Source organism: Pinus tabuliformis, chromosome 3_1 (genome assembly GCF_031772625.1).
Source record: "Pinus tabuliformis cultivar Carrire ecotype Pingquan chromosome 3_1, CPIR1, whole genome shotgun sequence".
In the NCBI taxonomy this organism is placed as follows: Eukaryota; Viridiplantae; Streptophyta; class Pinopsida; order Pinales; family Pinaceae; genus Pinus; species Pinus tabuliformis.
The window spans coordinates 832,693,810-832,765,898 of NC_142301.1; positions in this window are offsets into that span (position 1 = coordinate 832,693,810).

Below are 72,089 nucleotides of genomic sequence, written 5' to 3' on the forward strand. Positions count from 1 at the left end.
TGATGGATGGTGGTTTATACCCACAAAGTGCCATAAATGGGGTCATTTTTGTTGCTGTATGGAAGGAAGTGTTATACCACCAGTCAGCTAGAGGCAACCATTTGACCCATTGTGTCTGTTTATCAGATACAAAGAAACGAAGATATCCTTCCAAACATTTGTTTAATATCTCAGTTTTCCCATCAGATTGAGGATGATAAGATGAGCTATGAGCTAACTGAGTACCAAGACAAGAAAATAATTCTGTCCAAAAATTTCCAGTGAAAATGGGATCTCTGTCACTTACAATAATCTTTGGGTTTCCATGTAGCTTTTGAATTGTTTCCATAAATGCAGTAGAAACTGTACTGGCTTTAAATGGATGTGATAATGCACAAAAGTGTGCATACTTGGTAAGTCTGTCAACTACCACCATGATGACACTCTTTCCCTCAGACTTGGGTAAACCTGTGATAAAATCCATTGAAACCTCCTCCCAACGTTGGCTTGGAATGGATAAAGTTTGTAATAGACCCGGTGTCTTAATTGTTTCAACTTTATTTTGTTGGCAAACCAAACATTCTGCCACAAACTTTTGAATATCTGATTTAAGGCCATCCCAAAAAAATTCCTTCTTAACCCTGTGGTAAGTTTTTAAAAATCCTGAGTGCTTCCGGTTCCAATATAATTTTTCCTTCCTCGTCAAGTTCTGGCAATATTGTTTGAATTGGGAGCTTTTCACCTATAACCTTCTTTAAACATGAAACATGGAAAACTGGGTGCAATCGAGAAGCTGCAAGAAGCTCCAATTTGTATGCCATAGTACCAATCTTTTGCAACACCTTGTACGGACCATAATACTTTGGTGATAATTTATTATCCTTCTTAGCTTGCTTTAGGGACATTTTCTTATATGGTTGTAGCCGTAGGAATACCCAATCACCTACATCAAAACTTCTTTCACTGCGATGTTGATCTGCCTGTTGTTTCATTCTATTTTGTGCCAACACGAGGTTATCCTTTAAGAGTTGGAGGACTTGTTGTTGATGTTCGATGTGATGTTCCACTGCCTGAACCTTAGAATTTTCTCTTAAATATGATGTGATGGATGGTGGTTGATACCCATAAAGTGCCATAAATGGGGTCATTTTTGTTGCTGTATGGAAGGAAGTGTTATACCACCATTCAGCCAGAGGCAACCATTTGACCCATTGTGTCTGTTTATCAGATACAAAGCAACGAAGATATCCTTCCAAACATTTGTTTACTATCTCAGTTTGCCCATCAGATTGAGGATGATAAGATGAGCTATGAGCTAACTGAGTACCAAGACAAGAAAATAATTCTGTCCAAAAATTTCCAGTGAAAATGGGATCTCTGTCACTTACAATAATCTTTGGGTTTCCATGTAGCTTTTGAATTGTTTCCATAAATGCAGTAGAAACTGTACTGGCTTTAAATGGATGTGATAATGCACAAAAGTGTGCATACTTGGTAAGTCTGTCAACTACCACCATGATGACACTCTTTCCCTCAGACTTGGGTAAACCTGTGATAAAATCCATTGAAACCTCCTCCCAACGTTGGCTTGGAATGGATAAAGGTTGTAATAGACCCGGTGTCTTAATTGTTTCAACTTTATTTTGTTGGCAAACCAAACATTCCGCCACAAACTTTTGAATATCTGATTTAAGGCCATCCCAAAAAAATTCCTTCTTAACCCTGTGGTAAGTTTTTAAAAATCCTGAGTGCCCTCCTAAGGGAGAAGTGTGCAATTCCATAAGAATCTTTTGTTTTAGCTGGGAATTCTTACAGAGGTATAAGCGATCTTTGTACCATAATGAATCATTTTGCCAGCTAAATGTATCAGACGTACTGGAATCTTGTTGTAGCTTTCGAATAAGTGCCCACACTTCTTCATCATTCTTCCATTCCTCCCTTGCTTCGTTTATCCAATCTGGTTGGATAATAGAAATGGCACACAACAATGCTTCCACATCCTCATCCTTTCTTGAGAGTGCATCTGCCACCACATTTTGCTTCCCTTTTTTGTAGATGATTTCAAAGTCATAACCCAACATCTTTGTGACCCACTTTTGTTGCTCTTCAGAGGATAATCTTTGTTCTAAAAAGTATTTAAGGCTATCATGATCCGTTTTTACCTTGAAGTGTCTTCCCATTAGGTAGGGTCGCCATTTCTTAAGTGCATGGAGTATTGCCAACATTTCCTTCTCATAAATAGCTTTGCTTAAAAACTTTCCCTTGATTGGACGACTTTCAAAAGCAATGGGTCTTTCATCTTGCATTAGAACAGCACCAATTCCATTTCCTGAAGCATCACATTCCACAATAAAGGTTTTTGTGAAGTCCGGTGTAGCTAAGACCGGTGCTTGGCACATTGCCTCTTTAAGATGTTCAAAGGCCTTTGTTGCTTCCGAAGTCCATGAAAATGCATCTTTCTTCAATAATGTTGTTAGAGGTGCTGCTATTCTCCCATAATTCTTAACAAACTTGCGATAATACCCTGTCAACCCAAGAAATCCTCGCAGATGCTTTATGGATGTGGGGATTTTCCATTCCTTAATGGCTTTAATTTTGCTAGGGTCTACCTTAACTCCTTCATGAGATACAATATGACCCAAATATTCCACCTCCTGGACTCCAAAGAAACATTTGGATCTTTTTGCATATAATTGTTTCTCCTCCAATAGTTGTAGCACCCTGTCAACATGTTCAACATGATCCTTCCAAGACTTGTTGTAGATTAGTATATCATCAAAAAATACTAACACAAATTTTCTAAGGAATGGTTTGAAAATTGAATTCATCAAACCTTGAAATGTTGAAGGTGCATTGGTAAGGCCAAAAGGCATGACCAAAAATTCATAATGACCCTCATGAGTTCTAAATGCCGTTTTCGGAATGTCTTCAATCTTCATTCTGATTTGATGATATCCCGAACGAAGATCCAACTTGGTGAAGTAAATTGATCCATGCAATTCATGCAGTAATTCATCAATGACAGGAATGGGGAACTTATCTTTAATAGTGAGCTTGTTGAGCTCCCTATAATCCAGACACATGCGCCATGATCCATCCTTCTTGTGCACCAATACTACTGGAGCAGAGAAAGAACTTTGACTTGGTTGAATTATACCAGCCTCTAGCATTTCTGCAACCATACGTTCAATTTCACTTTTTTGGACATAGGGATATCTGTACGGCCTGATGTTTGGAGGAACACTTCCTGGAATCAGATGAATAGCATGATCATGATCACGCATAGGTGGGAGACCTTTGGGAGTCTCAAATACCTTGGAATGATTGTCCAGGACTTTTTGGAGATCTGGAGAAATAGATGATTCTGATGTGGAAACATCTAGCGAGCATAATTGTGCAATTACACCTCTTTGCTCCTTTTTTAGAAGCTTTGTCATACCATTAGAGCTGATTATCTTTCCTGGTTTTCCTGCAATACCCCTTAATTCAACTTCCTTTCCTTCCGTAGAAAATTTGATGAAAAGTTCTTGAAAATTAAAAGCTATTGTACCCAAGGATTGTAGCCATTGGACTCCTAGTACAACATCAGCACCTCCCATTGGAATGGAAAGCATTGGGCTAGTCAATACATATTCTCCCATGGATAGCTTGATATTATGGCACCTTCCAGAGCAATTTATTGTTCCTCCATTTGCAATCATCACTTGACACTCTGGTGCTGGATATAGGAAGCAATTCAATTCTTTTGCTACCCTACAATGAATAAAATTGTGGGTGCTTCCTGAATCAATCAACACTATTACCTTTTTCTTCTTGATTTGTCCTTCTATCTTGATGGTTTGAGGAGTGGTAATTCCCGCCAATGCATTACAAGATATGGTCGGATTTATTTGTTCTTCATCTAGGCTTTGTTCCTGGAGTATATCTTCTTCTTTTGACCTTTCTTGCTCCTTTTCTTCTTCCTCTTCACAATCTATGTAGAATAATTTCTTCTCAGCACACTTATGACCTTTAGTGTATTTGCTATCACAACTGTAACAAAGCCCTTTTGCTCTTTTTTCTTCCAATTGTTGTGGTGTCAACCTTATAGGTTGTGGAAGACTAGGGGCAACAACACTTCCGTCTTTATATTTGTGAGTGGTATGCTTCCTGGTTGCCATAATTTTGCTTTCCATTTTTCTTGCTAACCTGAATGCCTTCTCTAATGAATCAGGTTCCCAAAGGCGAACATCATGTTGGATATTATCCTTTAAAGACCCTATGAACACATCAATCCTATGCTCCTCTGGAATATCTTTTACCCTTATGTTCAATTTTTGGAACTCCTCAATGTGCTCCATTACTGAACCCTTTTGTTTGAGACTTATCAATTGGCTAAAAAAAGTGTTGCTTTTTGTATCTTCATAATGTGCTATAAATTCTTCCGTAAAAATTGCCCAAGTGATAAATTGTTTACGAGAGCAAAGCCATTGATACCATACAAACTAATTTGGTTCCAAATATACAGTTGCCATACGTACCTTTTGTGTGTTTTGCACATTATTGAGATCGAAGAACTGCTCCATCTGTAATATCCATGTGGCTGGATCCTTGCCATCAAACTTCCTCATATCGATTTTTGGAATATGGTGGGTCTTCGATCCAACATTAGAGTCTATGGAATCATGATTAACATTTCTTTTGTTCTCATCATGAGTTTCCTTTACTACCCTTTCACCATTAGTGACCCTTTCTTGTAGCAACTTCTTCAATTCTTCCATGTCTGTCTTCAAATCGATCTTCAAATCTGCCATGTCTCTCTTCAAATCTGTCTTTGAATCATCCATCTTAGCTTCCATGCCCTTTATCTTAGATTCCACGCCATTTATCTTAGATTCCACGCCATTTATCTTAGCTTCTGTTAGCTTTTGTGAGAGTGACATTTGTTGCACTTCTTCTTGTAATTTTGATATATCATGTAGCATTTCTTCCTCTTCTTCATGAGTCATGCTAGAGCTTTCAGGTTCCTTACTAGGTGTTTGCATTTTCTTTCCTCGGGGCATCAGTTACCGATAATAATGCTTTACTATGCCCTTTGAATTCCGTTAGACCAAGCTTACACAAAAATTTAAAAAAAAAACTACACACCTTTTTTCACTTTATAGAAGCCTAATATTGAATCTGATGTATCTCCGTAATTTCGGATCATCTAGTTCTGAAATTGCGACCTGTAGTAGCCTTCTGCGTCCTCTTTCCAATGCCACAAGTCTGACCCAAATTGGATTCTCCAAGGAAGAGTTATGTGAAATCTCCCACAGTGACTTGCTTTTAGACTAGTTCAGTAGAGCGAACTTGTACGATGTGCCACGAGTCACTATTTCAACCTTTGGATCTGAAACACACATACAAGAAACTACAGTCCGTCCTCTTTCTGTACCTTCTTACGAAATTTCAATCCAATCCCCAGAGAGAAAGTTATGACGATTTTCCCCAGGTCACCTATTTTGAATGTAATTCAGGAGTCTGCAAAAAGACCAACTTCCTCAGATCATATCTCCGCAAATATCGCGCGAAAAGCTCTGAAATTTGGACCCAAGGTTCAGTGCGATTTCTTCTCAAATCGGTTTTTTTTACGACTTCTGAAACGTCACAAAAAAAAAAGTTATAGCGAAAATGCCACAATGACCTGTTTGGAGCAGCGAAACCCTAGAATCCAAAGCTCTGATACCAAATGTTATGAAACCAGCTCAAGAAAAGATAGATCAACGCCTTAGAATTCAGCCTCTTCGAGGGGGCAACTTCCCTTACATTACATAAATGAACAATTCTTGGATGATACAAATGACAAAACCTCCTTTCTATATATAGGAGTCTAAGGAGTCACAATATAATCCAGCCGACCTAACAATAATAATATAAAGCCACAAAAATAACAATAGAGGGATTCTATGGGGCACAGAAATAACAAAATAGGGGCACAACAATATAAATAAGGGGTATAACTACAATAGTAATGGGGTAATCACTAATATTATAGGGACCCAACAGAATTCGAGTTACCTAGTTGAGATCAAGATTCAAGGAAGTGTACTATCAGTAGTAGACTATTCCAATGTGTACAGGTGGTGCATGCAGTCAGATAATGAGCCTAGAGGAATTGCGCAATCCAATTGATTTAATTTCCTAAATAATAGGGGTTGATTTCCTCAAGGAACAATGCAAGGAAATAGGAGCTTGTAGGACTCAAAAATTGGCTAAGTATTGGCCAAGGTCAGTGAGTCAGGTAGAGAGATAGACTATACACTTGCAATTTATGCTCAGGATTGAGAAAACATATGTACTCTTCTCTATTATTTGATTAATGCAATGCAGATAGGAAGGGATTTTGAGAAGTTTCTTTCCCCTAGATAAATAAATGTGCATGTGTGATGTTTCTTCTTGCATTTCTATGATTTGTGTTCTAGAATGTGAATTGAATTCTGCAGAGTAGTAGAGTAGCTTTAAGCCTTGTGATTTAGTAAATTTCATGAGTATTTTTTAATCTACATCATATTTTCTACACATATTTCACCTAAATATATTGAAAATGGTGATAAATAATGTCTTTGCAATGATTTGGCATTTCTAAATGCAAAGGAGAGTGAAAGGGAAGAAAATAATGTAAAGTTACAAAATAGGTTGTGCTTATTGTTGTAAAATATGTAATGTGCAAAAATAATCTTGACAAAGTATTAAGATCCATATTACTCCCTTAAAAGCATACATATTTCACCTAAATATATTAAAATTGCAAGAAATAATTTCTTTTAAATGATTTGACAACTTGGCCCTTCGACATTCTTTGTCATTTTCATAAGTGTTAAACATCCTTGAAATCCATTATGCCAAATAATAAACAAGAATTCAAAGAAACTTGAAGAGTGAGTTCACATTGATACTGTAGATTCATTGATTATGAAGCATCCAATCATTTGTAGGCACTAGTATAGATATATTAGCAACTTTTAAAATTTCTATTGACTAATTGTGAACGATTTGGAGTACTAGTAGACTACTTCTTCATTATCAAATTCCAAAGTAGATGCATTGAACATGAACACAGACTATTTTGAATTCCAACTATTTGGATTTATGGTAAGCCTCTCATTAGGAGATTACATAATTTTTTGATAGATAAACGTCTTCTAATTCAACATCTCTTACCAAATACTTTTTGAAGATTCAAACTCCTCACCATAGAAAGTATCACAATAAATATCAATGGTCCAACTATGGATTTATTTTCCCACTTCCTCTGATGGATGAAACTACTATACTCCATTCCTTAAAGTATAATAAACACATTAGAAACAAAGAAGAAAAAGAATTGTTTTGTATTTTGCAACGAAAAGGCTATTCCAAAAGTATGTGTTTCAGTGTTTTCTTTTTCTACTTGAAATTAACTGAAGAGGAATGCATTTTAACCGTGTGGTCTTCACATTTATAATTTTTTCCACTATTTAAGAAAAATCCATCATTTTTACTAAAAAGTTGCACAACTATGGTAGAAAAATACAAATGCATAATTCATCTTGAATGTCTACACTACAACAACATATTGTAGCTCCTACATCACAAAGATCATCTTAGATGTCTATGTTTTAATAAAATACTATAGCTCCTATATCATAAACATGGATCATATCATGACAAATGATTTCAGGAAATTCTAAGGGGATTTATTTTGTAGCAGCAATGGAAAAGTGGAAACTTTTCATAAGCTTGAAAATTTGATGCTTAAGATGCAATGAATCTCTAGTGGATAAGTTGTCCACATTATGCTTTCATTTCCTTTCAAATATAGCATATGACATACAAAATGATCTAATGAAAAAAATAAATGTAGATCGATATCAACTTGATATACCAATATAATTGAAACAATTAAACAACAATTCATTTTGAGCACAAAAGAATATAATGACATTAGAAAAAGATTGCACTGAGAAATTGTAAATAACAAAAGAATTCATAATGAGTAAAACTGAATAATTAATATAGATTTCTTTATTTTTTCCTCCATGGAGGTGTAGGTACATGAAATACATTCACAATACAATCAATATACCAAGAATTTTTGTGTTTTAACAATAACTTCCCACATAGAAGTCCTCCAAAGAAAGACGATCATAGATGTATATACTAGAAAAAGTTGCCATAATATAAATGACATCTTGACACATTTAGTTTTACATCCACCCTTAACAACAACAAATATGCTTCTGTTGAACTCAACTGTAGTATATATCTTGACTAAAGAATACTAATAGGATCATTTACTTTATATTAACAAAGTATCATTAATAGGTTCTCAGATGTTATAGCCCCAAGGATTAGTTCAAGTGGTGTTGGAAATCTGTCAACCAAGGGGTCTCCCTAATGTGAAGTCCCAATTATACCTCACACCGTTTGGAATAGGAGCCCCATCTGGGGTATCCGCCCAGTTTCCATGTATGCTTATAGATTTTCCCTGACTCTAGTTGTTAGTAAGAGAGAGGAATGCATGGTGCCTTCAAAAAGCAAGAAGGCGTGCCTAGTGAGTGTTTAGTTGTAGGTGTGTCAAATTTCTTCTAATGTGGAGGAAAATAGTAAAGTGAGCCTCTAAGGGAGAGTTAATAGTACCACCCAAGTAGATACATTGACAACAAGAAGGATCCATATGACATCGAGCGGAATAGTCCACAAAAGATGTGATGTTCATTACAACCAATCAATGAGAAAGATTTGTCATGTATCCTGTGGAATAGTCCACAAGGCTAGGACAAAAATAAAAAACCATTACATCAAATTCTCAATAATATAAGTATTAAAATAACTGAAATAGTTCAATTGCTTTAGCATAGATGAAAGCAAACATGAAATAAAAATATTTTCATAATTTCACAATAGCTCCTAATAAAATCCCGGTTGAAAATGTCATAAGCAACGTAGAAGTCACCATAAAAGATCTCAATGCAATAGAAGGAGAAGTGATTAGAAAAGACGTAGCCCAAATTCTACGAAATGGAAAACCTCCTACCTACAATATTACCAAAGAAGAAAAAAGGGCCTTAAATACTCTCAGATCTAACAAAGACATAGTCATTTTAAAAGGTAACAAGGGTAATGCAACGACAATCATGGATAGGTCAGAATATGATAAAAAAAATAGAAGAACATCTTAACCAAAGTGGATGCTACAAAATCATTGAAAAAGACCCAAGCAGCAAAATCCTTAATAAAGTCACTAAGAAAATTAAATAATCTTCACTTGACACATTCACCAAAAAGAAGATCACCCCAAACAGTTCCATCATTCCTAGAATTTATGGCGCCCCAAAAATCCATAAATATGGCATTCCCTAAGACCCATAGTAAACACCATAGGTTCTCCTACCTATCTGTTTACTAAATACCTAGCTAAACAACTCCGACCTTTATCCAAAAACACTTCCTCTTACATAAAAGATTCCACCTCATTCATAAACTGGATTAAAAACCTAGAAATAAATGATGAAGACCTCTTAGTAAGTTTTGACATTGTATCTTTGTACACAATGATCCCTGTAGATGAAGCCATCAATGTCATGAGAAAGATCACTGATGAAGAAACCATATAATTCTTAAAAATTTGCCTGAAATCTTCTTATTTCATCTTTAAAGGTAAGATTTATGAACAAACCCATGGTGTAGCTATGGGTTCTCCCTTATCTCCTATAATAGCCAACATCTATATGGAACAATTTGAGAAAATTTCCTTAAACTCGTTCCCTTACACTCCTGAAGCATGGAAAAGATATGTTGACGATATATTTGCTAAGTGGAGCCACGGGAAAGAAAGACTAGAAGATTTCCTCACTCACATTAATAGCCTCTCAGAACACATAAAATTCACCATTGAGATCGAAAAAGATAATCAACGCCCTTTCCTTGATATCCTTCTAACAAAGAAAAATGGGAAACTGGGCTTCCAAGTTTTCAAGAAGAAAACTCAGGCAGAGAGATACCTGCATGCTCCTAAACAAAAATCAAGTATCATAACAACTCTAACGACTAGAGCCTCAAGAATATCAGACTCTGAACGCCTATATCGTGAACTTCACCATGTACTCAAAGTCTTTGAAAATAATGGTTACAACAAACACACCATCAACAAAACCATCCACCTAACTCTAAAAAGAAAAGAAAATAAGAAAATATCTTTTGACACTCCAAAAATCTCCCTCCCTTACATAAAAGGCACTACTGACAAGATTGCAAAAATCTTAAAAAGAATAATATCAATGTAGCCTTCACTCCCCACAACACAATAAGGAAACTAACTGACTCTGTCAAAGACCCCATAAACCCTAACTTACAAAAAGGTGTATACATTGTCCCCTGCTCCTGCGGAAAAGAATACATAGGAGAAACTGGTAGATCCCTCAACATCAAACTCAAAGAACATGTTGTTGACATTTATAGAGATAGAGCCTCTAAATCTGCCTTAGCAAAACATGCTTGTTCTTCCTCACACCACATCTGTATAGAAGAAGCCAAACTCATAATAAAAGAAGACCATCATTTAAAAAGGAAAATTAAGGAAGCTATAGAAATTGAAAAAAGAAAAAACAACATGAATCGAGATGATGGCCTAAAAATAAGCAATACCTGGAAACCTTTATTAACAAACCATTCAAAACATAAATCCAACTAACTCCTTCTTATATTAATCACTTCCGAACTTTCATAAGTTTCATCTTTTCTATTAAAAGGTTTCCTCTCTAATTCAAATATTCATAGGTTACATTATTTATTAATAACAATTAATAATAATAAACATTTTCTATGTTTTCTAATTATTTACACTAATAAACTTTTCATCATATGATCACCTCCCATTACACCTTATAAACATCAATATGCCACATAAATAATTCATTAGATTATATACTAAATATTTAAATATATAAAGTAATGATTCCTTACTAAACACATAATCTAATAAATAATAAACATATATTATACCCACAACATTTAAATTAAATCACAATTTAAATATTATCACACCTTATAAACATTAAATATACAATGAACTAACAATAACACAATTTAAAATTTACTCCCATTACACCTTATAAATACTAAATATACAATGAACTTACAACATCATTCTTTATACCATCTCTCAATAAAACTACACAAGCTAACTTAAATCATTAGATTAAAATGAAATAATTAATATTTACAATAATGATTACATGAAATATATATATATATATATATATATATATATATATATATATATATATATATATATATATATGTATTCCTATTCTTAATCTTTTCAAAGCATAGTCTAATCATAAATTCCTAAATTGTAAATTAATCCATATTACATTTACAATTATCATTAATTATTTAAAACATACTTATCATGATAATTAAAATTAAGTAATAATTTTTTCATTGCCTTTAACTAAATAAAATTCCTACATAGACTATACACGTTTTACAGATTAAATTAATTAATAAAATTGTCATATTAATATTTAGCTGACTAAGTTTTACAAAAAGATTATTCACTTAAACACATAAATCATTAGCTCTTTTACATGATATCTTCTCTAGATACGAAACATTCCCTGATGATGGACTCACTTTGTAGTCCGAAACATTGGGTTATTAAAACTCTTTCCACACTCTTTCAATTTTCATAATAGTCTTACAAATATTCATAATCCATGCATGAAGAACATGCTGGGCATGAAGGCTTCTTTTATTAAGTAAAATTCCCAAGAAACATGTATATAATGAACATCACTAGCTCCAATAGTGGAGCATTGGAGCCACTCCTTGCTCCTCAAAAGAACTAGTTTGTTTCCCTAATGCCTTGCGGGAGGAGTCAAGGTGAAAAGTCCCTTGCTCATACAATGAGGGTGTATATATAACCAAGAGATGATGCTTCACCTTCCTTGTGACTCTTTGACTACCCTATGACTGTTTGACTTTCTATGAATTTTTTACTTTACATGACTCTTCGTATTTTGAATGTGTCCTTTGGACTTCAACTTACAATACATTTTGAATACGTAATTACATAATCCACAATAATGATGTGGCATATGATGACTTGTGATAGGACATCACATGACACTGATGACATAGATTGCATGATGATGTGACAGTGTCAAGTTGTCATTTTTGCTGCTTCTTTCTTTGTGTCTTCTTGAAAACATGGTACATGTTCTTCTACTTCCTCCTCCTTATGACTTGAAGATGAGGATTCTTCCATGTGATCTTGATCTTCATCTTCAGTTATAGTCTAATGTTCCTTCGCCTTCTCACCTAATGATCATATTTTCTCTTCATCTCCATATGTGTCTTCTAGCATGTCCTCCTTCTCCATCTCCCTCTTCATCATATTTACATAGAAATATAGAGTACCTGCATCTACAATCCACTCATGACAATATGATATCATTATGATAAACCCCTAGTCTAAGATGGTGCATATTGATCCATTGAATGAACTGGAATCAGGTGACAAGCTGGGAAAGAGGCCTAGTAACTGCGTAATTGCACAACACAGGCAATCAAGGGTGAATCTTGAGCCTTAAGACTACACAATGTGTAGTTTAGGATAGACTGAGGAAGAAGATTTCATAGTTTGGGAGCTCAGTGAGCTAGGTTGAGGGGTTGGGCACTGTTTCAACCAACTGCACAGTTCTTGGAGGAAAAGAAGATTTGGTGATTGCGCAGTTGTGTGGCTCAAGAACTCAAGGATTGGGCTTAAGGTTTGAGACTGCGTAATGCACAATTCAGGCCTGGCTAAAGGGCATGATTGTGTAGTTTTGGAGGCCAAGGCCTGGGCTTGAGCACTGAAAATGATAAATGCATAGTACTGGAAGGACAAAAGGTCAGATGATTGCATAGTTCAAGAGAGCAAGACTAAGGATTGAAGACTAATACTGCACAATGTGCAGTGTTGGCTTGGTTAGAGAGAAAGATTGTTCAGTTATGGGACTCAGGCGTTGGGCTTGAGCATTGAGGTTGCAAAATGTGCAGTTCTAGGAGGTAGAGACTACGCATTGCACAATTCCATGAGACAAGGTCATTGCTTGAGAGCTGAGACTGTGCAATGTGTAGTTCAGGAGGGTTGGATGAGGCTAGGTTACTGGGAATTTTCTGAAATTTGGCTAAGTGTGGGACCGAAGAGACTGTTGTGAACAGTGATATGACTTGACTGTGATCACACACTTGAAACACTTTGACGACACAACAACATAAATCATTCAGAACACATTAACAACATATTTCCCTCAATGCGATGACTTTATGACAAGTGCGACACTAAAGGTACACTTTGTGATGAACATCACAACACTTGTGCGATAGTAATTAAAATTTTGAAAATGAGTGAAATTTATGTTTACATGGTTAGACCAACTCATTCAAACAAATATAACCCTTTGAAACCACTAGAAAAATCATACTTACATTGTGCGACAACTAACATGCAAAAAGACGACAATTGCTAAAGTTATTGATTTGAGGCTTCTGCAATCTGTGTTATGTGTAGTGTTATTTTCCGAAGTCGTCGCATACAAATTATTGGAATCGACATTTCAAACCATCCTCCGTGGTTCATCATCAAGATAGATCCATGAGTGAAGAAGTCAGGACTCAATAGTGTAAATAAATAAAGGTGAGGGTTCAGATGGAAATGAATGGTAGTCGACCAATTTTGAAGGAGAATGAATTGACACGTGGTGATTAATTCAGGTTTAGTTTTAATTTTAATTTTTAATGATTATAGTCCTTGTTTTTAATTTTTAATGATTATAGTCCTTGTTTTTAATCTGTGTCTAGTGTTTTCTTTTTAGGATTGTTAATAATTAAAAATTATTGATATTAATTCATAAATTAATCGTTACTATATTTTTATTTAATGTAACTTATGTTTAGTAGGATGATGCCTAATATAAAATTGAACTAATCTATTTTTAATTAAATAATTTAATTTTTGGGATGGAAATTAAAACTAAATTTAATGTTTGTTTTTATCTCTTTCTCAAATTATTAATGTTATATAGCCTTTATTTAATTCATTATTAAATATTATTATTTAGATATTAATTATTTTGAGATTAAATAGAATTACAGTTTTTGGCTCCAATTTAAATTTTTTTAATAAACTGATTTTAATTTTGAAATTGTTTTAAAGTTTATAAAGTATTTATGTTTATAAATATTAATTTTTTTATTAATTATTAAATATTATTAATCAATTATTAATTTTAAATTGATATTTATATTGAATTAAAGTTTTGGCTTCAATTAAATAATTTATTTTATTTTATTTTTATCGTTTAACATATTGTAGTAATATTAGAGTATTTTAATAAATTTTAGTAATATTAACAATATGTTTATTAAAAGTATTTTAATAAATTTTAGGGATGGTGAATTATGGGGAAAGCCTAGAAAGGTCAAATTCATTGATAAGAGGGCAGGTAGCAACTAGGAGTAGGTAGAATCATGGGTTAGAGCAGGAATCCAATTATCATTGATTTTCCAACCTTCATCGTGGTTAAGGTTGTTAGGGTGTTTTCCTATTTCGATGGCTTCTCTAAATTTTCTATGGTGATAATGATCAATCTTGGCCACCACACAGGAGTTCTCAATAAAAATATGATGATTGGTTTTGCTGGAGTGTTCAACCAATGCTGAGGTCTTGGACCGGTTGTGTTTAATGTCAGCGACATGCTCTTGAATCCTAGTTAAGATAGATCGACCTGTTTCATCGATGTATGTTTTGCCACAAGAGCAAGGAACTAAATAAACCCCTTTATGGCATTTAGGATCAATAGGATCTTTCACAGATTTGAGGCAGTGACTAATGGTGTTCATATGCTTGAAAGTGGTTTTTATATTGTTTTTATTTAGAATGTTTGCAATTTTATCAGTGGTACCTAATATGTAGGGGAGGTGGACCTTACCCGCATAATTATCCCTTGGTTGTTTGTTTTTAGGATTCTTCACCTTTTTGAATGCTTTGATCCCTTGGTGTCATCTATATCCATTCTTCTTGAAAATGTTCATGAGATGTTCCTTCTCTTGTTCAAAAAGATCATCCTCTGAAATGTGAATAGCCCTAGTTGCTAGCGTGTTGAGAACCCCAAGTTTTTGTACAGGATGATGGTGAGAGCTAGCATGAAGGTAATGTTCCGTGTGGGTCTTCTTACAATATACCTAGTGAGATAGGGTGCCATCTTGGTTTCTCTTGATATGGATGTCAAGAAAAGGCAGGTTTCCATTTTCTTCCACTTCCATTGTAAACTTAATAGAATGTGATTGGCTGTCAAGGTGCTTCAGGAACATATCTAAGTTTTCATTTCCATGAGGCCAAATAATGTAAGTGTCATCGACAAATCTTTTCCAAAGTTTATGTTTTAATGGGGATGATTCAATGGCTTTCGCTTCAAAGTCTTCCATGAATAGATTGGCAATGATGGGAGATAGAGGTGATCCCATAGCTACACCACAAGTCTATTCATATATGTCATCTTTAAAACTGAAAAAGGTAGATTTCAGACAGATTTCTACCAATTTAGTTGTGTCAGGGTCAGTGATTTTATGGATGACTTCCATGGCTTCATCTATGGAAATGTTAGTATAGAGAGATTTTACATCAAAGCTAACTAAGATGTCATGCTGGTCTAGTTTTATTTGCTTGATCTCATTGATGAAGTGATTGGAATCTTTGACAAAGGAACTGGTGTTCCCTACCATGGGTTTGAGCTTTTTAGCCAGATATTTCGCGAGATGGTAAGTAGGACCCCCAATGGTGTTGACAATGGGTCTTACAGGGATGCCTTCTTTGTGAATTTTGGGGGCTCCATAAATCCTCGGTGTGTAGGGATTGGTTTCAATGAGGTTTTTAATGTTGTGATCTTTGCTAGATTTTATTAAGTTATTTACAATCCTAGAGATCTTTCTTATGGGGTTATTTTTTAATTTAATGTAATAACCACTATTGGTCAAGTGATCCAACATTTTCTCATTATAATCATTAGTGTTCATTATGACAATGGCTCCACCTTTGTCAGATTTCAAAACCACAATGTTAGGGTTTTGGTTTAGGGCCTTGAGAGCCATATATTCTTGTTTGGAGATGTTGCTTCTGGGTGGTTGGGATTTTCTAAGGGTTATAGAGCAATTCTGTTTAACAATTTCTTTAAAATTATAAGGTAAATCCTTAATCCCATATTCAATGCTACATAAAATGTCCTCTCTAGGTATATTGTGAGGGGAAATAGCAAAATTCAAGCCTATTTCAAGGAGTCCTAGAGTGACATTGTCAATGTGTGTGTTGGAGAGGTTCACTATATGTTTGTTTATACTTGACGTCGTTATCATAATTTCGTTGGATTGGTGTGAAGCCCTACCATCTAACCTACTCTCGTTCTTGAAACCGTGTTCACCCGGAAGAATAACGTTGTTGCTACTGTTCAAATGTTTGCTTGTATTTGAAGTCGTCGTCATTATTTTGTTGGATTGGTGTGAAGCCCATCATCTAACCTTATCTCATTTTTGAAACCAAGCTCACTTGGAATAATATTGCAGTTGTTGTTATTCGACTTTGCCATCGACTTCTTGGTAATATGTTCCCTCATCTCCACGGAATCAACTGTAATTGGAGGATAATAGGTTAAAGCAGATGAAGAAGTGGTTACTCCTCGTGGATCAATTCCGGTGGTTGCATCCTCATCTTTGTTTTTGGAAACGTAGTCCCCAAAAGCTTTATCGCAATTGCTGTTGTTCAGTGACTTCAACAATACGTTGTCTTCTGCCGATTGTTTAATCGAATCAACCGTAATTGAGGGATCACAGGTTATCGCAGATGCAGCAATGGTTATTGCTCCTGGATCGATTCTGGTGGATGCATCCTCAACCATCCTACGCTCCTTTTTGAAAATGCAGTCCCCATAAGCCTTATCATAATTGTTGTTGTTCAATGATGTTATTCCCTTCAACGATCTATCTTTTGTGCATTGTTTTATCGAATCAACTGCATCATACCTGTGATTGGCATCGTATTTGTTATTCTCTTTTAGGTTTTCGGATTCTATAGCAAGTACAGCGGTGGTTATAGCTCTAGGATCAGTTTGTTTTATCAATATATCAACCACATCATACCTGTGTTTGGCATCGTTTTTGTTGTTTTAGCTTAGGTTTTCTTCTTCTGGCGCAGGTATGGTGGTGTTTACAGCCCCAGGAGTAGTTATATTCTTTTCGATGTTGGAAACATGAGGGATGGCCTGTTTTATCATTAAGTTGTGAGGGGTGTTTCGCGGTGGACAGGGTTGATAGAGAATGAGCAAATTAAGAAATGAGATTTGAGTTGGATCTATTTTAGAGTGAGACCAAGGTTCATCAAAGGATGATTTAGATTCTAATAATTTGTATGCGATGACTCTGGAAAACAACACTACACAATTGCTAAAGTGCGAACGACTTCTCCGATACGTGAACAACAGTGAAAGTAACACATGTCAGAGCAAAGATAACATGAAAATGAAATTAATTAAAGTGAAAGAAATCAAAATTGAAAACTGAAAAGATGAAAACGACACTTGCTAGAACAAAGGTGAGCAGAAACGACAATTTGCAAATCTCACTGAAATGGAAGTACAAATGCCACTAGAATGTGAGAAATTGTCATTGTCAGTGCGCACTGACTTTCGACATGGATTGAAAATCTCACAGGTATAGTCTTGGTGGAATGTGCTATGTCTGTCCAAGCTTGTGTAAAAGAATGCGCTCACTTGTTACACACTGAGCATATGTGAGCAAGAGACTTCGACACTTCTAATCCAAGAAGTGAGCTTAGAAAAAATCAGCTGACCAAGAAGTGACTATGGAATGACTAATCACAAGATCCATAGTAGGCTCCAAAATTCAAGTGTATGCAAAAATTTGGAGGGTGTTTGTCACAGTGAAAACACTTGGTGACACACTTGTAAAACTCTAGCTTCTCTTCCTTGGTCAATTCTTTCGTGTAGGGTCTAGTTTTTCAGGAAGTATTGATTCATTGTTCAATTACCATGACTTTCCCACTTAATCCATGCATAAACATAGTCCCCTTCATTCCGTTACTCAATTAAACACAATGATCAAGGTGGCTCCAGGGACACCCACAGGACAAAGAGGACTTATGGAAGCTCAAAAATCAAAGTAATCAGAATTATTTCAAACTAGGACCAAAGCGTAGATCTTGTCGTCCTGATCGCAACTGTGCAAATGGTTCGTCAATCCGAGCTCATATGAGGGAGAATGAGCCAGTGAAAGTTTTGGTCAAAGTTGGACTGTGGGTCAGGTTTAAGTGTCTTCAATTTGACTGACCCCGGGGCATGAAACCTAGTTCCCGAAAGCGGGTAAATTTGTTGGATCGTTAATTTTCCTAATATCCCTATATTAGACAAATTCGAAAAAAATGTAGTTATGGTTTTAAAAATCATAAAAAATTATATTTTTGGGGTGGCAGGCCACCAACGCTGCCACCCCCACCCCCCAACCAACCGCAACCATATAGTAAAAATTATATTAAAAAAAGGACCGACGGGCCATGGCCCCCGTTGGTCCAACCGAACCCTCCAAACCACATTAAAACTATATTAAGTGTTGTGGGTGGGCCACCTCTGGTGGACCCCGCCCACACCCAACCTCCATATGACATTTATTGAACCAAGGGTGGCAAGGCTTGAACCCTCCCGACCAGTGTGGCCGGTCCGCCTCCTGGGCACCCTCACACGCCACCATGTGTCACTCAAACAACGCCCCCTCATATCATATATGATGGCTCCCACATAATCGACCTGTGGAGGTTAAGGGGTTGGCCGCCCAAGGCGGACTTGACCCCATCAACAATTAAATGCGACCCTCCAATATGTTAAATCTGGGTGTATTAAACCATTTCGTGTTAAAAAAGGGGACGGGTTGGGGTTTTACCACCCGATCTCCTCTACCCAATTCGAGATTTCAAACCAATCCGCCTACAACCGTCGCCTTGTAATATTGCCCATGAACCTTAGTATAAAACCATCATTTCGTCAGTGCAGCCAGGCAGAAGATGGAGCACGGAAATCAAGACATAATTTTTTAATTAATTTATTACAGGCAGAGCCATGATTGGGCAAAATTCTCAGGAGGGTAAAAATTTTGGAGTGTCCAAATTGGACAAATTTTATGTCTATCTTACACCTTCCAGCAACACGAACCTAATGGCACAGTCAGAATTTTGATATAAGCTGCAGTTCTTCAAGAGATCCAGAGGAGGGAATCTTTGAGGAATCTAGGGGGAATCTAAAAGATTCCTTAAGCCCCAAATTTTCACTTTTTCAGAATTTAGAAATTTGACAGTCAATTTTGCACTATTCGACACCAAAAATCTGATGGTGCATTCAAATTTTCCATTTGAGCATTTCATTTTTCAACCACTTTTCAAAGTGGAGTGCAGGTGTCATCATTCAACGTGCAAGCAGTCATTCCATGAGATTCGACGCCGCAAGATTGATGGTACGGCCAGCTTCAACAATTTGACATCCTTTTGTTCAGATGACCCCAGGATGTGAGGTATATGCAGTGTGTTCATGTACTTCATTTTGCCATGAGATGCATTGTGATTTACAGATCCCTATTTGATTTTTGATGTGGGATCTTGTTTTCTTACTTGTTTCATGATTCCTGCTTGATGTGATGTGGAATCATTTGTGGAATGTACTTGTTGTCATGATTCGTCATGTTTTTTTTGAGATCCCTTTGTCGTTATGTTGATGAATACTCATGTGTCGCCATGTATGTTTGCATTGAGATCCTTTTATGCCATGTTGGTGGGATGCTCATTATCATCATGCATGAGTTTATGTCATACTGATAAGAGTCTTTTTTGAGTGAGAGTTCCCGCAGCGAAACATCTCTTGGAGCCACTCCTACATGAACGCATTTTCCTTGTATGATAGCGACACCACCTCTTATGTACATCATCACTATTGACAACACTTAATGCAGCGGCCTACACCATCTTGACACCAAGGCCCGGAGACGTAATCCCTCCTAGACGAACTTTGTTATCAATGTCTTGTTATTTTATGTTGCTGATGATTTTCATGTCCCTTCTTTACAACATGCATCTATGTTCAATTATGCTATTTTAAATGCAATTCTAATCACATCACGAAATTAAAAGATCTTGGTTAAATCCGGGAGTTGAGTCAACTCGGATTCGTCTACAAGATAACGTTGAATTGAAGATTCGTCTACAAGAAGAGAAAGAGGAGAAACATAGTTTTCTACAACAACTACAAGCTAAGGATGAGGCCTTGGAAAAGCTGCAGCGTGACCCATGTGAGGTAAAAACTAGTTCTCCATCTTCATGTATGTTTCTTGATGATGATTTCGTTGTTTTTGAAAATCATACCACAGGAATTGGCTCCAAACTGTTGAAGAGAATGGGTATGAAGGAAAAGGCTTGGGCATTAATGGTCAAGGCATTGTCAACCCCATCAAAGTAGAAGAATTACCCCGTCAAGTAGGACTTGGGTATGTCAAAAAGGAAGTTGGGGAATACGCCGAGACAGCTAGAAACCACCAACAAAAGATGATGAGAAGCCCTCATTAGTTCTTTCCAAATCAATAGAGGAGGTAAAAGATGTTGATTTCCTTTTAATTTCGTCTTCACATAGTATGATTTCTATTGGAGATGTGGAGATACCAATTACAGGGAAAAACATGAGGCTCCTTACCAAGATGAGGTGCAAGGAGGAAAAATAACTTGGTGTTAATAACCAAGGCATAACTCAACCATTGGAGGTTGTGCAGAGACCTCATTTTGGAGGCTTAGGATACACCAAAGGAGAATGATCGAAGGTGTCAGATTCTTCCGAGACATCGTCGACATCATCGAGGAAAGAGAATGATGGGAACACATCACCATCATCTCATGGCAGTGCCCATTGCAGCAAAAGAGCTGAGGCAAGCTCTCATCACCATAATGACACCAGAGGCAGCAAGGAAAGGTATAACCAGTCTCAATATTCAAATCTTCATTTCGATTATAATCATGTTGTTAATGATGAATGTAAAATATGGCATCGAAAAGCATGTACCTTTTGTGGATTACATAACCATACATTTTCTAAGTGTTGGAAAAAAATAGCAGCACCCAAAAGGAAGAGGCATGAAAGACCCTCTCAATAGCAGGTGAAGAAACATGTTAAGCAGATCTGGAGGAAGAAGATGTATTTCAGTCATTGCAACAAAGGTGGCCATCAAAGAGCCACTTGTTGGAGGCTCCATCCAGAGTAGCGCCTTAGAGACAAAGCAACATTGCATGAACCAGTCAAAACAATTATTCAACAAATGAAACCACCATAGGGGGATGACTCATTCACAGCGATAAGTGAAAAATGGTTTCTAGATATGTTAGCTTGTCATGGTCGTGCTTTTGTAAATAATTTGTTGCATTTTAAAATGTAAAAGTGATGATGTGTTTTCCATCACTTGTTAAGCAACAATGATGTCTGGTATTATTTTGTGTTGCATGATAAACTGTGAAAGTGATGTCGTGTTTCCATCACTTGTCAAAGCAAAAATAGTGTTTGGCCTTATCTTTGTAAATCATGTGTTGCAGTGATGATGTGTTTTCCATCACTTGTTGAAGCAAGAATGATATGTTGGCCTTGTTTTCATAACAGGGGTATTGTGTCCATCTTGATGTAAACTTGACCACCGAGTATGTGTTATAAACTTGTGGCAAGTATGGGATGCTTGGGTCATTAGTTGGTCATGTAAGTCAAGCATGTAATTTCAAAAACAATGTACTACAGGTTGTAGAGGTTGCAGGTGTCGGCGCATCGCTTAAGGCTCTGAAGAAAAAAGGTGAAGGAGATGGAAGCGAGACCTTTTCAGGATGCTTGTGATGTAAACAAGGTACAGAGAAGTTGCAAATTATTTTTCATGCTTTTGGAGGACCAAAAGCTCCTCAGTGGGGAGGATTGATTCAGGTGGCTCCAGGGACACCCACAGGACAAAGAGGACTTATGGAAGCTCAAAAATCAAAGTGATCAGAATGCTTTCGAACTAGGACTAGAGCATAGATCTTGTTGTCCTGATCGGAATGGTGTGAATGGTTCATCAATCCGAGCTCGTATGAGGGAGAACAAGCCAATGAAAGTTTTGGTTAAAGTTGGACTATGGGCCAGGGTTAAGTGTCCTATAATTTGACTGACCCCGGGGCATGAAACCTAACTCCTGAAATCGGGCGAATTTGTTGGATTTTTAATTTGCCTAATATCCCCTATATTAGACAAATTCGAAAATGTAGTTATGCTTTTAAAAATCATAGAAATTATATTTTTTGGGTGGCAAGCCACCAACCTCACCACCCCCCCAAAAATATAAAATTTTAATTAAAATTGGCCGACGGGCCATGACCCCAGTCATCCCCCAACCAACCGTAACCATATAATAAAAATTATATTAAAAAAAGGACCGACGGGCCATGACCCCTGCTAGTCCAATCGAACCCTCCAAACCACATTAAAACTATATTAAGGGTTGTGGGCGGGCCACCTCCGGTGGACCTGGCCCAAACCCAACCTCCATATGAAATTTATTGAATCGAGGGTGGCGGGGCTCGAACCCGCCCGGTCCATGTGGCCGGCCATCATCCCAGGCACCCTCAAATGCCACCATGTGTCACTCAAACAATGCCCCCTCGTACCATATATGATGGCTCCCACATAATCGACCGGCGGAGGTTAAGGGGCGAGCCACCCAAGCCAAACCCGATCCCATCAAAAATTAAATGCTGCCCTCCAATATGTTAAATCTGGGTGTATTAAACCATTTCGTGTTAAAAAAAGGGGAGGTGTTGGGGTTTGATCACCCGACCTCTTCCATCCAATTCGGGATTTCAAACCAATCCGCCTACAACCGTCACCTTGTAATATTCACCCACGAACCTTTGTATAAAACCTGCATTTCGTCAATGCGCACAGGAAGAAGATGGAGCATGGAAATCAAGACATAATTTTTAATTAATTTATTGCAGGGGGAACCATGATTGGGTGAAATTCTCAGGAGGGTAAAATTTTTACAGCGTCCGAATTGGACAAATTTTATGTCGATCTTACACCTCTCAGCGACATGAACCTGATGGCGCAATGTGAATTTTGATCTAATTAGCAGAGCTTTAGATGAACTAGAGGAGGGAATCTTTGAGGAATCTAGGGGGAATCTAAAAGATTCCTTAAGCCCCAGATTTTCACTTTCTCAAAATTCAGAAATTTGACAATCGATTTTGCATTATTCGACGCCACAAATCTAATTGTGCATTCATATTTTCCATTTGAGCATTTCATTTTTCGGCCACCTTTCAAAGTGGAGTGCAGGTGTCAGCATTCAACGTGCGAGAAAGGATTCCATGAGATTCAACGCCATGAGATTGATGGTATGGCCAGCTTCAGTAGTTTGACATCCTTTTCTTCAGATGGCCCCAGGATGTGAGGTATATGATGTGTGTTCATGTACTTCTTTTTTCCATGAGATATATTGCGTTTTACAAATCCTTGTTTGATGTTTGATGTGGGACGATCCAAAAATGGATCCTGGATAAACATCTAAGTCTAAAAGACTTCATGCAAGAGGTGAAAGGTGCCAAATAGCACAAATCCTTTGTAAATTAGAGGAAAATGAAAATCGCAGGCTGCCCTCAAAAATAATATCATTGAAGAGATCTCCTCATTTTGAATCCAACGCAACTTGAATGGGTGAAAACGGATTTCAGATGAATAAGTTATCATGAAAAGAAGCTCCCTTGTTCCTTTGAAAATGAGGCAAATTCTTTGAATAATGGGTCTAAAAACCCTCTAAGTCCTCCAAATCTCCCTAAAGAGCAAAACCACCAAAACAAGAGAAGTTATGGAGAAGGTGGATACACTATGGGCCTTAAAACCCTAAAGAAAACCTTAAAAACAAGGCAATCGGAGGCTTTAACAATGGTTGCACAGGGGCCGTCGGATTTGGCCGATCAACGGTCCAGATCTGATCATCAATCGAAATTGGTGGTGGTAGTCAGGGACAGTCGGAGGCATATAGTACGATGGGCTGATGCGACTTGCGACTGCGATCGTCGATATCGGCGGATCGCTATCAGTGATCCCAAAAGGAAAGGACCCGGGCAGTGCGACTTCTGACTGCGATCGCTGATATCGACGGATCGTTGTCGACGATCCCAAAAGGGAAGGAACCCATGCCTAGTGACATGCGAAATGTGATGGCTGGACCCGATGGGGGCGATAAGCCAAATTTGATATAATTTCAAATCCGAGAAGCGGGATTTTGCCATGTTTTTAATGTATTTTTAATACAAAGGGGAAAACCTTGGAACCAGGCCATTTGCGATATGCGATGTGACTTGCAAGTGGACCCGATAGGAGAATAAGGTGGATTTCAGGACTTTTGAAGTCCGATATATTGTGTTTTATGCAGATTTCCCATGTTTTCACAGCGTTCTCTGTGTAAACAGAGAACGACTGTTACTAAGGACTCAAGCACCGATTGCCCTCATCCATTGCAGAAACAGGTGGTCGCTTCCCCTGAGTGCATTATACAATGATTATTGAATGCCAAAGAAGGGATTCGAGTAGACATGGCCGGAAGTTGCAGAGCCCGAAAGGGAAAACCAACAGGTAGCGTGATTTGGCTTTTAAGCCATGAATGTCAAAGACACAGGGCTGTTGAGTTATTGTTGGTGGCCAATTTTTTTTTGTTGCTAAATGCTAAAATTAATAGTAGCAGAGAAGCGAAAAGTGGCTGAGGGAGCCGTTGGGGTCACTTGAAGTTCAAGCGAAAAGCCAGAGAGCGTGAAGGTTGCAGAAGGCAGAAAAAAGCAAGAGTAGGGGAGCCAAAGAGCCAATAGCTCGAGCCAAAGAGCCAAGAGTCAGAGCCAAGAGCCAGAACCCGAGCCAAAGAGCTGGAGTCAGAGCCAAGAGCTAGAACCAAGAGCCAAAGAGCCATAGCCAAAAGCCAGAGCTTCAAGAGCCAGAAGGGATAAAATGGTATCTGAACCCACCGTTTTTGTATAGAACAGTAGGAGTTGAGTTAAAGACTTGTAAAATACTTACACCATAATCCCAAAGAGCCTAGTTGAATTAACTAGAGCTCACGGAGATGTAGCCCAAGAGTTGTGGGTGAACTCCAAATTAATTTGCTGTCTTATGTGTCTATTGTTACTGCTGCTTTATTTACTGTTATATGCATTTATATATCAGTTTAAGCACATTCACATATCAGTACAAACATCAGATTTTAAAGAAAATAATTAGCTAAAAACAAATACAAGCATACACCTATATTTTCAAGCATTTCTTATTTCCGCATTGGTTAATGATAAAATACTTGGGAAAATTAAAGCTTTGGAAGTGGGAGAGGTTCTTGTAAGCTAGACAAGAAGCCTACGAGCCCCATTTTCAGATCAGGTGGTATCAGAGCCAGGTTTGGTTAACCACACCTTTAAGAAGGATTATATCAGAATGCTTGATTGACAGAGCAAAGACTGCTTCTCTGAAAGGTGTTTGAATAGAAAGAGGCTAATTGTATGCTTGTTTTGCAGACTGACTATTTTCTGAGTTTGCAGAGCTGAAGGGAAAGCTATTGGTAGCTCAGTCCAGGAAGGACAAGAAGGAGAAGGGCTGAAGGCATTCTTCTATCCAAAAGGACCTCAAGGAAATCCAAAGCATAAGAGGTTTGTTGCAAGAGGTTGCTTAAATAAGCTCTTTATTTATCTTCTTGAAGTTTTTTTGTTCATTAGCATAATGACAACTTCTACAAGTGGGGCCTCAAATTCTGCTATCTTCACAAGATTCCGTGATGAAGACATGAAGCAAGAATTGTCTACCATGATGGATATGGTGAGAGAAATGTATGAGGATGGAAGGAAGAGCAGCATGCTTAGAAAGCAGCTAAATTCCATGAAGGAAGAGAAGCAGTTGCTTGCTAACAAATTGCAAGAAATGGAGAGGCAACTTCATATTGTAAATATGAACCTGAAGAGGATGCATGAGTTGGAAACACAGCTCTTTGTTGCCCAAGAAGCCTTAGTCAAGTACCAGCTTGAAGAAGAGGCAAGCCATTCCAGTTTGTCTTCAAATTCTTCTGAGAATGCTTGTATTGGTTCTTTTAAGAAACATACTAAAGGCATAGGTTCCAAGCTAATGTCCAATATGGGCTATGAAGGAAAGGGCTTGGGAAAGCATGCACAAGGTAGTGTTGAAACAATAATGGTTGAGGAAATGCCTAAGTATTTGGGTCTTGGCTATGGACATTCTTATGGATAGAGTTCCAAAGCTGCCATGAAGGCCATTGAAACAATGCCAAGAAGGAGTTTCATTTCATGTCCTCTACCTCAGAAGTGTGAAGGTTGTATTCAAGAGGAATGAAATAGTTTGAAACATCAATTGCAGAATGTGGGTGTTTAGAAGCACACACTTGAACCAGAGAGTTGGGGAGACTCTAATAGCCTTGAAGAGTTTGATGGTGTTCCAAAGGGAGACACTTCTTCATTTTCTTCACCTCCTCATGAAGGCAATAAAGGTGAAAGAGGAAGGTGTAACTCTAGTTCTAATTATGTTCCTTTTGATTTTTCAAAGCATGATAAATTTCCACATAAGTATGGGTAAATAGTTGCATGTTCCTTTTGTGGTTTGGATAACCATGATGTTTCTAGATGTTGGAAGAGAATGGCCACATATAGGAAGCAGAAGAAGGAAAAGAAGCAAGCAGCCAAAGGTCCATTGGACAAGGCAAATCATGCTATCAAGAGGATGCACATGCAGTGCACTTACTGCCATAAGCAAGGACATCTTGCTGCAAAGTGTTGGACACTGAATCCAACAATGCTTCCACCAAAGCTGAAGAAAGTGGAAAGAGAAGATGGCAGAAATGGAAGTGAATATTCCATGAATGATGTGTCTCAAAATGATTCACATGATGATGTTGATGCACAGGTAAAGGTAGTACCTTTGAAAGGGATTGGTAAGGAACAGTTAGAGTTCTTATCCAATTAAGATTGCATGTCTATTGATGCATCTACATTATATTTCATTTCATCTTTGAAAGTACAGTGTGCTTAAGTGAAAGTTGAGGGATGAAATGCATGCATTGCATGTGATGCCACGTTGACTTGAAAGAAGTTAACTTGGTCTCCAAATAGAGATAATGATGAAAGTTTCATCTTTTGGAAAAAGAGTCCTAATGGTCTTTTTCTACATGCTTGAATTGAAGAGTCATTTGCTTTAAAGGCATGTTTTGTGGGCTTGTCGTCCAGTCCATCATTTGTATGCAGATGTAAGACATAGAGGTGTTCACAAGATGTGAAAATCTATTTCTTTTGTTGAAGCAGGAGTTTAGTCCATCCAGTTGTTGTCTGTATGCTTGTTGTTGTTAACAATTTTGGTTGGCAGCTTGTCAATCAGGTACAAATGAAAGTTTTGTGGAGCAGATGTACTTCACATTTATTGAGCCACCTTGGATCAATGATCAAGGCAAAGAAGTTCAAACTACCTTCTATGACCATTTCAGTAGAAGTTCTGCAGAAAGGCAAGGGGGAAGACAGTTCTTCTTAGGAAGACCAGCCCATCCAGAGAAGCGAAGTGGTTAGGAACTTTGGTTCAAAGGCACTAAGCAAAGGCAAGTGTAGGGAGGCTAAAAGAAGAGGGTGAGTCACTCTCATTTATTGTTCAGATCAGTATATCAGTATTTTGGAGACCAAAAATTCTTTTAGTGGGAAGGCGTGATCCAAAAATGGATCTTGGATAAACCTCTAAGTCTAAAAGACTTCATGCAAGAGGTGAAAGCTGCCAAATGGTACAAATACTTTGTAAATCAAAGGAAAATGAAAATCGCAGGCTGCCCTTAGAAATAAACTCATTGCAAAGATCTCCTGATTCTGAATCCAACGCAACTTGAATGGGCGAAAACAGATTTCAGATGAAGAAGTTATCATGAAAAGAAGCTCCCCTTGTTCCTTTGAAAATGAGGCAAATTCTTTGAATAATGGGTCTAAAAACCCTCTAAGTCTTCCAAATCTCCCTAAAGGGCAAGACCACTGAAAAAGGAGAAGTTATGGAGAAGGCGGATACACTATCGGGCCTTAAAAACCTGAAGAAAACCTTAAAAACAAGGCAATTGGAGGCTTTAACAATGGTTGCACAGGGGCCATCGGATCTGGCCGATCAACGGTCCAGATCTAATCAACAATCGCAATCGGCGGCGGTAGTCGGGGATAGTCAAAGGCATATAGTGCGATGGGCCGATGCGACTTGCGACTACGATCGCCGATATCAATGGATCGTTGTCGATGATCCCAAAAGGAAAGGCCCTGGGGCGGTGCGACTTGTGACTGCGATCACCGATATCGACGGATCGCTGTCGGCGATCCCAAAAGGGAAGGACCCCAGGCCTAGCGACATGCGATATGCGATGGCCGGACCTGATGGGGGAAATAAGCCAGATTTGATATAATTTCAAATCTGAGAAGCGGGATTTTGCCATGTTTTTAATGTATTTTTAATACAAAGGGGAAAACCTTGGAACTAAGCCATTTGTGATATGCGATGTGACTTGCAAGCGGACCCGATAGGAGAATAAGGTGGATTTCAGGACTTTTGAAGTCCAATATATTGTGTTTTATGTGGATTTCCCATGTTTTCACAGCGTTCTCTGTGTAAACAGAGAACGACTGTTACTAAGGACTCAATTGCCGATTGCCCTCATCTATTGTAGAAACAGGTGGTCGCTTCCCCTGAGTGTGTTATGCAATGATTATTTAAGGCCAAATAAGGGATTCGAGCAGACATGGCTAGAAGTTGCAGAGCCTGAAAGGGAAAACCAACAGGCAGTGCGATTTGGATTTTAAGCTGTGAATGTCAAAGACGTAGGGCTGCTGAGTTATTGTTAGTGGCTAAGTTGTTGTTGCTGCTGAATGCTAAAAGTAATAGCAGCAGAGAAGTGAAAAGCAGCTAAGGGAGCCTTTGGGGTCACTTGAAGTTCAAGTGAAAAGCCAGAGAGCATGAAGGTTGCAGAAGGCAGAAATAAGCCAGAGCAGGAGAGCCAAAGAGCCAAGAGCCCGAGCCAAAGAGCCAATAGTCAAATCCAAGAGCTAGAACCAGAGCCAAAGAGCCAGAGTCAGACCCAAGAGCTAGAACCAAAAGCCAAAGAGCCAGAGCCAAGAGCCAAAAGCCAAAGCTTCAAGAGCCAGAAGGGATAAAATGGTATCTGAACCCACTATTTTTGTATAGAACAGTAGGAGTTGAGTCAAAGACTTGTAAAAGACTTACACCATAATCCCAGAGAGCCTAGTTGAATTAACTAGAGCTCATGGAGATGTAGCCCAAGAGTTGTGGGTGAACTCCAAATTAATTTGTTGTCTTATGTGTTTGTTGTTACTGCTGCTTTATTTACTGTTATATGCATTTATATATCAGTTTAATCACATTCACATATCAGTACAAACAATAGATTTTAAAGCAAATAATCAGCTAAAAACAAGTACAAGCATACACCTATATTTTCAAGCATTTCTTAATTCCGCATTGGTTAATCATAAAAGACTTGGGAAAATTCAAGCTTTGGAAGTGGGAGAGGTTCTTGTAAGCTAGACAAGAAGCCTAAGAGCCCCATTTTCAGATCAGGTGATCTTGTTTTCTTACTTGTTTCATGATTCCTACTTGATGTGACGCGGAATCATTTGTGGGATGTACTTGTTTTCATGATTCGTCATGGTTCTTTTGAGATCCCTTTGTCGTTATGTTGATGGATACTCATGTGTCGCCATGTATTTTTGCATTGAGATCCCTTTTATGCCATGCTGGTACAATTCTCATTATCATCATGCATGAGTTTATGTCATACTGATAGGAGTCCTTTTGAATGAGAGTTCCCTCAGTAGAACATCTCTTGGAGCCACTCCTATGTGAAGGAATTTTCCTTGTATGATACTAACGTCACCTTTTATGTACATCATCACTATTGACATCACTTAATGCAGCGTCCAACACCATCTTAACCCCGGGGCCCGGAGATGTAGTCCTTCCTGGACTAACTCCGTTATCAACATCTTGTTATTTTATGTTGTTGATGATTGTCATGTTTCTTCTTCTTTACAACATGCATATATGTTCAATTATGCTATTTTAAATGCAATTCTAATCACACCACAAAAGTAAAAGCTCTTGGTTAAATCTGGGAGTTGAGTCAACTCGGATCACACAAACATAAGACCAACGATCATACAATGCTTTGAATTGAGATAAGGTAATGAAGTTTATGAGATTTAGATTTTCAGAGTATATTTTTTCATATCTTGTGTTGCTTCATTTCTAGCAGACCTAAAAATTACCCCAACGGAGTCACTTCAGGAACACAAACATTGCTCTACTACCAACAAGCCTAGACAGTACCCCAACGGAGTTTCTTGCTTCACCTATCTATGCAATAAGCCTTTCTCTTCTTTTGCCTTTATTTATTTATAGAGGACCATGCATCGACACTTATTTATTTCGTGGGCAGAAGAGGGATCCTAAATTATTGAGAGCAAGCAAGGTTGTCCCTTCACAAAAGCATATATAAGATCTCTAATATTGGGTTTCTCATTTAGATTTTCCCCTTGTCCTTCTCTACTTGATTGGATATGCCTGAAAACACTGAAACATAAACACTCGAGTGTAGGCTTGAGGTTTCTAGAATAGACATGGAGATCATGGTTCGACATAAGGCTTTCTTAACGCAAGGATCATATTTTCCATCGGAACATCATCGACCAAAAGACGTAACCAAGACAAGGAAGAAGGACAGAGAGTTAGCCAAATGTTCCAGTGTTACAAATTCCTTTTCTATTTTTCCAGATTCCCTTTGAGCCAATAGAGAATCTCCATGTACGGTCTCACAAAACAAAAGGAAAAATAACACACAAGAAGGAAACAAAACTAGAAGATAAGACATAAAATGGCTAAAGCAAAACATGATGTGAAACCAAAACCAGAAAACACAAGACAAACTACAGGAAACGAATGCAGGATGGACATGTAGGTAAACTAAAATGCAACTAGACCTACTCCTAACCTAACCAACTAGAAGGTTGGGGTCACGTATAATGGAATTTCCAATGTAGCCACCATAATTTCTCCCAACCTAGAATCACAAAGGTGTGATTGATTAAAACGAATATAAAACAATGTGCACTAGAAAAGATAAGAACTTGAATAGCTTGCACAAAAATTTGAAGGTGTTGCCTATGAGCAGAAAGATAGGCCATAGCCACTACATCTAATAGGTTTATATTCTTACCTTTCGATCAAAACCATCATTAAAAAAAATCTATGAATCTTGTCATGAGTGTGTCTCCATCTAATCCAAACTCCTTAGCAAGCATGAGGAAGGATCACAAATAGTTATTTTGACGGCGCTTTCCAGGTAAGATTGTTCCAACCATTCAGCGATTGGATCGTAAAATTCATGATAATCCTCTTGAAAACTCTGAAATCTTTGAAAAGATGAATATTCAATTAGAGTAATGGGATTATAATGGGACTCTTGTGAGGGAAAATAGATCTGATCATATTCAACAATCATGTCAAGACAGTGAGGACTTCACATAACCATCAGCGAAGGCAGAAGTGCCTCAACATCTTGACAACTATCTGAATAGTGAAATGTTGAACCATATTGATCAAATGATGTAAAGCAACTGTCATTGGATGTGTTGGTGGAAAAATGATAAGGTGAATGACAATCATCAAAGACTGGATAATGATCATATGGGATGATTAAAGCATCAGATTCCAATTTTGTAATTAACAAAGATAAATCAACTTGAACAATTTTGCAAATTATCTTAATAATAGAATCATATTCCTTGTGTGATGAATCTAACAATATATTTATTTGTAACAGATAACACGCTACACAAGCATCGTAATCATCGAAATAAGTGGAAAGGAAGTCCAATACAATGAACACATGAAACCAGTTAAGATGCACTGAAAGAAAAATAATTTGATTTGAACAATAAATCATGCATTCATTCGCACTCAAGATGATTTTAGGTGTGATGAAGAACAAGATTTGTGATATGATATTCACAAGGAAATTCAAGAGCTGCTCATCATGAAATAAATTTGATAGATCTAACATTACAACCCTACACGAAAGGGAAATGGATGATAAAGCTAAGATAGATCTAATATCTAACAGATATGATTCCTTTAGCCAAATATGGTCTTTGGAATGATCAACTTCGCAATTACATGACTTTATGAGAGATACACATTCCAAACCCAAGTTTGATGCAAGATATTTGCATGAAGATGAATGAACTGAAAAAGATTCTTGAATCTGGTCAAAAGTAAAATCTTGGAAATTTGAAAGCTTACATCCGAAATACCAAACATCTTTTAGAAATAGATTTACATCAAGTGAAACCATGCAAAGAGAAGGATTGTGCGAGAGAAACCAAATCTGACTTAGTTCGGGGGGCTTACCAGAGTCACGAGATCCTGACATAACCATCAATGGAATTTGAAGTGCCTTGACTCCCTGGTAGGTCCCAAAACTTTCAAAGATTGTAAAATTGCATTTCGAAGATTGAACAAGATCATGCATGGTTTTAGGATAGCTGCTACCACTAATTTCAATAAGGCCACTACTCACTGAATGGAAGCCATCTTTGTCACTGATTTTACTGGATTTTTCAACTTCAACAACCAGATTACTTAAGTCGAAAGATTCTTCTTATCGCAAATTTGAAGATGAATGAATCGGGGAAATTTGGTGAGCGAGCTTATTTGAAGAGTTGTCTTCATGCAAGAGAAGATATGATGAAGGATGGGAAGAGTACTCAATGGTTTGATTTTTTTCATTAACATCATGGATAATATCACTACCTTGTGCCAATTGAGATGTTTACTCATCGGATGAAGGACTTGAAGAGCATGGAGTATCTTCGTCGTGAGTAGATTCATCAGCAATAGTCAAGCACAAGGGATAGTGAGATAAAGAAGAAGTTTCGATAAGCAAATATTCTTTGGCCGAATCAACTTTTGGATGTAAAGTAACGTCTTCAAGAGAAACCAAAAGATCAGATGATGCACCTGGACATTCATGATCACATACATCAACAAATTCATCATCATCGCAATGATTATTCCCCAAGGCTACGGATTGATTGAAAGAATTGATAGCATTTGATTCCCTACCGATATTAGCATATTCAAAATCACCAAGAATGGAAGTGCATCATCTTCACATGGAGTATTTTGGAAAAGCTAAGAAATATAGAAAGCATCACCTTCCTGTTCCCCTACGTGTGTAATGTCACTGCCTTGTATCTGATCACAATTTGAACCAACAACTAGAAAATTGAGAGTGTGAAAAACTAGCTGGTGGAGTGGGTTGATCAGGAGTATCATGGTACAAAGAGTCATGTCATGTATATGACAGAGGGTAAAAGAAATATAGATCATATTCGAGACTACAAGTTTGGAATAGTAACATCATATTGTAGAATGGAGTTAGTGTTCACCATGGGCTTCATGAGACATTCTGGGATTTCCTCCACTGGATCTGAGTCATGACATTTGAAAGAAGAATGAGAAGATGTATTAGGAATTTGATTTGTAGATTTCCCAACTTTATTATCATCACATGGATACACCCTTATTGGAACTAGAAAAGGAGGAGGACAAAGAACAAAAGGAGAAATATGTTCCTCGTATGAAATTAGAGGTGTCTCATGATTCGAAAGAGTTGGGAAAGTAGAAACATTAGAGGGTTCAAGTTCACAGTGCAAAGAGACATGAACAAAACACTCAAACTTTTGTTTAAAGAAACCCCAATCCGCATCTTCTTCAGGAAATTCATGACAAAGGTGAAAGAATCGATTAGAGAAATCCTCAACTGATTAATCAAGCTTCATGCTTAACTGATTGACTCTTTTATAAACATATCGATAATCATACCTATCAAAATCTTGATAAATCTCCTAGAGGAAATGATGGAAAGAATGTATGGACGTGGGTGGTAAGGTATGGCACCATTTATTAACATGACCTTCAAGGCCGAGGAAGAAAATCACACAAGCAAACTCTTCATCATCGATTTCCTAAGATTCACAAAACTTAAGAAAATCATAAATGTGCACGGTTATGGATATTCCTTCCTCACCATCAAACTTTAACTAAGACAATTGATAGAGAGGCTCATCGGGGATTGAAAATTCATAAATGAATAAACTAGAGAAACACATTGGGAGTAAGTTTTGATGATGAACCATTTGAGATAGGAGGTTCAAAATAGACTTAACAGGCACAACTTGTCATCTAGCCCTCCTTCTAGCACCATTATTAATGGTGCTAGAAATTTGTCAACCAAGGGGTCTCCTTGATGTGAAGTCCCAATTAGACCTCACACCATTTGGAATAGGAGCCCCATCCAGAGTATCGGCCTGGTTTCCATGTATTCTTATAGATTTTCCTTGGCTCTAACTGTCGGTAAGAGAGAGGAATGCATGATGCTTTCGAACAGAAGGAAGGTGTGCCATGTGAGTGTATAGTTGTAGGTGTGTCAAAGTTCTTCAAATTCAAAGGAAAAGATTAAAGTGAGCCTCTAAGACAAAGGTAATAGTACCACCCAAGTAGAGACACATGCAAACAAGAAGGATCCATCTAACATCCAAGGGAATAAGCCACAAAATATGTGACAATCATTACAACCAATGAATGAGAAATATTTTTCTAGTATCCTGTGGGATAGTTCACAAGGATGGGACAAAAATAACAACCACTACAACATATTCTCAATAAGATAAGTACAAAAATAGCCAAAATAGTTCAACTACTTTAGCACAGATGAAAGCAAACATGAAATACAAAAATCCGTTGAATAGTCTTACAAATATTCATAATCCATGCATGAAGAACATGTCGGCCATGAAGGCTTCTGTTATTAAGTAAAATTTACAAGAAACATGTATGCACTGAACATCACTAGCTCTAATAGTGGAGTGTTGGAGCCACTCCTTGCTCCTCAAACAAACTAGTTTGTCTCTCTAATGCCTTGCGAGAGGAGCCAAGGTGAAAAGTCCCTTGCTCATACAACGAGGGTGTATATATAACCAAGAGAGGATGATTCACCTTCCTTGTGACTCTTTGACTACCCTCATGATTGTTTGACTTCCTATGAATCTTCGACTTTACATGACTCTTCATATTCTAAATGTGTCCTTTAGACTTCCACTTTACAATACATTTTTAATAGGTAACTACATAATCCATAATAATGATGTGGCATATGATGACTCATGATATGACATTACATGACACTGATGACATGGACTGCATGATGATGTGATAGTGCCAAGTTGTCCTTCTTGTTGCTTCTTTATTTGTGTCTTCTTGAAAATATGGTGCATGTTCTTCTTCTTCCTCCTCCTTATGACTTGAAGATGAGGAGTCTTCCATGTGATATTGATCTTGATCTTTTGTTATAGTTTGGTGTTCCTTCGTCTTCTCACCTGATGATTATCTTATCTCTTCAGCTCCATATGTGTCTTCTAGCATGTCCTCCTTCTCCATCTCCCTCTTGATCATAATCTTGCTATAACATGATAGAATACCTACATTTGCAATCCACTCATGACAAGATGACATCAGTCTGATAAACCCCTAGTTGAAGATGGTGGATATTGATCCATTGACTGAGCCGGGACCAGGCAACATGCTGGGAAAGAGGCTCAGTAACTGCGCAATTACTATTGGGTTGTGTTATATTCTTTCCACGTAGTTAACAAGGGGTTTTAAGGGTACCTGTAAGCCCACAAGTTGGGCAAACCCACCTATGGTTTTGTGCATGATTTTTGCACATGTTTTTTGGACGCGATGGTTTTTCGGTCCATGGTATTGGACACGATGGTTTTCGGTCCATGGTATTGGATGTGATGGTTTTCAGTCCATGTTATTAGATGCTTCAGCATGTATAAATATGTATTGTAACATTGAAAGGAACATAATGAAAAATCAAGCTGGTAGTCTCGGTTTTGGGATCCAATGGGAAAATCTCTGTGTATATGTGTTTTATGTGTTATGCTCTTGCATTGTTTATTTTTTGATGTTTTAGAATTCATATGCAGGTAATTTATGTACAGGGTTAAAACATACATTTGGTATCAGAGTTGTTTTTGGCTTCAAGGGGATGCCTTTGTTGTTGAGGGGTTTCGCTCGGGCCTATGGTAGACCCTGTTCAGTGGGAGATTTGCGAGATCAATTCTAGTGGTGAAAGAAGATGGTGAGTGGTGGAAAGATAGAGAAATTTAATGGTCAGAGTTTTGAGTTGTGGAAACTCAAGATGGAGGATCTATTGGTGGATAAAGATCAGTGGATCGCAGTAGATCCAGGTACTAAACCAACAGGACTGACCGATGAAGAATGGTAGAAGTTGGATCAGAAGGCAAAGAGCACAATACGATTGTGTATCTCAGATTCAGTATTGCTGAATGTATCAGGGGAAGCTACGGCAAAGGCTTTGTGGGACAAGTTAGGGACTTTGTACCAATCTAAGTCTCTGGTAAATAAACTATTCTTGCGGAAAAATCTGTATAACCTGAGGATGAAAGATGGAGACTCGGTGACAGAGAATCTAAATGCATTTAATACTGTGGTAAGTCAGTTAGAATCTGTTGATATTAAAATTTCATATGAAGATAAGTGCATTAGTTTGTTGTGTTCTCTACCAAATTCGTGGGATAGTCTGGTTATTGCAATAGGTAGCAATGCAACTGCCTTGCATTTTGATGAAATAGTCTCATCCTTGCTGACGGAGGAGATGAGACGGAAAAATATGGAGAGCCAGAATGGTGATGCCTTATCTATACGAGGACGGTCCCAGAACATAAACAAAAATAATTCATCGAGTGGGAGATCTAAATCTAGAGGGAGATCTAAATCTCTAGGAAAACTTGAAAAGGTGGTGTGCGGGAAATGTGGAAAGGAAGGGCACTTCAAAAGGGACTATAAATCTAAAGCTCCTGATAAAGGAAATGGATCTGATGATTCTCCTTCTACAAAGGCAAAAACCACCTTAGATGAAGGTGTGGATGTGTACTTGGCTTCATCAAGTACACATGTAGATCATGAGGCATGGTTGATTGACTCAGGTGCATCCTTTCACTTCACTCCCCATAGACAGTGGTTCTGCGAGTATGAGAAATATGATGGTGGTGATGTCTTCTTGGGGGATGACAGGAAGGCTAGAATTATTGGTCGTTGGGGATGTGTACTTGGTTTCTTCAAGTACACATGTAGATCATGAGGCATGGTTGATTGACTCAGGTGCATCCTTTCACTTCACTCCCCATAGAGAGTGGTTATGTGAGTATGAGAAATATGATGGTGGTGATGTCTTCTTGGGGGATGACAAGAAGGCTAGAATCATTGGTCATGGAAAAGTAAAGTTGAAGTTGCAAGGTGGAAGGGGTAGAACACTTCCGTGTGTTCTACATATTCTTGCATTGGCTAGAAATCTGATTTCTGTAAGCAAGTTGGATGATGCAGGTGTAAAAACAGTGTTCGAGAAGGATACCTGCAAGATGGTTCAGGGAGCACTGGTATTGATGTGGGGAGTTCGGAATGGAACTCTGTACAAGCTGCAAGGTAGCACTGTTGTTTATGGGTGCAATAGTTCTATGGTTCCTGAAAGTGGAGCAGAAAATCTAGTCGTCTCTGGAGAGAGGACCATGCTATGGCATCAAAGGCTTGGACATATTGGAGAGAAGGGCCTTCGAATACTTCATGGTAAAGGTATGGTAGAAGGTATGAGTAATAGCTCTCTGGATTTTGATTTCTGTGAAAATTGTGTATATGGGAAGCAGAATCGGGTGAGTTTCCCCTCTGGAAGTAAGAGCGTGAAACAGATATTAGAGCTTGTGCACAATGATGTGTTTGGACCTGTGAAGGTTCCATCATTGGGTAAGTCTGTGTACTATGTATCATTTATAGATGACTTCTCAAGGAATACATGGATATATTTCCTTAGGAAGAAATTTGAAGTCTTTGACAGGTTTAAAGAATTCAAGGCTTTAGTGGAAAACTAGACAGAGAAGAAGATAAAGGTGCTGAGGACAGATAATGGTGGAGAGTTTTGCAGTAAGGAATTTGAAGAATTTTGTAAGTGTGGTATAGCATGGCAGAGGACTACTCCATATACACCTCAGAAAAATGGAGTTGCAGAAAGAATGAATAAGACGTTGATGGAAAGGGCAAGAAGCATGCTCAGTGGTGTCGGGTTAGAACAGGAATTTTGGGCAGAGGCAGTGGATACTGCATGTTACCTGGTCAACAGATCACCTTCATCAGCATTGGAGGATAAGACTCCACAATAGGTATGGACTAGTAAGAAACCCTCTCTTTCACATTTGAGGGTATTTGGATGTGATGCATATGTACATGTTCCAAAGGAGAAACAAACCAAGTTGGATAGTAAATTTGAAAAGCGCATCTTTATTGGGTATAAGGATGGTTTGAAGGGTTATAAGCTTTGGAACCTAGTAACAAGGAAGGTTGTGTATAGCCGAGATGTGGTGTTTAGAGAGGTGAAAGATGTTATTAAACATGAAGTCCAACCAAAGGAACCTGAGAAGATAGGGTTTGAGCTAAAGGAGGAAGAATCAAACTCTACAACAGAGGAGGAATCAGAGGTTGAAGAGCCACAAACTCCGGGTGTAAGAAGATCAGTTCAAGAAAGAAGGCAGCCAGAAAGGTATATTCCATTTGCTTTTTACTCAATTTTTTATTTATCTATTACTGATGATGATCCCAGAACTATGAAGGAAGCAGTGGATTCAGAGGATGGAAAAATCTGGAAAGAGGCCATGGTTGATGAAATGGCATCTTTGCACAAAAATGAGGCTTGGGATCTGGTGGAGTTGCCCGCTGGAAGGAAACCAATTGGAAGAAAATGGGTGTTCAAAAAGAAGACAAATGCAGAAGAAAAAGTGGAGAAATACAAAGCTCGGTTGGTAGCAAAAGGTTATTCCCAGGTGCCGGGAATTGATTTTGGTGATATTTTTTCTCCTATTACCAAGGTAACTTCTATTAGATTACTTCTATATGTTGCTGCTGCTTTTGATTTTGAGGTAGAACAAATGGATGTGAAGACAACATTTCTTCACAGGGATTTGGAAGAGGAGATCTACATGAAACAACCTGAAGGCTTTGCGGTGAAGAGTAAGAAAGAACTGGTATGCAAGTTAAAGAAGTCTCTGTATGGGTTAAAACAGTCACCAAGGATGTGGTATCAGAAATTTGATACATTTATATGGGGACTTGGCTTCACTAGAAGAAAAGCAAATCATTGTGTTTATTTTAAATTAATTGGTGACTGTGCTATTTATCTGGTCTTGTATGTGGATGATATGTTGCTGGTTGGAAATGACAAAGAAATTATCCAGAATTTGAAGACCCAATTGTCCTCCAAATTTGACATGAAAGATCTTGGTGCTGGAAACTATATTTTGGGCATGGAAATTAAAAGAGATGGGGAAAATAGGAAGCTCTGGTTAAGCCAGAGGAAGTATGGCAAGACAATATTGCAAAGGTTTAATATGCAGGATAGTAAACCGGTGAAGGTTCCTATTCCTGTAGGTGTAAAGTTATCTACTGAACAGTGTCCCAAGAAACAAGAAGAGGAAGAGGATATGTCCCATGTTCCATATGCAAGTGCAGTCGGTAGCCTGATATATGCAATGGTCTGTACTAGACCAGACATTGCACATGCAGTGGGAGTATTGAGAAGGTTTATGTCAAAACTAGGAAATGAGCATTGGACAACAGTGAAGCGAGTTTTCAGGTATTTGCGTGGCACTAGTGATTATGGTTTGTGCTACCAAGGAAGACCAGGATTGGAAAGAGTGTTGGATATTCCTGTCTTTGTTGATGCAGAATGGGCTGGAGATTTGGATCAGAGAAGATCTACAAGTGGGTATGTGTTTAACCTATTCGGAAGTGCAGTTAGTTGGATGAGTAAGAAACAATCTGTAGTAGCACTATCAACTACAGAGGCAGAATACATGGCAGCCACTCATGCAAGCAAGGAAGCAGTTTGGTTGCAAAGATTGTGTTCAAGTATGGGGTTAGAACAGGAAGCTATAAGGACAGACTATGACAACAAAAGTGCAATTTTCTTGGCAAAGAACCCTACATATCATTCAAAGACAAAGCAAATTGATGTTCAGTATCACTTTGTGAGCGATATGATAGAAGAGAAAAAGGTGTTGCTGGTAAAGGTGGACACTTTGAAGAATACTACAGATGCATTGACAAAATCTGTGAGCTCTGAGAAGTTCTCCTGGTGTAGAGAAACAATGGGCATTTCAGGGATGGAAAAATGACTAAGCTCTCCTGTGGCACCCTGTGGAAAGAAAATAACAAGTGGGAGAATGTTGGGTTGTGTTATATTCTTTCCACATAGTTAACAGGGGGTTTGAGGGGTACCCGTAACCCCACTTTATGGGGTCCGGGGCAGCGCCCTAGAAAATTTTGATTTTGGACCCTATGTTAGGTTGGGCGGACCCACCTATGGTTTTGTGCATGATTTTTGCACATGTTTTTTGGACGCGATGGTTTTTTGGTCCATGGTATTGGACGCGATGGTTTTCGGTCCATGGTATTGGATGCGACGGTTTTCGGTCCATGGTATTGGATGCTTCAGAATGTATAAATATGTATTGTAACATTGAAAGGAACATAATGAAAAATCAAGCTGGTAGTCCCGGCTTTGGGATCCAGTGGGAAAATCTCTGTGTATATGTGTTTTATGTGTTATGCTCTCGCATTGTTTATTTTTCTCTGTTTTAGAATTCGTATGCAGGTAATTTCTATACGGGGTTAAAACATACAATTACATAACTCAGGTAGTAAGAGGTGAAGCTTGAGCCTTGATACTACACAAAGTGCAGTTCAAGCTGGACTGAGGAAGAATATTGTGTAGTTTGGGAGCTTAGTGAGCCAGGTTAAGGGGTTGGGCACTGTTTCAGTCAAGTGCGTAGTTCTGGGAGGAAAAGCAGATTTGGTGATCGTGAAATTGCACAGATCAAGAGCTCAATGATTGGGCTTGAGGTCTGATACTAGACAATGCATAGTTTAGGCTTGACTAGAGGGCATGATTGCGCAGTTTCTAAGGCCAAGGTCTGGGCCTTATCATTGAAAATGTGAAATGCATAGTATTGGAAGGACAGGAGGCCAAATGATTGTGCACTTACGTAGTTCGGGAGCTCAAGACTATGGCTTGAGGACTTATACTGCACAATGCACAGTGCTGGCTTGGCTGGAGAGAAATATTGTGAAGTGTTAGGAGTCAGGGTATGGGCTTGGGCACTTAGTTTGCGAAATGCGTAGTTCTGGGAGGAAGAGACTGTGCATTGTGCAGTTTCAAGAGACAAGGTCACTGCTTGAGGGCTAAGACTATGCAATGTGTAGTTCAGGAGGGCTGGATGAGGCTAGGTTGTTAGGAATTTTCTGAAATTTGGCTGTGTGGGACTGAAGAGACTGTTGTGAATAGTGAAATGACTTGATTGTGATCACACACTTGAAACAATTTGATGACACAACAATATATTTCCCTCAATGTGATAACTTTACAGTGACTTTACGACATGTGCGACACTAAAGGTACACTTTGCAATGACTGTGACGACAATTGTGAGAAAGTGCTTAAAACTTTGGGAATGAGTGTGATTGATGTTTACATGGTTATACCAACACATTCACGCAAATATAGCCCCTTGAAACCATCAGAACAAGTAGACATACATTGTGTGATGGCTAACATGCGAAAAGAGGACAATTGCTAAAGTGCAAATGACTCTTGTGATATGTTATTAATCCAATTGAGACATTTCTAGGTGGAATTTCCTTAAACGATTTATGGGTTATGGAGATCTCATGTGTTTTAGCCTCTCCACAAAGTTTCGAGACTAGAACACTTCTGATGCTACAAAAAACTGTCATTTTTTGTTGCAATGGGGCTTCTTCCAGCTTTGGCACTCTAGCTTCTTCCTTATAGTTGCTTTCATTTTTGCCTACTAGTACTTGTTCCATTGTTTTGAATTTCTCCTTCTTCCAGCATTCTCTAATGTCATGATTTTATTTTTGCCACGAATATATTCATCACCATTCTATGGGTTAGCATTTTTCCTTCCATTCCATCTTCCTGTGGACGCCTAAGTATACCTTTGAGAGAGTCCATGATTCTTTTTCCCTGCTTGCTGATTTGGCCCTCTCCTTTTCTTATGGGTTTTCCGTTACCCCCAATCTCCATACTCTTTTTGGGTTTCCTCTTTCATGGGGAAGTTTCTAGTAAAATACCCATACTCATGGCACTACTTACTTTTGAAGAGGATCTAGTTGTAGTCCATCAATTGAATAACAAACCAATTATCCAAGGAAAGTTGAATGTCTTTTGGTAAAACTCTTTCTAGGTCTACTTCCACACATATCCTTGCACATGTGTACATTGAATCACACAATTATGCTATGTCTATATATTTCCTCAAAGTATTGCCAATGTTTCTCATCATGTCTTCATCCCAACAGTACAGAGGGAGATGATGCAGTTTAACCGGTACTGACACAACTATAGGCACATCATTTTATGGCTTGAAGGCTAGTGTCCATCAATCTAAAGAGAAACCCTAGGATCCCATGAAATGGGGTCCATTTCGAATATAATATCTTGGTCTTCCTTCTTTTCAAATAAAAAAGTGAAGAATTCCTTACCATAGAAAGCGCAATCAATATGGCCATAAATAGAGGGGCCCAATTCCTTTCCAACCATGCCCTTAAAGACCTTGGAGATGGCCAAATCCCCATAAATGGAACCACCAATCCTCTTTCAATTAAATTGATATCCATAGCTCTGGATTTTCCCTAATTAACATGAAATTTTGGAAGACTATCCATTTTTTTAACAAACTTCTCATTTATGGGCTTCACCACTTTCAACCCTTATCACACAAGAGAATTAAAGGCTTTCGCCTCAGGGGATAGTGGAGGGTGAGGAGATGATGGGGGGGGGGGGGGGAAGATCCCTCCGCAACTGTAACCATCACATGGCGCGACGATTTAGAGAGCGGAGGAGAGTGACAATGAGAATATGACTTCCTATGGTTCTTTGAGTTAGTCTATTTTAGTTGAATTTCATTCTCTCATATTTCTTGTCTTGTAATTGCTAGTGTTTATTTTCACACAACTAGATCGTGTGCATGTGCATAAAATCCAACAGAAAGTACTTTTTGGGTTGTCCATGGTTGGAGGTTTTGTTACCTGTGCGGTCTTTAATTCAATTCCAAACTCGAATTTACAAGTTGGTTTCCCATTACCATATTATTGTCCTATGTGAGTAGTCTATAATGATGTATTCTTGGGTTGGAATCACATTTTGGCTTGTTGCATTTGTCTTTAAGGACAATTTGGGTTGGTTCTTTGGAATTGCTCCTTTGGGTACCTTTGAATTATCTTTTGACTAAGAAATAGGGAAATTTTATGAATATATGGATTATGGGAAAGTCTTAAAGTTACATAGGGTTCTTTTAAACATGGAGATTCATAAACAATAACATAACATCAATTTTCTCAGTGACAACCAAGGTTCATGAGAACAAACATTAATTCATATCTTAGAATCAAATGGTTATGGACACTCTTGTTTAACATCAGGGGCAAATTCAAGTTTTGGAAGGTGAAAGTTCCATGCTAAATAACCTAGTTTGGAATCTTAATAAAACCTCATATTCAATTGCCTACAATTTTAAAATAATATTAGTTATTCAACCTTGAAAAAGATAAATTAACATACTAAATAATAAGAAAACATAAATTTGAATATCCACGAACTCATCCCAACAACATTAAACAAAATAAAACTCTTAATAAACATAATTTTCATACTAATCCACAAACTCTTCCCAACAATAAGATAAAACTCTTAGTAAACATACTTTTCATACTCATCTTTTTAAAATAGCATACTAACACTAACACAACAAAGTATAGGAATTTTCTATTTTCAACTTTATAACATCTCCTTAAAAAACAACCATCAAATTATTTTTAAATATTTTAATTTTTTAATTTTTACATAACTATAAAATAATTTTAATTTTTTAATAACTATTTTACTAAAATAATAATACTTCACTTTTAGATAAAAGTTTCATTTCTTAATTTATACTTGAATGAAAAGTTGATAACATGTTTTACTTTGCATATTGTTTGAGTGGCCAAAAAGTTAGATACGGTAGTGAATATCATTGATAAGTGCCACTCACGTGATGTTATTTTCTTTACATCCCAGAGCCAAGGCTTACAATTTCATATATTAATTATATGGTACGCCTTCCTTCAATTGTCTATATAAAATAGATGGTGGTGTATTAACGAATGTTTAATTTCTTTAAATAATAACTAAATATTTTATAATAAAATAAATTATGAATATTGTTTTTTAAGCCGATAGGTTTTTTATTATGAGGTTTTTCCTCACGATATTGTCGCAGATTCACCAGTCTAGAAATAATATATTTTGAAAATGGTTATTGACTCACATTTTATCGACGCTGGTTATTGACTCACAATTTATCAACAATAGTTATTGGCTCACAGTTTAAACAAAGACCCAAATGCACATGCTCTTAGCCTCAAGGTGCCAGGGCATTTAGACAGCGCCCAATGCACATGCTCTTAGCCTTAAGGTGCCAGGGCGTTTAGACAACCCAGGGATGAAGTCGATATTTCTTCCCATTAACCGCTTGACTTTCCCACTTTCTACAGTGGGGAGCGATCAATTGTGGTGGCCTTAGTGGTGTTCCAAAATTATAATTGTCGACTCATCCATCTCTTAACTCTTTTTCTTTACACTATCAGAGCCCAATATGTCTTGTAACATTACCATAGTGCTATATCAAAACTTTAACTCATCGGAACTTCATTTTCAAATACATTATGAAAACACTGAGTTCTGATGTCCTTGGCCCTTCTGTACTTAGCTCCTCCCCAAATTTTTCATCATAGGACCACTGCTTGTGACCTACCACATAGCCTTAAGGTGCCAGGGAGTTTTTTCCTGTCGGGGGATATTTCTCCTTTGTTAAGTGCTTTACACCCTGGGTCCTTTAAACACTTCTCGACCATGTGCCAGCCCAATATCGGAGCCCCCTTATTGAAAGTTTCCAATCACCAACTGTTATAAAGTGCTGACATCTTCAACCTCCGATAGTCGACCTCCGATATGATGTCATCATATTCCACGTGGCACCTCATGAGTGGTGTTGCATGTCACCCATATTTGACCCCATAGGCCCCTCAAAATGTCAAAATGTCCTACCACATGTCCTGTCGTACTGCCACGTAATGTTGATGTTAGATACCATTATAGATTTATCAGAACCAATCATATGCTGCCATGTGTCTTTATCGAAGCCAATCATATGCTGCCATTTGTAGCTTATCAAAACCAATCATATGTTGCCACGTGTCCTGCTAGAGGAGAGAGAAAAGAGTTCGTCAACCTTTCATTTTGTGATGAAATTCTTTGTTAATCTTTATCGGCGCTCCCCGTTTTAACGCTATCGACATTTTATGCATATAAAAAAATTTTAAACGTTGTCACCTTAAGAAGTTCTTATTCGCGAACCTTTCGATTTATTGATGCCCTAATATTGTGATGTCTCAATGTACCTAATGCTCTGATGTTGCGATAGTCGATATGTTGGACCTCCACTATGCGATGCATCGATATGAAGGACCTCTGACATCCTAGCCTCTAATATGTCGATATTCTGCGTGGCACCTTGTGAGTGGTGCCATGTGTCACCCAGATTTATCCCCTTAGGCCCCTCAAAACACTAAAACTTCCTGCCACGTGTCCTGCCATATCGCCGCGTCATGTTGACATCAGATACCACTATAGCTTTATTGGAACCAATCATATGATACCATGTGTCTTTATCAAAGCGATTCATCTGTTGCCATGTGTAGCCTATCGAAACCAATCATATGCTACCATGTGTCCCGCTAGAGGAGAGAGAAAAGCGCCTGTCCACGTGGAACCTCGTGAGTGGTGCCACGTGTCACCAATATTTGATCCCATAGGCCCATCAAATCGTCAAAACTGCTTGCCACATGTCCTGTCGTACCGGAACGTAATGCTGACGTCAGATACCATTGTAGCTTTATCAGAACCAATCATATGTCGCCATGTGTCTTTATCGGAGCCAATCATATGCTACAGTTTGTAGCTTATCGGAACCAATCATATGTTGCCACGTGTCCCACTAGAGGAGAGAGAAAAGGGTCTGTCAACCTTTGGTTTTGCGATGAAATCCTTTGTTAATCTTTATCAGTGCTCCCCAACGGTGTTTAATGCTATTGACACTTTACACATATCACAACCTTTTAAAGGTTGTCACCTTAGGAAGTTCTGATTCGTCGACCTTCTGATGTGTTGATGATCTAATATTGTGATGCACTGATGTACCTGATGCGTCGATGTTTCGATCATCGATATGCTATATCTCTAATATACAATGCGCTGGTATGCAGGACCTCTGACATCCTCATTGTTCCGGTTTAGTCATTGTTTAATTGATTGAACCGTGTTGAAATGTGGCAACAAGAATATTCCAATTTTAATTTGTCCTTGAATTAAAATTCAAATTTAGTCTGAGGAGTTGCTTGAAAATAATTAATTAATTCATTATGGATTAATTAGTTGGAGAAATTCAAGTTAGAAGTCTTTCTGAAGTCATGCAATAGTTATCCCTTAAATTAAGGAGATTATCCCTTAATTAAGGAGATAAGATTGAGTTATATTTGAGTTGTAATTAGTTAGCTTAGTTTACTGAGTTAAGTCCAGTTAAATTAGTTCCAAACTATTTGAGGAACTAATTGTGAGTTATCAGTCAGTTGATGCATGCATACACTCAACCAGTGTGCTCTAGATAACTGAAGATTCCCTCATTAGTAACTCATGCATGTCTATTTTGAGAAAGACTGGTTGAACTAAATGTCAAGGACAGTGTACTATCAATTGCATGTGTTTTCCTATAAAGAAAACTCATGCATGCAGAAGGAATAATTCCTTGAGCATTGCGCAATTCTGATAGTGTGTTAGAGCAGTGTGTGAGATCAGTGTTCCACTTGGTAACAGGAGGATCACCCAGGAGAAACTGCGCAAGGAAATAGGAGCTTGGAGGGCAGAGGAGAAGGTTTTGTGAGAAACCAAGTTTTCCTGTGAGCATCTGTGAGGATTGTACTGAGATTCGGATAGCTGTGAGAGCTAAGGCTTTGTATAATTCTGATATATTTCCACTTTGTATGATAATACAAATAGTGAGGTTTTTAGCTGAGGCTTTCCCCAAAGTATTCTTTTGTGTATTGTGCATTGATTCTTCTTCTTCTGGTTATATTGTTCAACTCGATCTTTAAGCTTCCGCAAATTGAAAGTAGAAGTAGACTATAGTATTTTGCTTTGGTTATATTGCATTATCAGGTTAATCTACAGTCAAAATTTCTACAAACCGCAACCATTTAATTTTCAACTAGGGTAGGTTTGTTTATCTCAAAGGTGTTTGCACTGTCTATGCCGATACATAACAACCAAGATAGAAATAAAGAATGGAAAAAAATGTCGTTGAACCAATTTCAGAAATTAAACACTCATGTAGAGATCAAAAAGCATTCTACAAGAATGAAATCAAACTTTGTGTTTTACCAAGAAATGGGGGCACCACACACAATATCAATGACTGAACCAACTAATCAAATATCACAACTTAAATTAATCCTGTGTAATAACATATTATAAATTTGAAAAATAGAAGTAAATATGTTTTGTGAATTATATAGCAACAACAATAACTTCACACTTATGAAAATAAATAATTAATCTACTGCTACAACTACTACTGCAATCCCTGCTAAAGAGGATGGCCCTTCCTCCCTAGCAAGGTGTAGGATGAATTAAGAACTAGTTAGGAATTCAACACAGAATTTGTAAAAGCATCACCAACAATGTTCTTGTATTAAAATAGTTGTGAATTACAGAATCAAAATGACAGTACTATCTCGTGTTGTGTGTTCCCTTCCATGGAACTAAATCCTTTTATAAAGTTTACATGCCCAAAATAGGGAACAGATCAGTCATGAGAATATTACAATTCTCATGTTGATCGATACTAAAAGAAAATAGGAATTGTTACAACTGATTTCTAAATACAATGTCTATTCAAGTTACATCATTTTCTAAAATTATAACTTCCTAGATTCTTTGACCATCCACAGGTAATTCATGCTTCTCGACAGCTATCTCGTGGAATAGTACCCATAGTCTTTGACAGTTGCAGTGTAACAACATCTCGCTGTGTGACAATAACTTGAGGTGTAACAACAACTTGAGGTGTAACAACAATGGTCTGTAAAAAAAAGTCCTCAAAACATATTTGTGAATTAACAGCACAGTTGTCTATCCTTTGGCCTTGAATTCATGGGCAACACTTGAAAGAAAAAGAGCCCAAGAACTTCTTCCAAACTTACCTTGGTTAGCCATCAAAAAGATATCTCTTCATTCATATTTAACAAAAATGGAAAAATAATATGTCGCAACAAGAGTTGCTTCTTATAACCAGGAAAAGCGATAATGAGGACATAAAGCTCGTGGGTTCAAAGGTAAAATGGTCAAAAATGGGGGAAATAGGTATCTAAAGTATGCCAAAAAGTTGCACCCAACATCTCCCCCCAGCTGAAGCAATTGCATGTCCTCATGCAAAATTCTTAGGTATTATTGTTGTACCTCTGATGTAGATCTATCAAGTTGTAAGCGTTGGGAGTATCCTCATCAACAGACATGTAGCCCTAAGTGGCCATCAACTTATGTGACCATGATTCCTCCTCATAGTCACAGAGCTGATAAAGGGGCTGACACTCCTTCACTAGCAGCAAAATCAAAGGATATTTAAACTTGAGCCCTATCCAAAAGGCTCCCAATGATCTCACAATCTAGGAGTACTCTGGGACCCATGTAACAACAACCACGAAGTTTGGAAACCCAAAAGTATCACCCTCTTATAGACCTGTACTACCGGCCTTAATGCGTTTAAGGCACCTATTAGTGCTTGGCTCTTCAGTTGTACAAAGAGGTTGGGGCAGAATCCCACAATTCTCCCTTTGTAGATAGTTGATTGCTCTCTAATGTCCAGAGTACTCAGAAATTTCCTAAAATCGCGCCTCAACTTTGTAGCCATTCCTGGTTCCGTCATTATCCATAATGTTGCCTTTTCTTCGTTGGTGTCCATTGACTTCATGGCCAGGTGTCATTCTATATGATTTCTCATGAAAGAAATAAAATCACGCAATTGTAGGTCCCCCATGTAGGAGAAAATGCGAGCAACCATGTGCAAACTAGCGTGCTCACAGATTATATTATGAATAAAAAGCTCGCATAGTAAGCTTTGGTCATTAAAATTACAATCACAAAAAAGTTCCAAAAAAGTTCACGTAGAATTACCCAAATACGGTCTATTTTCATAGACAACCTTCAACTGAAACAAATAAAATCTTTCCCACAGAAAGACTGGGTAGGATGGAGAGGGCCTTCTACACCCTAACAGATTTAGGGTGAGTTTGTACAACTTTTGTTTATCATTTGTTAAATCTTGAACTTGTTGTTGTAGCAGCTACATTTGCTTCTCCTTCTCCTTCCTGGCTTCCTTCTTTTCCCAACTTTCCCATTCTTCTGCCAATTTCTTCTCAACCCACTGTTCCTTGATCAAATCTACAACTTTCCAATGTTCTTCCAGCGAGATCACTCCCTTTTGTAAGGAGATTTCTTGTTGTTTCCATTTCTACAATTCTAATATCAATAATTTTTTCTCTGAACATCATCCTCCTTCAGGACCTTGTGTTCCTTCACATGCAATATCACTTGGGGATGTAACAACATCTCGAATATTGAGTTGACCTTCTTCGGCTGTCGGTTTTTGTGTACCAACGGCTTCGTCAGCAGGTTCTTGTGGTTAATCTCTTTCTTTTTCTTCCTGAGTAGCCTATGCCTCTGCTATTGATTCTTGTGTAACAACAATGTTGTTGGCAGGTTCTTATGTATCATCTTCCAGGTCGACTACTGTGGGATGATTCGTTTAGGTTGCTGGTTCTTGTGTAATGATCCAGGATGTTGTCGCTTATAGATGTATAGAAAATAATTGCATATAAAATTGCAGCTTAACACATAAATGTGCACATATGAAAAGAAGAAGAAAACACATAAAAGGCACAAAAGAGAACACCAAGGCTTGATAATGGAGTTCGTCCAATTTGGACTACGTCTCTGGGCCCAGCTCAACAATGGGGAGGCATTTCTTATTAAATGGCATGAATAAATAGAATTACATTTATCAATCTATCCATAAAGAGGCTTATACCTCCAATCCGCCTGATGGCTATGAAATGAATGCCTGAGATGAAGTGGTGTACAACAACAAAGCTTCCTGCAACAATAGAAGGGGTTGGAATTGTGTAAATTGTTCAAAATAGCTCAGTAGATGCTCCCAGCCTTTGCGAAACAATGTGCTGCAACCATCAAGATTGCCTCCTCTGTGCTCTTCCCTTGATCCCTTTTATAATGGATTTTCGGACAAGATCCCCTTTAAATCGGGGCTTGCCTGGTTAATAAGAGAGGTTGGTAGAGTGGAAGTATCGGTGAGCGCAATCGTCCCCTGAAAATGGCCTCTTATCATTTAAAATGATAAAACTTCCATAATCCCGAAAACACTAAGAAATCCGCCAAAAACTGTTCATCCAGATTTCAAATATTATTAAATTGGGAATATAGTCTGTATCGAGTCTGCACTAGGGTCACGGATCGGCCTATCGCTATGTCACCGTCCTAGTCCTCGAGAAAGACAGACAACCAATCACTGATAGCAGCATCATCCGATCATGTCGGCATCCTACACATATATGACCCCGGGTGTCTGTTGGAGGTTCCGTCGATCCGATTAATCGCAGATACCACTGTACATTCGCCGATATCCACACACACACACACATATATATATATGATCGCCGATTGCGATGGCCTCCAATCTTCCAATCCGATTTGATCGGAGATCAACGATCAAGGGTTCCAGGGACTAAACCTTAAGTCCACCCTCATGCGACCTCCAATTGCGATTTGGCCTTAAGGCTTAAGACTCCTTTTTCAAAGGAAATTCCACATTTTCTTAAGGATTGAAGAACCCTTCTTTTTGCAATAACTTCATCATCCGGACTCAGATTGAAGGATCGTTTGCGCCGTTGGAATTAGAAAGATGAGATCTACATTTTGGTATTGATTTGACTTCATTCTGCCCACTTGGATTTTTGAGTTTTTCCATGCCATTGTATCTGAAGATCCACCTGGATCAATCCTCCCCATTGAGGAGCTTTTGGGCCACAAAAAGCTTTTCATTAGTCAATTGGAAAGTAAGGGTACACTTTATCTTTCTCCAGCCACCTGGCCTTGCTGGGATGCATTCCCTTGAATCCAACTTGAAGGTATTCTACATCTCCTCGCCATGAAGTCTTGGTTCTTTTGTCGAGGATGATGTCTTCGAGCAATTCATCGAGATATTCAGGTGCAAAATCATTGATGTTAGGAACTGTGCCCACCTCATCAGTGTCCATGATCAAAGGTGGTTCATACAGCTTTAGGTTCTCCACATTCACTACTGAGTACATCTGCATATATACTGGCAAGTCAAGACGAAAGGCATTATTCCCAATCTTCTCCAATATGGTGAATGGTCCAAACCGGATTGGCCGCAACTTCTTTCCTTCTCCCTTCATCTTGTCTTTGATGATGTGGAACCACATCTTGTTGCCCACTTGGAATTGATGGTCAACTCAGTGTTTATGATGTCGGGGCTTGTAACAGGCTTGACTCTTTTCCAACTGTTCTTGCACTACTTGGTGAATTATTTGGATTCGTTGAATGAACTGCTAAGCTTTGTGTTTATCATTACGTCCACTGGAGCCATCCTCCCTTCCAAAGACCATGTCTAAAGGGTCCTTTGGCAGGTAACCAAAGCATGTCTTGAATGGTGAACGTTGTGTCGATGAATGCACTACTCGATTATAGGAATGTTGTATATAGGGGAGATTTTCATCACACAACTTGGGATGTTTCCCACAATAGCCTCGTAATGGGTGTACCATGGTACGGTTAACAACCTTTGTCTGCCCATCGGTTTGCAAGTGAAATGTCATCTTCTTTTTAGTTTGGTGTCCATCATCCTCCACATACAAATAGTCGTGACCCTTCCTAGACAAAATTAGACCTCCTACAAAGTCCATTGACACACTTTCCCATGGACGACTTGGAATAGGGAGTGGTGTGTAGAGCCCAAGCTTTCTATTAGAGGGCTTTGAAACATAACACATCACACAACCCTTTACATAGCGAGTCACAATGTTTTTCATATGAGGCCAAAATCAAAATTTGCGTACATGACATAAAGTCTTTTCGACACCAAAGTGTCCAGACACAAGAGAGGTGTGGGCCTCTCGAATTACATGCACTTTTTCTCCTACGGGAATACACAATTTACCAAGGTGATACAACAATTTCCCCTGCAAGTGATAGTTGTCCACCTGTGAACCATGGGTTAGTTTTGCATAAACCTCCTTAAATTCATCATCATTAGCATATTGTTCAGCATAACTTTCAAAAGACAACGAAGCATTATGCAAAATAATAGAAGCAGAAATAGGAGCGTGAGATAGCATATCGGCCACTTTATTATTAGTGCCCTTCTTATACTTTATTACCAGATGAAACTGTTGAAGAAAGCCCATCCACTTGAAATGACAAGTTTGCTGCAACTTGGTTTGTGACTGAAGGTATTGCAAGGGCTGATGATCTGTATGGATGATGGTCTCCTTGCCGATCAAGTAGTGTTTCCACTTTTTCACACTCTGCACCAAGGCATAAAGCTCCTTGTCATAGGTGGGATAGTTTATCACAGCTTGAGAAAACTTCTCAGAATGGTAACAAATTGGCTTCTTTTTCTGCATCAGTACAGCTCCCATGGAAAAACTGTTGGCATCGGTTTCGATCTCAAATGGCTGTTGGAGATCAGGTAAGGCTAAGACTGGCGCGATGCTAATATTTTCCTTCAATGTTTCGAAGGACTTCTGCTGTCTTCCTCCCCATTGGAAGACCTGTTTCACACTTGTCAATGTGTGCAAAGGTGCTGCAATAACAGAGAAATTAGCAATAAATCTCCTCCAATACTGAACTACACCTAGAAAGCTATGGACCTCAGTTACACTAGTAGGCTTAGGTCAATTTACAATTGCTTCAACTTTAGCGGGATCAATTTTTAACTGACCATGACCAACAATATGACCTAGGTAACCCAAAGAGGTTTTCCCAAACTCACACTTTGACAATTTTACAAAGAGTTTTTCTTTCTTCAGCACATCAAGCACTTTCTTTACATGACTCATATGTTCAAACCAACTCTTGCTAAAAACTAGTATATCATCTAAATATACAAGAACAAACTCATCAATGAAAGGCTGAAATATATGATTCATAACCCGCATAAAGGTGGTTGGATCGTTGCAAAGCTTGAATGGCATTACCATCCATTCAAACAACCCCTGCTTAGTTTTGATAGCAGTTTTCCACACGTCCTGCTCCATAATTCGAACCTGGTGATAGCCACTGCACAGATCCAATTTTGTCAAATATACAACACTTTTTAATTGATCCAATAAATCATCTATGCGTGGGATGGGATAGCAATTTTTTATTGATATTTTGTTGAGTGCACGGTAGTCCACGCACATCCTCCAGTTGCCATCCTTCTTGGACACTAGAACAATCGGTGATTCGCATGGGGAGGAGCTCAGCCTGATCACGCCTTGGTCCAGCAATTCTTGCACTTGACACTTGATCTCCTCCATTTCGACTGCTGACATTCTATACATGCTGATATTTGGCAGAGGGGCGTCATGCAACAGGTGGATCTCGTGTTGGATCTCCCTCTGTGGAGGTAGTCCCTGCTGCTCCTGAAACAATCCATTATAATCAGTAGTTAAATCCATCAATTCTTGTTTATTCTTCCCATCACAGCCTTGGAACGCCTCTGTGAATTCGGCCTCCTTTTCCCTGACGACCATAAGCATGCATGTCTTACTGGAGTTCACCAGCCACTTCATCTGCCTAGTGCTTACGAGGCTGGCGTTAATTTTGTTTTGATGAGCCCGCACTATGTACTCTATCCCATCCTTAGTGATGTGGTATTTATTCTCATGGCGGAAAAAGACAGCTTTTCTGTCATACAGGTAGGGGCTCCCCAATACCATGCCATAGATGTCCAGCGGTATAACATCCATCTCTACTTCATATACCAGCTTAGAAGCAACCATAAATTTTACCTTGCACTGCTGGGTTACATTCAACTTAGCTTTATCATGTATCCATCCCAGCGGGTAAGGCTTTGGGTGAGATATTTTTACTAAGCCAAGCTTCTTTACCAGGGATTCTGCAATTAAATTTGCTTGGGACCCCATATCAAACAGAGTTTCTACTTTGGTATGATTTACTACAACTCTGATATGAAATAATTCAATTCTTTTTCTATCATTTGAAAGGGACTCATCTACAGAACTGGTGCTTCCATGTGATTTAGAATCAACAAGAGGTGTAAAGGAACCTTTTGTTCCCGTTGCTGTGACCAGTGCTTCATCTCCTAAATCTGATCCAAGGTCTTGCTGTGCTGCTACCACTGTTTTCTGCTTCCCTTTTCCTCCATACTTCTTTGGGCGTTTTTCTGGGTGTTGCTTCCAACAGTGATCATCATTGTGGCCTTATTTATTGTAATGATTGCAATAAGGTCGCTCTCCCTCTTTGGTTGTTGTTGTTTTCTTCTCCTTCCCTTTCCATTTCGCTTTGGATTTGCCATTGGGAGGTTTGAACGGTGGCTTTCTGGACTAGTCCTCTCTTTCATTCTTGGCCCTGTTCTCAATATGAATTTCTTTCACACTATTGCGTCAATAGTGGTTGGTTCAAACAACGATAATGAATGCCAAATATAACTATGCAGTGAGCCAATATACTTAGTTACAACTTCAGGTGTATCCAGTGCAATACCCAAATTCAGTTCTTGCTTCCTAAATTCTTCTGTAAAACTCCGAACATCCTGCCCTTTGCCTTGCCTTAAATATTGCCAATTCATCAAAGCTTTATGTTTGTATCCTAAGGGATAAAATTGTTCCTTTAACCCAGAAGTAAAAGCAAACCATGAGGAAAAGATCTTACCCATATTTTTACCGCTCTACAATTTACTCTCCCACCAAACGAGAGCTGTGCTACCCAGTCGTAGAGAGGCCAGCTGGATTTTCGCCTCATCCTCTATCATTTTCTGAACCCTGCAATAAACATCAATCTGCCTGATCCAATTGTTAAGCTTTTCTGCGTTACTTTCACCATTAAACACAGGAAGATCAAATTTAACATCTAATTTAAAAAAGGTTTCTCAAATGCATCCTTTGGATTTCTTTGATTATGGTGGTGTGGGGAAGAAGAACCTTCACCACCAGAAGGAGAAGGAGGGGGTTCTTCTCCATCATTCCCATGTGTTGAACCTTGTCCTTCTAGATTCCTCTCTTCAGCTTTTTCCAGTCTTATAACTAGTTGACTGATATTCTCTGCCATTGAATAGAAAGTCTTTCTGAAATTGCGCTCCTCTTCAATACGAGCTTCCTCTTCAGCCATGTTTCTTCTTCGAGGTGCATGCCCTGCCTCTGGATTGAAAGGTTTTAGATTCCCTTCGCCTCTTTGAAGCCTGCTTCTTGTTAGCATACAAACATGCAATTCACATATAAAAAGCCCTGCTCTGATACCACTTGATCCAGGATGTTTTCGCTTATAGATGTATAGAAAAGAATTGCATATGAAATTGCAGCTTAACACATATGAAAAGAAGAAGAATACACATAAAAGGCATAAAAGAGAACACCAAGGCTTGATAACGAAGTTCGTCCAATTTGGACTACGTCTCTTGGCCCAGCTCAACAATGGGGAGGCCTTTCTTATTAAATGGCATGAATAAACAGAATTACATTTATCAGTCTATCCATAAAGAGGCTTATACCTCCAATCTTCCTGATGGCTATGAAATGAACGCCTGAGATGGAGTGGTGTGTAGCACCAAAGCTTCCCGCAGCAATAGAAGGGGCTGGAATCATGTAAACTATTCAAAACAGCTGAATAGATGCTCTCGGCCTCTGCGAAACAACGTGACGCAACCATCAAGATTGCCTCCTCCGTGATCTTCCATTGATCCCTTTTATAATGGATTTTCGGACAAGATCCCCTTTAAATCGGGGTTTGCCTAGTTAATAAGAGAGGTTGGTAGAGTGGAAGTATCGACGGGCGCAACCGTCCCCCGAAAATGGCATCTTATTGTTTAAAACGATAAAACTTCCAAAATCCTGAAAACACTAAGAAATCTGCCAAAAACCGTTCACCCGAATTTAAAATATTATTAAATTGGGCATATAGTCTGTATCGGGTCCACGCTAAGGTCGTGTATCGGCATATCGTTGTGTCCCCATCCTGGTCCTCGGGAAAGACCGACTGTCGATCGCCGATTAATCGCCAACCGCACATATATTGCCCTGGGTATATATATATATATATATATATATATATATATATATATATATATATATGACCGCCGATTGCGATGGCCTCCGATCCGCCGATCTGATCTGATCAGAGATCGACGATCGGGGGTTCCACGGCCCAAACCTTAAGTCCGCCCTCATGCGACCTCTGATTGTGATTTGGCCTTAAGGCTTAAGACTCCTTTTTCAAAGGAAATTCCTCATTTTCTTAAGGATTGAAGAACCCTTCTTTTTGCAATAACTTCATCATCCGGACTTGGATTGAAGTACCATTTGCACCGTTGGAATCAGAAAGACGACATCGACATTCTGGTCTTGAGTTGACTTCATTCTACCCACTTGGATTTATGAGTTTTTCCATGCCATTGTATCTCAAAATCTACCTAGATCATGTAATAGTAGTGTCATTAATAGGTTTTTGTGTAAGAATTTCCCTAGCTTTGGTTTGAGTTTCTGTTGAAATTGTGTTTGCAGCACAAACTTTGTATCCGACTGTTGCTAGTTCCTAGCACATGCTACACATACAGAACCCGGTGTGGTTTCTTCCCTCATTTTGTCTACAGCCTCTGCCAAGGTGTCCAGGCCCGAGACCTGTGCTTCTACTTTACTCTCCTCTAATTGTTGCCTTAATCTTTCATTTTATTTTTCTAAATTTTCAATTTTATGCAGAAAAAGTTGGGTCTCATCCTTACCTAATAGAGGGACCTCTTCTGGATGGGCATGTTCCCCTTCTTTCTGTTTCCTTGTGTCCTTGTGTTTGCTCAGCTCCTTTCTGCATGGAAGTGAAGGTTCTGGCTGTGAGCTAAATTTTACCCTCTTCTTCAGTGTCCTGCCGCATATTAGCTTCTCTAATGATATTTTCTTAATCATACCTTCTGAGGATTTCCCTTGTTCTTCAGTCTCCCTAGCTTTCCTTGGAGCGTCATCGGGGATTTTAGCTTGCCTTCGGTGGGAAGTCCTCGCCTTTCTACTCATAAACCTCTCCCAACTCCTTCTTTGTCGTTCCAATGCATCCAGTACAATTAACTTGATGAGGTCATGGTTGGTAACGCAACTCTCTAGGTGTGTAGAAATCTTCACGGAAACAGACATGTGCCTTATATTTTCTAGCAGGAAATATGGGAGATTGACCAGTTGCCTGTGTCGAAGGTGGTTTAACAGCGGAAAATGGTTATTGAACATGATCGTTTCCCTTCCTTCACAAGTAATTTACTTGATGATGTACAGGGAGATGTCTCCCCATGGTTAAGGGAGTGATAACCTGTCAATTCCCCTGCCTTTTTCTCCAATTGCTCTTCTCCTTGTAGTAATTCTACCTTAAGGGAGGGGTCATTAATCTTTCGGTTAAACCACCTTTTCCCCTCGACCCAAAATGTTGTTACTTGTGTAATTACTTCTTCCGTAACTTATATATTTAGCCCCCTAACCTCTGTCTGATTTTTGTCGAAGTTTTTGGTGAATTCCACAGTAATGGACTCTTATGATCCCTTAAGTTGCTTAAAGAACTCAAACCATCCTGCTTCCTTAAAAATCCAGCATGCATCAGGAAAATTTTCCAATGCTTCAGTTGAATTGGGCTCATGTCGGACGTCTGCTCTTCCCATTTCTGTTTCAGTTACTGCACTATGTGTTTTCTTTGTTCTTTCTCTGAGAATTTTGAAGAGAGGGTGCAATGCTTCGTTGAGCTTAATATCAAGGCAGTGAGGTAGGCAATAAAAGTAGGAATGTCGGATCGTGGAAGTCTAGCACAACTGTGATTTAATCCTTGGCATGATTGGCATAAAGAAAACAATAATTGTAGGGTTTAATAACGATTACAGGGTTGTCGCTTTTAATTTTAGTTTTAAATTGCAGATTGTGAAATGTTTCGCCCTCCCCCCAAGTTTAATGCAATGGATGTCAAAGAAAGTGCCATATTAATTGCCATTGATGTTAAACAGGGGAAAAAGCGATAAACCTTTTATGTGATGTACCTAAGGTGATGTGGCAAAAAGGTACCAACGATATAATTAATTCTGGCGATGACGTGTTGGTTGTGTCATTTTCTCCTATAGCAAGACGCTGATGAATGCTATTTATTGTAGCAAACGATTTCGCCTGGGTCACTACTGCAAGTTGTAAGTGGTTACAAATGTAACAAAAAATACAATTGCTAACACTATTTCTACAACAGATTCTTATTTACACTACTCTTACAAATACTTACAAAATTTTGAAAAGAACAAGAAAAGACTAAAACTTGTAACAACATATTGTAATATGTGACATAAAGAAAATAACATGTAACAGACACCACATGGTGGTTTTCAACTGTCACAATGTGTCTTCCTACGCCCCTATAAGAGGTTTTCACAATCAGATTCTTATTTACATTTTTTTATTACAATTTTTTTTACTAGGTGTAACAGTTGCCAACAAAAGTTGGTTTTCAGCTATTACACTTATTGAAAAATTAAAAATTTGGCAGCGAAGGAGAATTTTTCCCAGCCCCTATAATCTGAAGGTTAGAATCCATGACAATGTTGACAAATGAATGCTTTGAATCGGGTTTGTGATATAGCCGAAGAAGGTGCCCATTAGCGAGTAATGGTGTCCTAGCACTATCAATGGTAACTAAATTCACACTCCCATTATCAAAAACTGCATCAACTTCATAAGGACCTAGCCATCTGGTGTAGATCTTCCCCTTGAAATCCTTAAATCTCGAATCATATAATAGAGCCCAATCTCCTTTTTTTAAATTCTTCCTTTTAATGAATCTATCATGCCACTTAGCCCTTTATTATTAAATGATGTATGTTTGTTGAATAGCATCTAGGCTTTTCTCATCTAGCTCATTGAGCTAATTCAACCATTGCTTTTGTGTTGTTTCCAGATCCAAGTTCACCTGTAGTGTTGTTCTTAATGTCTTGATTTCGAACTCTATGGGAAATAAAGGATTTTTACCATACACTAATTCATATGGTGAGAATCTTGTAGTATTCCTCTATGTAGTCATGTATTCCCACTATACCTCTAGAATTTTATCAACCCAATTCCTCCTATGGTTGGCCACAATCTTGGTAAGAATTCCCTTAATAACCTTGTTGGTACTCTCCACTTGTCCATTCGCTTGTGGATGATAAGGTGAAGTAATCCTATGACAGATTTTGTATTTTTCAACTAGATTTTGAATCAAATGAGATGTGAATTGGGGTCCTCCATCTATCACTATTTCTCTGGGTATCCCAAAGCGAACAAAAATGTCTTCAAACAAAAAGTTTGAAACAACTTGCTTTGTGGCTCTAGTCAATGCCTTCGCCTCGACCCATTTTGTGACATAGTATGTGTAGACCAGGATGTAGGACTTTTGTTGGGATGAAGGGTTAATTGGTCCTACAAAATCCAGGGCCCATTTCTCAAATGGCTCTAAAACTATTTGAGGTCGTAATGGCATCTCATATTACTGGAGCAGTTGACCCATTCTCTGGCAGCTGTCACATCCCTTCACAAATTTCTTAGCATCCTGAAATATTGTGGGCCAATAGTATCCTGTTGAGAGCACCTTGTATCATGTCCTCTTATCTGCAAAGTTTCCTCCACAAGGTTCCTCATGAAAAGCTCTAAGGATATCAAAGATTTCATCCTCCCTCACACAGTGCTTGATCTGATGATCTAGCCCAGTGTGATAGAGATTTCCCTCAATCCAAGAATATCTAGCACTTTGTTGGACAATTATTTTCTTTTCTCTGGAGGATAGGTATTGTGGAAATCTTCCTGCAGCAAGATAATTAGCTATGTCTGCATACCATGGTGAGTGAGTTGAAATAGAAAAAAGGTATTCATCAGGAAAAGAATCTTCAATAGGCATGCATTCATCACCAATAGTTAGCCTAGAAAGAAAATCAACCACTACATTATCTTTCCCAGGTTTATCTAGGATTGTTATATCAAATTCCTGTAACAACAATAACCACCATGTAATCCTACCATTAGTGACTGGTTTATTCATTAAAAAGTGAATGGCAGAGTGGTCAGTGTGTACAAACACTTGATATCTTGTGATGTAGTGTCGAAATTTGTTGATGGCATGCACTACCGCAAGGAACTCTTTTTCTGTCACCATGTAATTGAGTTCAGTTGGAGTCAAGTTCTTGCTTATGTAATAGATAGCATACGAATTTATGTCCTCCAGCTAGCCCAATACAACTCCCACAGCAATATCAAATGCATCTGTAGCTATGTGAAACAACAAACTCCAGTTTGGTCCTCGCAAAATAGGAGTTGCTGATACACAATTCTTTAATTCCATAAAGGCCTGCTCACACTTCCCTGTCCATACAAATTCCACATCTTTCATAAGTAAGGAGAATAAAGGAGATGCAATCTTTGAATTTTTTTCTATAAACCTCCTATATTACCCTACATGACCCAAAAAACTACATACCTCTTTCTATGTCTTGGGAATTGGGATTTTCAAGATTACCTCTATCTTAGCAGGGTTTACTTTAATCTTGTCAGCAAAAATAAGATGTCTCAGTACAATCCCTTCATTCATCATCATGTGACACTTTACAGTACTCAAAGCAACCTTAGTCTACACACATCGTTCTAATACTTTTTATAAATTAGCTAATGTTGTTTCAAAGGCATCACCGTAAGGTGTAAAGTCATCCATGAAGATTTATAGACAGTCATTTAACAGATCTGAGAAAATTCCCAATATTTCCCTTTGGAAAGTTGATGGCACATTACAGAGTCCAAAAGTAGGAACTTTATATGCAAAGGTTCCCCAAGGGAAGGTAAAGGTCATTTTATCTTGATCTTCCGAGGCAATCTGTATCTGGTTGTAACCACTAAACCCGTCCAAAAATGAAAAAAATTGCTTCCCAGACAGGGTATCAAGGACTTGATCTATGAATGGAAGAGGGAAATGGTCCTTTTGGGTGGCTTTGTTGAGTTCTATATGATCTTCACAAACTCTCCACTTGCCATTCTTTTTAGGGACAATGACAAGTGGGGATACCCATTAACTATCAGAAATTGGATAAATGAAGTTGACATTCAAGAGTTTTTGCAGTTCTTCTTTCACTACCTCCTTTAGTGTACGGTTCATACATTGTTGCGGTTGTCTAACTAGATTGTGTCCATCCTTTAAATAGATGTGGTGAGTGCACATGCTGGGATGGATCCCTTTCATGTCTGTATAATCCCATGCAAACACCTTTTTGTACTTCTATAACAGTTGTAACAACAATTTGTTTTGTTCAGAAGTCAGGTTTGGATTAACATTTAGATATTTACTTGGTTCTATTTCAATTGGATTGTTGTTGATGTTTGGAGTGGTCTTCATCTGTTCAAAGCTCAGGTCTTCTACAACATCTTCCTCCCCCGAGTCCTCAATAGAAGTAACAGAAAGTGAATTACTAATAAAAATATTTATGATATCATCTTTTGTCTCATCCTTGAAGTACTGAGATTTCCCAAGGGTGAGAAGTGGCTGGGAGTAATCTGATTTGGGTTCGAATTCATCCCACAAGGGGTTTCCTGAATCCATACTTGGTTTTGTTGGGGGGTAGAGACTAAGGTTCTTTGTGGCCTGGCCATCTGAAATTATCATAGACCCAGACCTGCATCCTATGAATGCATCTGCAGTGGCTAGCCAAGGCCTCCCTAGAATCAAAGGATGCCCCCCCAAGTTTGATTTAGTTTGTAAAATAAGGAAGTCAATTGGATATCTCCAAGAATCCACTGTGATCACTATGTCTTCTAACACTCCCTCAAGTTTGACACAGGACCTGTCTGCTAATTCCAACACCATAGGTGTGTGTCTTAGTTCGTTTAACCCCCAAGGTGGTGAATACCTCTGTAGTCATTACATTAATGGCTAACCCTAAATCAATCAATGTATTGGTAATGGGATTTTCATCGATGTAAACAGTGACCGTCAGATTTCTTGGATCGTTATATTTGGTTAAGAAAGGTTGATCAGTCATCAATTCAGACAACTTTCCCATCACATGAATAGTAGTGGGGTCCTTAGGCTTCCTCCCGGGATTTTTAACACACATATCTCTTACTATTTTTGCATAAATAGGTGGTTTTGAAGTCGTCCCAGCTTCAGCTAATCTTTGGTGACACATAGGATCCTTAGTTATCATAGTCGATTCATCTGTTACATGTGTATCAACTTTACTCGAATTGGTTATTATAGGCACAATAGTCCTTTTCGAGTTAGCTATTACAGGTGTGACAACATCTTCAAGATCTGTGGTATCTTCTCTGGGTGACTCACACTCTTCTTTAGTGATAATAGGAGAGTGTTTTGGGTTAATCACTTTCCCTAACTGAAGATGAATTTCATTACATCCGAGAGGAGTGATGTAATAATTCTGGGAGGTAGTCGGGACCTCAATGTTCTGGGATGCCTTTTTATTTGGGTTAGGGTTAGGTTGCATAGGTAATTGGGGTCATATAGGAGGTGTAGCAGCAGGTGTTTGAAGAGGTGGCAGCTATAATTGTTGTTGCATTGGCATTGCAGGAGGGGTTGAACCTAGGGAATTTCCTCTCCAATTCTGTATCCAAGCATATGGCTGAGATGGAGGGTATTTGAAAGGTGGAGAGGGAGACCACTAGTTCCAAGGTGAAAGAAATTATGCTGGAGAAGGAGTAGAATACTACCAACAGAATTTTTGAGCATTATATATATATATATATATATATATAGATATATATATTATTCCATGGATTAAAAGAAGAGAAGTCTTGAGACATACCCGGGGGTCATGGTTTCCATGGTTTCCTGGATCCAATGAAATAGGAAGACTGAACTTCCTCGCTTGATTCTTTGAGCATCGCTTTCAGTCTGGGAAGCTTCAGGCAATAGCCCGTAGAATGATATAGATCACAAATGTCGCACGAGTTGATGTTCTTTACTCGACATTCCTTCAGGGAAAGCTTCTCCCTTTCAGGTAGATCACAACTAAAGTTGTATCAGCTTCATCATGTGTTTTATTTAAGCAGATAAGGTACTGAGGAGATCAATTTTAATATTTTCGAACAAATTTTCGATCTCAGTTCTGGTCACACCTCCATTTGCATATTTCTAAATTTTGACAGAGGCATCCCATACCATGCTTCTTCCTCTCGATGACCCTCTCAATCATCTTAGGTAGAGCTTTATTATATCATCAAATGATTCCTAAGATATGTCTCCCTTTCCTAGTAGATTCAAGGTATCAAGGCAATCATCTCTCATTCCCCTTATGAATATGGTTTTCAAGATTTCTGGATCTAAATCACTATGTTTAGATCTCTGCAAGTTATAATGGAATCATTCCACATAATCCTCCAAGCTTTCTTCCTCCTTCTATGTCATCCTAAATATTTCTTCCCTCAAGTCCTTGGTCTGACAATAGTCCTGATACTTGGATAGGAATGTAGCTTTCATGTCGCCCCATGTCCAAATAGTAGCAGAGCCTAGTCCCATAAACCATCTCAGTGTTGCTCCTTTTAGAGTAGTAGGGAACAATTTTAGCTTTTCAGCATCCGAATTATAATCATATCTCCTTCACAAGGAATCAAATTCAAACAAGAAGGTGCCAGGGTCTTCTACAATCATTCGTTGAAAAGATGGAAGAGCTGACAAAGGAATGTTTTTCGTGCGAGCTTCAACCCTTATATCATATATTGGGAACTCAAAGGTGGTAATGGTGGCATCTATTTTTTTTGTTATTGTTATTGTTGTCCCCCATTGTTGATCCTCCTGACTCTTTCTGTGATGAGTCTCCTTCTTCAGACTGTCTAGGTGACTGTCTTGTGGGTGAATATTTGTGAGATGATAACTCAGGCTACTCTGGGGCTAGATGTTTCACCACATTGCCTGAATCTAGATATTGATAAGTAAATGAATGCTCTTCTGATTCAGGCCCTTGGTGTTCCCCACTGGTTTCCCCTTGGCCCTCAAACCTAAGGTCCTAACCACTAGTTTCCCCCTGTTTTTCTTGAATTGAGTCTACGGTTTTGGGAGTGGGTACACTAGTTTGAGGATGATGAGGTCCGAAGACAGAGGAACTAGATAATTTTGGCCTTAATATGGGGGTAACAACTTTTTGTGGCCCTGTTTTTCTTGTATCCCTCTGTGAGTTTGACTGTTCTTTCTCTGCTTTTGAGATTAGCTCCTGAATAAATGTTTTTCTCCCCAAATTTGTGCTCTTCTTGTTCCTTTTATGACCCGTTTTTCTTGTGATTTATTAGAGTGGTTGTGTTTTGGTATCTCTACTACTCCTACACCTTACACATGGACCCTATGTGTGTTTATTTCACACCATAAGTGTCTCAACTTCTACAATGGTGAGCCCGCTCAGATATATTAGAGCGATGCGCAGGTTCTTACCTCTCATCTTACCGCCCAATACCTATAAAGATGAAAACACATCTAAAGAAAATCCAAAAATTTTACACACCCTAAGTGTCCTAATGATCACAGTGGTGAGCCCACCCAGGTATGTTAGAGTGATGCGCAGGTTCTTACCTCTCGTCTTACCCCCAGCACTTGTGCACTAGAAACACTATATTAATGAGACACACTTGGATGACTGTACCATCAGCTTCCTTCCTCGGCAACGGCAGAAAAATGTTGTGCCGGTTTAATCACTATCTAATTGACTAAACCACAACCATTTAATTGTCAACTAGGGCAGGTCTGTTTATTTCAAAGGTGTCTGCACTATCCATGCTGATACATAACAGCCAAGGATAGAAATAAAGAACGAAAAGAAATGTCGCTAAACCAATTGCAGAAATTAAACACTCATGCAGAAATAAAAAAACATGCTACAGGAATTAAATCACACTTCATTTTTTACCAAGAAACAGGCGCGCCACACAATATCAATGACTGAACCAGTTGTACCAGCTGATCAAATATTATAGCTTAAATTAATCCTATGTAACAACATATCATATATATGAAAAATATATGTAAATTTGCTTTGTGAATTATACAACGACAACAATAACTTCACTTACGAAAAAGAAATAATTAATCTACAGCTACAACTACTATTGCAATCCGTGCTAAAGAAGAGGGCCCTTCCTCCCTAGCAGGCGTAGTTATGAATTAAGAACTAGTTAGGAATTCAACACAGAATCCGTAAAAGCATCACCAATGATATTCTTGTATTAAAATAGATTTGAATTACAAAATCAAAATGACGGTACTATCTCGTGTTGCATGTTCCCTACCATGGAACTGAATCCTTTTATAAAGTTTACATGCCCAAAATAGGGAACAGATCAATCATGAGAATCTTACGATTCTCCTGCTAATCGATATTAAAAGAAAATAGGAATTGTTACAGCTGGTTTCTAAATACAAGGCCTATTCAAGTTACATTGTTTTCTAAAATCATAACCACCTAGATTCTTTGACCGGCTGCAGGTAATTCATGCTTCTCGATAGTTGTCTCGTGGAATAGTACCCACGGTCTTTGACAGTTACGGTGTAACAGCATCTCGAGGTGTGACATGAACTTGAGGTGTAACAACAATGGTCTGTAACAGCAAATGCTCAAAACATATTTGTGAATTAACAACACAGTTTTCCATCCTTTGGCCTTGAATTCATGGGCAACGCCTGAAAGAAAAAGAGTCAGAGAACTTCTTCCACACTTACCCTGGTTAGCCATAAAAAAAGATATCACTTCATTCATATTTAACAAAAATGAAAAAATAATATGTCGCAACAAGAGTTACTTCGTATAACCAGGAAAAGTGATAATTAGGATGTAAATCTCGCGGGTTCAAAGGAAAAATGGTTAAAAATTGGGGAAAAAGGTATCTAAATTATGCCCAAAAACTGCACCCAACAATCCTAACCTTGGATATGATGATATTGCGATCTTCAACCTCCAATATGCTAACCTCTGATATTACGTCATCATATTCCATGTGGTACCTCATGAGTGGTGCCATGTGTCACCCAGATTTGTCCCCTTAGGACCATCAAAACACCAAAACTTCCTGCCACGTGTCCTGTCGTACTGCCATGTGATGTTGATGTCAGATGCCACTGTAGCTTTATCAGAACCAATCATATTCTACCATGTGTCTTTATCGGACCCATTCAAATGCTACCATGTGTAGCTTATCAGAACCAGTCATATGTTGCCATGTGTCCCGCTAGAGGAGAGAGAAAAGGGCTCGTCAACCTTTGGTTTTGTGATGAAATCCTTTTTTAATCTTTATCAGCACTCCCTAACGGTTTTTAACGCTATCGAAAATTTATGCATATCAAAACTTTTTAAAGGTTTTCACCTTAAGGAGTTCTGATTCATTGACCTTCTGATGTATCCATGCTTCGATATTGCGATGTGCTGATGTACCTGATGCTCTGATGTTGCAATTGTTGATATGTTGGACCTTCGATATGCGATACATCGCTATGCAGGACCTTCGACATCCTGACCTTCGATATGTCGATATTACAATCTTCAATCTCTGATATGTCGATCTCTAATATGATGCCATAATATTCCATGTGGCACATCATGAGTGGTGCCATGTGTCACCCAAATTTGTTCCCTTAGGCCCCTCAAAACACCAAAACTTCTTGCCACGTGTCCTGCCGTACTGCCACGTCATGCTGATGTCAGATGCCATTGTAGCTTTATCAGAACCAATCATATGGTGCCACATGTCCCACTATAGGAGAGAGAAAATGGTCTGTCAACCTTTGGTTTTGCGATGAAATCCTTTGTTAATCTTTATTGGCACTCCCCGACGATTTTTAACGCTATCGACACTTTATGCATATCACAACTTTTTAAAGGTTGTCACCTTGAGAATTTCTAATTCTTCAACCTTCCGATGTGTCGATGCTCTGATATTGTGATGCATCGATGTACCTAATGCTCTTATGTTGCAATCATTGATATGTTGGACCTTCGATATGCGATGTGTCGATATGCAAGACCTCCGACATCCTGACCTCCGATATGTCGATATTGTGATCTTCAACCTCCAATATGCCGATATTGTGATCTTCAACCTCCAATATGCCGACCTCTAATATGATGTCATCATATTCCATGTGGCACCTCGTGAGTGTTGCCATGTGTCATCGAGATTTGTCCCCTTAGGCCCATCAAAACGCCAAAACTTCCTGCCACGTGTCTTGCTGTACTTCCACATCATGCTGATGTCAGATGCCACTGTAGCTTTATCTGAACCAATCATATGTTTCCATGTGCCTTTATTGGATCCATACATATGCTTCCATGTGTATCTTATCGGAACTAATCATATGTTTCCACGTGTCCCGCTAGAGGAGAGAGAAAAGGGCCCATCAACCTTTGGTCTTGCGATGAAATCATTTGTTAATCTTTAATGGTGCTCCCTGATGGTTTTTAATGTTATCAACACTTTATGCATATCACAACTTTTTAAAGGTTGTCACCTTAAGAAGTTCTGATTCTCCAATTCTTCAACCTTCCAATGTGTCGATGCTCCAATATTGCTTTACACCCTCGGTCCTTTAAATGCTTTTGGACCATGTGCCAGCCTAATATCCAAGCCCCCTAATCAGAAATTTCCAATCGCCACTATTATAAAGTGCTGACATCTTCAACCTCTAATATGCTGACTTCCAATATGAAGTCATCACTCCACATGACACCTCATTAGTGGTGACATGTATCACCCAGGATTGTCCCCTTGGGCCCCTCAAAATCCCAAAATTGTCTGCCATGTGTCCTATCGTGTCGCCACATCATTCTAACATCAAATGTTACTGCACCTTTATCAAAACCAATCATATGTTGCCATGTGTCTTTATCAGATCCAATCATAAGCTGCCATATGTAGATTTTTGGAATCAATCATATGCTGCCACGTGTCCTGCTAGAAGAGAGAGAAAAGGGCCCATCAACCTTTTGTTTTCAAACGAAATCCTTTATTAATATTTATCGGCGCTCCCCAACAGTTTTTTAATGCTATCAAAAATTTATTCATATTGGATAGGCAAGCTATATCAGCATATCGTAATATTAGCGAGGAACCATATCGGAGTATCGACGAATGATGTTATCCCAGTTTTTTAATGTGTCTCAAAATGAAAACCCCAATATGCATTACCTCTGGTATGCAAGATCAGAGGAAATGACGTGGAATTTGGGTCCTTTACTCTGACAGTTGATTATCATATGTTTTATGCCCTAGCCACTTTATAATATACGTTTATTGAAAAGAGCCACATTAATATGATGGATCACACGAAGATCTTTGTCATTATATCTATCACTAGTAGCACCAAGCTCTATGTCATCTTCCATTACTCTCATTTATTGATCCCTCTCCTTAATTGGTGGATGAATGTGTGCTCTATTTAGCCTCTTCACCTCGATCTATTCTGCTGCTTTTCAGGTTGAAATTTTTGTTGTTGTCGTTGTGTTGTTGCTGCCCTCTTGTAGTTGTTATTGTTGTTGCTGGTGTATCATCATATCAGCGCATTAGGTTATATCTTTATCGAAGATCGGAGGGAGTGTTCTATCATATTTTTTAAAAGCTTGTTCAGTCGAAACTCTCTGATAATTGTTGACCTTGCTAGGAGCGAGAGTACTGATGTGGCAGGTGGGTCCTCCTGTCGGCTATATGGTCGGACTTTAGGTTTTGAATAATTTTTAATATATTCCATAAGCCATATAAATATGAGTTTAGACTTTGAATATTTTTAATATAGCTCTGATACTCTATATATATATGTTCCACTTGTTTTAAGCCTTCAACTATGACCACTTTTTAAATGTGAAAGGTTTAAATCCGCTTTTATGCATTAAGCCATTACATAATCTTGGTCATGGGGGCTATGAAATGCATGATACGAAATTAAAAAAATAATAATAATAATAATAATAATAATATTTACAAAAAACTAATTATTTACAAAGAGATAAATTTATAACATAAAAGGTAAAATACATTATATATGGCCAAAGTAATGAAAAATATCCAATCTTCAATTAGGCGTTATTTGCAAACCAAATGTCCAAATGAGATCAAACGAGTTTTGATAGAAAAACAAATCGAACTCATCAGAGCAATCCAATTTCTCAATAGTCAAATAGTAATATGACCAATCATTCAGTTAAAGAGTCACTATAATGAGAATTAAGTGAATAATAGAGGGGGGTATGTTCTTACCACAACACAGTCTTCAAAAAAAAAAATACCTAACCTAAATTAACAAAAGAAATGCTTTTAGATATTCTTCTTCTAGTTGGTAAGTTGTTGGTCAGAAATCCCCAAGAACAATTGAAGTGAGGATTCAAAGAACCTTTGTTGCTTCCCAATAAGTAGAGGTGAGGACTCCTTAGAGAATTACAAATCTTGATTTCATGGATTTCCCCAAATGTTGATTATGACATTTTTCCCGATCAACACCGCCGAATAAAACAAATATGTGTTGGTAATGTTTTCCAATGTTTTATCTAGGAAAATTCAGTCTAATGTATCATTAACAATAAGTTTTCCATTTTATAATCTTATTAGTGTGTCTTTGTGCCCTTTCGGTGCAAATACTAGTTTTAAATTACATGGTAGTTTTGAATTATTGACCATGGTATAAGAAGTGTTTTCTAAATATTTTTATAAAAAAAAAAAAAAAAAAAAAAAAGAAAGAAAGATAGACAGAGAGTGTTTTAAAAATGCACTTTATAAACAATTCAATGATTAATGATTAAAATTAAAGAAAATACCAAATTCGTGACCTTAAACTTGATGAAGTGCATTTGAATATTGATTTAGCAAGGATGTCAACTTTTAGATTTGTGTAAAGCCGGTGACAACCATGCATAGTCCTTCACCACTTAATTATTGATGTGTACGTTCACGTGCAAACATATTCCTAGGGAGCGACCCATGTGTGGTGCTCCCACACACACGTTAATCGCAAGGGGTGCCCTTTGTCTCGTTGTTGGTAAATGACGTAAGTAAATTTGTGGTCTAGTCAATCAACTAAGAATACTCAACGAAAAACTTTGGTGCGAATTTGTGGTTGACCATAGAAAATTTGGAGTATGTGCCCCTAGTGGCGTCAATTTGTAATTTAAAAATAACTTCTAATAATTTAAAATGCAATAGATAAAACTTTCTAAATATGTAGTAGACATTATTTGTCCATACGAGTAAGATGGAATTTTATGATGGAAAGTTGGTTGACCTTTTCAATATTTTTTTTTGGGAATTTTTTTTTATTTTTTGTTCATTTTTATTTTGATATTTCAATATTTTGAAACTTTAATATTGCAATTTTGATTATTCATTTATTCCGAAGCAAATCCATAATGATTCAAGAAATTTGAATTTTATTTATTCATCTAGTTTGTAGTAAATTTATAGAATGGTTGGATTAAAATTGATTTTGAGAATTATAAGTTTTTGAGTAATTGTAACCATTTTTCTCGTATATTATCAATGATATTTTGGATAGAAGTTGAAAAAGACCTTGGGTTCAAGTGCGGAGAGCTAACAATGGTTTGTTGTAGTCTAGGACAACGCCAACATTTCACCTTACCCAAGGGGTAAGGAGTCTCACCCGAGGCGTGCTGTGACCCTAAATAAGAAGGGTTCATCATGGAGTCAAGGAAGCAACAAACGATAGGTGATATACAACATCACATACATAATCAAGACAACAACACACCATCCAATACACAGATACTACTACACGCATGAATATTACAAGACATTTCAAAATTTTAAATGGGTCACCACATCATATACACTCATACACATTATGCTACACAAACAGTCTGAAATTTACTTTATATTGATTCAACAGTAAAACATTACATGACATCTCGGCATTCGCGTGTAGGTGATTACAAGGAGTACCCATTTATAGACTCATGGGCTCATTCTCTAACTCAAATGTTAAAAATTTTGTTTTTATGTTGTGCAGTAATTTATATAATTTTTAAATATCTAAATGTTATGTTTAATTTTATTTTCATTTTTATTAGTCTTTGCTACTCAGTAATCGTTTCAAGCGATGGTATTAATCCATGCAAGGCGTTGAATATTAAGCTAAAGTTTAGTCTTTTTGTTTCACGTTGTTCTCAAGGAGTATGGTGATTCAACCTATTAAATGGAGACATTATTTTCAGCCATCAATAAGATTTTTTATTGTCTTATTTGGCCTCTTCCTAAGGCAAAGAGGCTAAAATATGATGCAAAAGGCTATACTATAATGGTTAACAAGATTTGTTTGATTCATATTTCCAAAATTGAATTTTAATGTGAACATTAGTTCACTCA